At 35.7% G+C, this 72,089-nt stretch overlaps 1 protein-coding gene across 1 annotated transcript; it reads right to left on the reverse strand.

Moving 5' to 3' along the window:
- Positions 1-15,634: 15,634 nt before the first annotated feature.
- ALDH1A1 (aldehyde dehydrogenase 1 family member A1) lies at positions 15,635-48,092 on the reverse strand. Its single transcript, XM_008505849.2, has 13 exons — positions 47,929-48,092; positions 38,300-38,404; positions 35,001-35,141; positions 32,230-32,359; positions 31,097-31,158; positions 29,096-29,224; positions 26,148-26,261; positions 24,075-24,177; positions 23,359-23,543; positions 20,910-21,074; positions 19,400-19,557; positions 18,457-18,531; positions 15,635-16,232 (listed from the first exon to the last, which is right to left on the reverse strand). Exons 1-13 carry the CDS (start codon positions 48,016-48,018, stop codon positions 16,160-16,162), a joined length of 1,530 nt encoding a protein of 509 aa, XP_008504071.1. The 5' UTR covers positions 48,019-48,092; the 3' UTR covers positions 15,635-16,159.
- Positions 48,093-72,089: the final 23,997 nt, after the last annotated feature.

Here is a 72,089-nt window from a genome sequence, read left to right on the forward strand (position 1 = left end):
GCATAATGGAAAACATATTCTGTCATTACCATACAGAGAAAAAAAGTGGTGTAACCTTAATTGGAAGTGAGAAGTATTCTGTAGTATGGTGACAAACTGCTGCAAATGTAGCTGAGAGAAACTGAGTGCCCACTCTTTGCTTGTATAATATGAGGTTAATTTCATCACTAAGCAAGACTATGGAACTATTTATTTATTTTCTCTATCTATCTCCCTTATCTATCTATCTATCTATCTATCTATCTATCTATCATCTAGCTAGCAGTCTAAGGATCTAGCCACCTACCTGCCTACATACCTACTTATAAACAGTCCATGATCTATGTTCTGTGACTGCTTAGAAAATGGAACATTGGCTATAGCAAAGAACACAAAGCACATCACATGTTAACATCTGATTTCCTCTCCTGCTTCAATATTGTCTTCTAGGGGTTTTCTGAATCACCTATGGCTAAGGTAGGTTGTAAAGGCAGCTAGCTGCCTTCTGATCCATCCATCCCCTCCATACCAGGGTTCTGGTGGCACTGGGAACCCTGGTTATCACTTTGTGGGTCCCTATTTTCTAACTATTGCTTTATATCAAAGAGGTAGCCTGATCTCACTCATCAAACTGAGTATCAAGATAGGAAATCTGTCCCTCAAGCTTTTTACACTAATCTGTGGAAAAATTATGAGTTAAATTAAAGCAAACTAAGCCACACGAAGCCAGAAGGAACTTTCTCTTGTTTATTGCTTGACTGTGTCCTGGCAGATTTGTTCAGTTAAAATACAAAGGCACCACTGCCAGCACAGAGCTGTCTCTAATCTTTGCTTGGTCTAGGGTTTGGTTTCATGTTGCACCAGACTTTTAAGGATAATTTAGTGGAAGGATGTAGCAGGCACTGAGAAGAGCAGACATATGCTGACAAGAACAGGGAAGTTACTGCTTTTTACTTCTCTGTGCAGTGTTAAGGTGGTGCATCTCTAGCAATAGCCCTGTCTGGAGTCCCACTGCCCTGGCGGTGACATGGTCTGGCCATGCACTGTGGCACCACTTGGACCCAGCAAAGGAAGGTTCTGTTTCTTTTCTGAGACACAATGTCCACCAGCAGCACGGCAAGAGGCTTCTCAACCTTTCCCAGCCCTGCAGCTGCTACTCCTCTATGCCACAACTCAGACCCGTCCTTTGGACAGGGGAGGCACATTCAGGTTTCCTTTCTGTTCATGCTATATATCTGTCTGCTGCCTGTGAAACATGAGGCTGGAAATTCAACCACACCAGTGGCACTATGCTTCTGACAGGGCTGGTGCAGAAGGGTAGGTGCCCTGTACTTAACCCATGCTGTTGAAAGAGCCATCCTGCCATGCAGTATTTTTCTGACATCAGAAGTCCTCCTCCTTGTACACATGAAATTAGCCCTCAGGGCTCACTGCCTTTTTTACTTAATTTCATGTAGGTATCTTTTCTTTACCCTTCTTTTTCTATGCAATGTGTATTATTTAATCAACACAGGAAGTTCCTTTGCATTTTAATGAAGGGACCTTGAAAATTCTGATTTCTTTTCTCTCCCCCAAGTGCACCTTGATAGTGGGTCCATTGCCTGCAGTCTTATCCAAGTCATTCTTACATGGAAGAATCCAGTATTCCTGTTTTAATGAACAGCTGGGAAAGCCCTCACGACTCTTTTCTTGCTCTGTTTCTACTGCTTCTCTTTACAGTACATAGCAGAATTTAACTGATTCAGAACTAAAATTAAATTTGATTACTTAACATATGAGCTTACCTCACTGCCTTATACTTATACCAGTCTGGATATATTTATTTTTAAAGATTATATGAGATCTCAGACATGACTCTTACGTTTTCTAAGTGGCACTCATTAGCTTTATATCCCACCTATAGCTTGTTTGTTTATTAAAGTTGTCGCTAAGTCAAATTAAATAAGGGTGGTAAAATCCTTTTATCATAGAATAATACAATCTGCCAAGTTGGAAGGGACCCATCAAGATCATCAAGGCCAGCTCCTGTCCCTGTGTAGGGTACCTCCAGAATCACACCAGATGCCTGACAGCATCATTCAAACACTTCTTGAATTCAGGCAGGCTCAGTGCCAGAACTGCTTCCACTGCTCAACCACTCACTGGGTGAAAAACTTTTCCTAATATCTAACCTAAACTTCCCCCAGCACATCTTCCTAACATAACCTCAGGTCCTATCATCAGAGAGAAGAGGTCAGTGCCTGCTCCTCCTCCTTCCCTAGTGAGGAAGCAGTAAGGTGCAATGAGGTCTCCCCTCAGTCTCCTCCAGGCTGAACAGAGGCCTTTAGTCTCTCCTCATACCCTTTGCCCTCTAAACCCTTCACCAACCTCATAGCCCTCTGACACTTTATAGTAGATCTATGTTCTTTTCCTACTGTGATGCCCCAAACTGCACATGGTACTCAAGATGAGGCTGTACCAGTGCAGAGTAAAGTGGGACAATCACCTCCCTTGACCAGCTGGCAATGGTGGATACTGTGAGAGACAGTATCAAATGCCTTTCTGAAATCAGAAAGATTACACCAGCTGGCTTCCCTTGGTCAGCTAAGTGGGTTACCTTGCCATAGAAAGAAACCAAGTTAGTTAAACAGGACCTTCCCCTAATGAGTCTGTGTTGGCTGGTATCCATGACTGTTTTGGTTTTAAACTGTTTTTCAATAGCTCCCACAATAATCTTCTCCATCATCTTACCAAGAACTGAGGTGAGACTGACAGGCCGGTAGTTACCAAGGTCATCCCTAATGGCTTTCTTGAAAACTGGGACAACATTTGCCAGTCAACTGGTACCTCTCCAGATTTTCAAGCACTGAAAAATCATTGAAAGAGGGTTGGGTTTTTTATTGTTCTTTTCCTTTCCTCCATACTAATTGTGTACCTCGCTTGCAGTTTAGCTTCTACTTTGTTGACTCTGTCATTACAAACTATAGATACAGAGATCATCATTATCCAGTGTTAAAGTATGAATTAATAAATATTTCATGGACTATTTCATGGACTGCGGAAGGATGCCTTTCATGCTCACTTCAATAAGCTGAATTAAAGTTAACTAAAGAAAATTTTAAAAAATTACTAGTGCCTTTGTTTTCCTATCCACTTCCTTTTAAGCTATTTCTCTTCTTCTTCCCGACTGGACCATGTACTAAGTTATGTATGAACTCTTAGCCCTTTTATCTGTTTGTGAGGTTCTCACTGCAGAACTGCTCCAAATCTGACTAGGATCAGTAAGTAGGGCAGTAAAGTTGTTCCTTGTAAAGTCAGTGACCAGGTGTGTGAATGCTTAACCATTAGTTTCACAGTAGTATGTGCCATCAAATATGAACTTATATCTTACCTGAATGCATAAGAAGAAACGGTTTTAATGACTATATTGATGTAAAAAGTGCAATTTTCCCTTCCTGTTGCCTAAAAAAAAAAAAAAAAAAAAAAAAAAAAAGGTAAAAAAATTTACTTGTGCCTTGATGTTTCCTCCAGCAGAGGTCACAGCAACATAAGATACTGCCTTGCATCCATGGTGAGCAACTGCCTTAGGAGTTTACAGAACTACAACTGCTTGCAGGGTTTCTGGGAATGCCAGAAGTTTGCTCATGAAATGTGCGGACTGTTGTTTAACTGTGCAAGCATCGCATAGCATCACTAACAGTGTGTGAGCAGTCAGTCCACCGCTCCACCTTTTATGTTCTTGGGTCTCGGTTGCGAATGGCTTTTGTTGTGCACGACTCCGGTTTCCAATCTCTGGTACTGGGCTTTTCCTTCTGGTTATTGTCTTCGGGGAAAAGCCGATAGCAGCTTGCTCTCTAGATGGCACTGTCCCCTTTTCTACTGTTTCGCTTGCAGCAAAGCACCTTTGTGCCATAGACTGAGGCAGAACGACTTCAGAGCCCAGTGACTCCAGGGCCTGCTGCATGCAAACGCAGGATCCGCCTGTAGTCTGTGCTGTGTGTAGTTTCCCCATTACTTTTGACTATTTCACAATTGTGAGCTCGATGTGTAGCCTACGAAATTGTGCAGATTTCATTTTATATTCTTAATATACCCACTTGGATAGAGAACTCAGTGCACCTCTGGAAATATTCATGGACAGCAGGCTGGGTTACCTGAGCATTTATGACATTTTTTTCAGGTTTCTATGAGTTCTGAGGTGTGCTCTAGGAGGGACGAAAAAAAAATAAATTAAAAGCTCAATTTTACAAATTTATATAGGCTTGTGGCATAAAAAAGTATTTTTTTTTCCAGGAAGATAATAGAATAAAGAATATTTCAATCTTACATTAAATTCAAATCCTTTCTGGTGCTACAGTAACTGGATCATTGTCCATTCATGTGTTCCTTGCTCCACTGACAGATGAGCCAAGTTAAAGTAATGTTGTGCTATCACCTCCTTGAGGCTAGGTACATTTCCTTTATATAAATCTTTCTGCAGGTATTCTTGACAGATAATTTTTTCTCTGTGGGCATATATATTTTCTACCTTCCCAGCAAATATTCTTAATTTACTTTATAACTTTGGTCCTGATTGTTTTTTCAAGCTTTAATTATCAAGGCCATAAAGATATGGGGAAGTAAAATCTTGTTCACCTTATTCACTGGAGTCCCTCTGCCTTCATCTGATTATTATGAATAAGGTTTGACGTTGACTTTATGGATTTTGCTAGGTGGTTGTATAGATTTTGCTAGGTGGTTGTAGTCCATGTGCAAACATCTGCTGATGCTTGTACTCAGAGGTCTGTGCATCAGCAGTTTCAAGCAGCAAGTTTTCTCACGAAGAGGACAGTGACTAAAAAGTAAACAGATATTTAATGTCTAATCATATTATGTGCTATTTATACAATGAGAATTTTAGTTTTAAATATTTAACTTGTTTCTGGATTCTTTCAACTGGTATGCTCTTTTTTCTGTCCTCACATTTGTTACACATTTCCCTGGTTGCATACTATTATTAAAGGTCTACCCCACCAAATAATTTATTCTATGCAATGTTCAAGAGAAAGATTAGTTTTAAATACATCCATTTGGTTTGTTTAAAAATTAAAGAGCTAAAATGTTGAACATGTTTTTGGAAATTAAAGCAGAAATACCAGAGAAATAAAGCATCAGGGTACAATGAATAACTGATTCTTCTATTCAGAGCATGGCAATGCTCATTGGACATGTTCACATGAATCACATGGATAACTGGAGCTGTAAAAATCAATGCTAGTAACAGCTGGCACCACTAGAAATCTTCAGGTTAAACAGTCTCCTGATGGATGAGATTGACATTTTTTTAGACCATAGAGTGTTCAGGCTGGTCTCTGTCTTCAGCAAGTCAACGCCAACATAGACAATGCTGGGTACTTTAATACTTGAAAACTGTCAGCAGATTTGGTACTTAGGGAAAGTTTCAGTCAGTTAGGAAGTGATCACTTTAACACACAGTTAGCTTCTCATATAAAGCTCTTCCTATGACATGAAGGAACTCCTAATGAGCTGTGAATATCTTCTTCCCAGTAGTGTAACTGACGTAAAACCATATAAAAATCTGAGTCAAACTGACTCACCCCACTCGTCCCACACAGCTGCTTGTGTGTGAGGGAAGTAGGCACAGAAGGAGACAGGGAAACCACTGTACCCTTAATCTGAACAGGTCTGCTTGATAAGAAGGAGAAGGCATATGTATTTTTCTTTCTGTATCTCCAGTATGTTAAAGTTCTAAATTGTCATTATCTCCTTTTATGAAATAAAATTATTTAATATTCGAATCTTGTAAATATATTCCATAATGCCTTACATATAAGCTTAAATTTGTATACAAAGGATTAGTACTTAAATCCAGCTTTCTGTAAGCAAAATATTTACAGGAAAAAAATAAGGGAAATAAGCTGTAAATATGTGTAACAAATACATTAAAAAATTAGTTATTTTGCTAAATAAAGTTTAAAAATTTCTTCCAATGCCAATAAGGCCACATACTTTAGAAATTCAAAGTTTAACAGTGAATAAGCCAGTGGAGGTTTAATATTCAACCTACATATTCACAGAACCAGGGAAAAGTAACAGATAAAATACTGAAGGTTCTTCAAGGGCTCCCCTGTTTAGTGGTGGCTAGGATATAAAATACAGAAAAGAAAGAGTAGTAGATGATTCCTGAGATAGTGACATGTTGTCAGACATGACTGGTCTTGTAATGATGAATAGGGTAATGCATGGACATTTTCCATTCTTTTTAGACATAAGACCTCTCTGAAGAGAAGTACAGCAATACAGTGCAGGCGGAGAAAACATGCTGTGAATGAAAAACACACATTGCTTTGTGAGGTTTAGGCTCTGAGGATATTTTCTCATTGGGATTAACTCCTCCTTAGTGTTAGTGGCAGCAAATTTTGCTTCTGTTTTCTGCTGAAGTCTAGAGAGAAATGTAATGAAACCTTTCCAACAACAACAACAACAACAACAACAACAAATCAGCAAGATACATGGTATGAATCTTGTTTATTAGACTGTTGCCCATGTAAATAATTCTCTGTGTGTATTTCTCAATCATGTTGAAATTGTTTATTGTGGCATGCAACCCGGGAAAGCTAATTTCATATTAAACACCTCCTTTATATAGGTATTGACAAACAGCTAGCCTTGGGGCATGGGGAGTAGGTACATGAAGAGCAGGCAGCTGAAGCAGTATAAATCTTACAGCTTTTCTCATTGCACATTAGATGCCTTAAGGGAAGACTAACAAAGAAACTAGGGCTTTTTTTTTGCTGAGCTGGAATGTGGGTATGTGAGCTGGGAGTGTTCCTCTTTTCAAGTGGTACTTTGGTTATCACTGTCCTTCTCAAGCTTGAGAAAAGACAGCCAGGAGGTGGCATGGAGAAGGTACTTTGTTCTCAAGACTTTCTCTGTTGTTTTGCTCTTCAACATCTTCTTGAATAAGATTTCACATCTTTCTAATCATGTGTTCTGCCTTTAGATTCCTACAACCACAATAGCATTAGTGGTGAGTTCTTGCACGTCCTTTATCCTTCAAACTTCAGACTCCTTCTGTTAGCTTTAGTTAACTTATGCTCAAGGCCTCCCATATTTAACAAAAATAACTGTCTCATTGTTCAGGACATGAAAAAATAAATGCTTGCATTTGTTTTGTTTTAGAGAATTTTGACTTAGGACACATAGCAGAAATAATAGACCAAATTTTTGTGAAAATTCCTCACTAAGCTAAAACAACAGGTTAACAATAGTGATAGATAATTAGTATATTAGTACTGAATAAGTAATTTGTAATGAGTGTTTACTGTATATATACATCATACTCATCTGCCGGATAAGTATGTGTAGATAGATTATGATTTTCTTGTGTTCATTCGTCACCTGAATGTGTGCATTGGCATTTTTCTCTGTAATGTGAACTTCACCACTGTGAGGTATGAGGGTGTGTGCACTGTGCTGAAAATAAGTGCTCTTTTGATTGCTGATGAGGGCACATAGGAAATAATTTGAATGGAATCTTTTCCATGAGAATTTCTGAAGATAGAAAATTCCACAGAATCTTATGTTTTATTTTTAATAATACCATCAGGAAAGTGGATGATCAGGGTCAAAGATTCTTTATGCAAGAGTCAGCTTTCTGGGTGGTGTGCTTAGCAATACAGGCAGTTTGTTCATAATGAGAACTCCAAAATATGTGTTGATGTGCTTATTCATGAAACCTATTTATAGTCCAAATAAAATGTTCACATGACACATTTCTTCCTTCACACTCAGACAAAATTTTTCTTTGTTCTTGAATATAGTTAATTTTTGAACGTGCTGCTTATTCTCACTTGGTTCAATAATTTAGCTGTCAGATATTCTCACCTTCCAAGGGTGATAAATCTCTTATCTTGCTCAAGCTTTGCCAGTCTCAATCATGCTGTCACCACATGGTGTGATCCTCTGTCCTAAGCATGGTCACTAAGTGTAATAAGGAGCTTTATTCAGAATGAATGTAGAATCTGAATTACTGGACTGGCAAACCTGCAAGGAACCTCTTAGTAAGGCCTTGATAACGTCTGCTATGTGGCCAGGTATGATGATATATAAGTATTATTGTGTTTGCTACACCTGAATTTCTGCTGAATGGGTCTGTTGTGGAGGGGAGTAGGAAGTCTTAGAAAAGGTAACTTAAATAATCACTAGGAAAGATATCAGGAAAAAATTATTTTAATATATATTTATGGAAGTGTGACTTTACAATTTTAAAGCAAGTTCACTCTATTACTCTACTCGTTAAGCAAAAGCATTTGTATGGAATTGGATTGGAATGATTTACATGAGGACTGGAGGAAATAATACAGGGATAGGCGAGACTGAGTCAGAGTGAGGTTGGAGTGATTTCCACAAGACTCAGTGAAAAGAATGAGGAAGGCTCTTTTGTCGAGTCATGAGGTTCAGAGTAGACGCCCTTGATCTCTAAACTTCTCAGAGGAGAGTCTGGGTGTGACTGAATCCACTTTCAGTCTGTGAAACAGTTTTTAACGAAGGGGTGTAGCTATAGGGGTTTCAGTAACATGTAATTATGGATCTGGTGTGATATGAAATATCAGAAAATTAAGGTCGACTGGCACTATTATTAAAAAAAATCACAAAATTGGATTATGTGATTTTCTATCAATAGAAATTATTCTATCAATAGAAATATTGATTGTTAATCAATAACCAACAATATGTTATAATAAGATACATAGATCTAGTTGAAGAGTTAAGTCTCTAAACTAAACTGCATACACACACAGATATAGAGGTTAATATATGTATTAAGAGGCTACATTTCAGTACCCCAAGATCCTTGAACAGCACAAAAGGAGGTTGCAGTGAAAGATACTGCTGATTTACTCATAGGGTTAAATTATATCAAATTAATATAGTAATCTTTATGCTGTAAATATGAGAAGTAACAGACTACTTACTCTTTCCCATCAGCTAGACAATCTTCCTTCGAGAGACACACTAAAACAATCAAACAATCACTCTCCTTTCTGCTGTCTCTTCTATTCTGCTTGCTTTAAATAACCTTCAGTATTAAAATTTTTTCTTGGAAAAGTTGGCTACTTCTATTCTGCTCCCACCAAGGAAAGCCTTATTGTAACTTGGTTAATACTTCTCCCAGATCTCTCTACAAGCAGCTGTAGTCTCTTCCTCTTGCCCTGCCCCTTTGTTTTACTGTGTATTAATCATCTTTGTTGCTTCTCTATGAGAACTGCTTCATGAGTTGAGTTTTCAACAGTCAGCTCTCCTAACACTCAGTTTTGCTTATGAGATCTTTATTCCTGTCCAATTTTTCATGCAACAAGTGATTTATGTCCTTCCTACAAGAGTATGCAACTGAGTCAGTTTATCTTGTGCTTCCAGAGCTTTGACTTTGGTTTCCAGAGCAGTATATTCATCAAGCCACTGTTTTTCTCTTGGCATAGCAAAGGTTATAACTCAGTCCTTGGGGCCTCCCACTTAGTTCACAGAGAACAATTATTACCTAATTTTCAGAGACCCTTTCTTTTGATACTTTATTTTAAAATAGACTTTTCCTAATAAGGAATTATTTAAATCTCACTTTTCTCTAAGGGGATAGATGGAAGAGTACCAAGAGATGGAGGTAACACCAAGAGAACTGGCGCATGACTTGAGAGAGAGCAGAAGAAACAGACAAGACATCTACAGTCTGACATGAGCTGTAGAGAACACTTCATCTATTAAAGCCCTTCATGTTAGCTCTTAAAGAATTATAATGACATCTTACAGGATATTTAGGAAGGACTGGCAGATGAGCAGAGGCTGTTGCCCTTTATGTCAATGACCAGCTGGAGCATATGAATCTCTGTCAGGGGATGGATGAGAATCTGAAAGAGGTCTTAGGGGTCAGGACTAAAGGGAAGAGAGAACATTTAAGTGGGCATCTGCTACAGAGAACCCAGCAAAGAAGACTGAGAATATGATAGACAGACAGGAGTAGCCTCTGATTGCAGTATTTGTCAGAGGGACAACGCCACAGAGCATCAGCAATACAAGGGGCTCCTGGAATGTGTTGATGATACCTTCCTTTTCCAAGTGATAGAGGAGCCAAGGAGGAGTCCTGTACTGGAGCTGTTTTTACGAACAATGAAAGGGCAGGTGGAGAATGTGAAGCTGCAGTGGCCATTATGGGTTGGGTTCAAAATCCTTAAGGCAGCAAGGAGGGTGCACAGCAAGCTCTCTACCCTGGGATTTGGAAGCACAGACTTTGGCATCTGAGAGACCTGCTTGGTATAGTACCATGGGATACACCTGTAGAATGAAAAGGAGCCTGAAAAAACCTTCTAGATGTTAAAGTATCACCTCCTACAAGTTCAGGAGTGCTGCATTCTAACAAAGAAGGCAGACAAGAATGCCAGGAGGCCTGCAAAAATGAACAAGGAGCTCCTGGACAAACTCAAGGAAGCCTACAGAGGGTGAATGCAAGGAGGGGGAGCCTGGGAGAAATACATAGAAATTTTCTGGGCAGACAGGGACCAGGTTAGGAATGCTAAAGCCCAGACAGAATTAAATCTGGCCAGGTACTTCAAAGGTAGCAAGAAATGCTTTTACAGGTACAAGGCTTTTACCCTGGTAATAAAAAGAAGACTAGGGAAGATGTATGCCCTTTCTGGAAGGAAATGGAAGACCTGATTACCTGGGATATGGAGAAGGCTGAGGTAATCAATGGATTTTTTGCCTCAGTTTTCACAGGCTAGGGCTCTAGTTATTGAAATAAAGCCAGGGACTAAGGTGTAAGGGACTAAGGAGAAAGAAGTTGGGAGAAAGTCTGGTTTGAGATCACATAAATAACTGTGAGATGCGTAATTACATGGTATCCGATGAGAATCATCCTTGGCTTCTGAGGAAACTAGTGAATGAAGTTGTTCATCCACTATTCATTATATTTGAGAAATTTTGCAGTTTGATGAAGTTTCCACTGACTGAAAAAGGGGCAACTTAACCTCCATTTTTAAACATGAAAAAAGTAAGACCATGGGAAATACAGGCAAGTCAGTCTCACCTCTGCCCAGCAAGATCATGGAGCAGATCCTCTTGGAAACTATACTAAAGCAAGTGAAAAATAAGGAGGCACTTGGTGAAAACCAGCATTGTTTCATTAAGGGCAATTGCCACCCCACAAATCTTCTGGCCTTTGAGATGAGATCACAGCACTAGTGGACAAGGGAAACACAGCATCATCAGCCAGTCAAGGGAGGTAATTGTCCCACACTACCCCGCACTGGTCTCACCACACCTTGAGTACTGTGTGCAGTTTTGGGCAATGTAGTATAGAAAATACAAAAGGCTATTGGAGAGCATCCAAAGGAGAACAAGAAGGATGGTGAAGGGTCTGGAGGGCACGACTTATGTGGAGCAGCTGCAGTTACTTAGATCGTTCAGTTTAGAGCAAAGGAGGTTGAGGAGTGACCTTGTAGCAATCTATGTCTTCCTTATGAAGGGAAGGATGGGATTGACACTAATTTCTTAACTCATGTGACTGAAAACAGGGCACAAGGAAGTGGTAGAAAGCTGCATGAGGGGAGATTTGGGTTAGATATCAGGAAAAGGCTTTTCACCCAGAAGGCTGTAGAGCAGTGGAACAAGCTCCACAGGGAAGTGGTCACAGCACTGAGCCTGCTTGAGTACAGGAAGCATTTGGAGGATGCTCTCAGGAACATGCTGTCATGCTGTCATTCTGGCCCTACAATGGGACAGGAGTTGGATTTGATGATATTGATGGGTCCTTTCCAGCTCAGCATATTCTATGATCCTATGATAGCTGATGTTACCTACCTGGCATTTGACACTGCCATCCTGTGGTGTCATTGACTGCATGCCATCCTAGTCTCTAAACAAGGCCCTGATGGATGGACCAGTTGGTGGATAAATAATTAGCTTGATGGCTGCACCCAAAGAGTAGTGGTCAATGGCTCCATCTCCAAATGGAGACCAATGATAAGTGACATTTATCAAGGATGGTGGGGGTGCTGAGATGGTACAGGGGCTGGTACTGTTTTACATCTTTGTTGGCAGCATGGGTGGTGGAATTGAGTGACACCAAACTGTGTGGGGTGATCAGCACACTGGAAGGCAGGGATGCCATCCACAGGCACCTTGACAGGCCTTCAGGAAAGCCCCAGAAGGGAGCAGGTTTTAGGGACATTTTACACAGATATGTAGTGATGGGATGGGGCGTAATGGCTTTAAGTTTAAAGAGGCTAGATTTAGATTAGATATTAGGAAGAAATTCTCTACTGTGAGAGTGGTGAGACACTGGAGCAGGTTGCTTGGAGAAGTTGTGAATGCCCATTCCCTGGAAGTGTTCAAGGCCAAAAAAGGTGTAGCTTTGAACAACGTGGTCTAGTGGAAGGTGTCCCTGCCCATATAGGGTGGTTGGAACTAGGTGATCTTTAAGGTCCCTTCCAACATAAATCATTCTATGGTTCTATGAGACCTTAGAGAATCTCAAGGAGATCCTCATGTTTACTCTTGTTTCTCATCACAGTCCTTGTACTTCTGCTGTTGTTTCTCTTTTTCTTGTGCTTATCTTTTCTGCCCTTACTTTTTGTATTCTTGATAGAATGTCCCACTCTCCTACACCCAGTTCTTTTTGCTTACCAGGATCTCACATCTTTCAAATTCCTCTCTAAAACCTACTCCACCAGGGAATTTTTCATTACTTATCTAAGCCAGATGCCTTTCTTGCTCTGAATACTTTTTCCATATATTCACTTGTCAGTCTTAAGACCTGGATATCTGGCAGTCGAGGATTATAAGTACTTTCCTTTCTTGAATCAGAAAGAGAATTCCTTGCAGCTTCACTATATTGACTGAAACAGCCTCAGGCTCCCTATATCCTGCTGTTGCCATTCAACAGATTCTTTTATCTTGAAAAAAAAGCTTGATGGGGGCAGGGATGGACTCTGTGATGGCAAGACAATGGCTTTAACTCTGTGTTTCTAGGACTTGCTTCTCTGTATGGTATTAAATTGCCTGACACAGATACGGTGGCTGCAAAAATGTCTCCTTGGCCGTGCTTTCATGAAAATTAAAGTATGCATTCATTGGTATTAAGGGGATAGAAAGATAGTTCACTGGAAATTCAATAGTCCCATTCAAGTCTGCTGGGATTTTTTTTTGTAGGTTTTTTATTCAGACACCCACTGTCTTGGAAAAATATATGAAAAATATCACTTTTTCCATCCAAATATGAAATATAAATTTAATAGTTGCTGCTGACCACAGCAGTGATTTTTCATGAGCTTTGAAAGGAAATTGAGTTCACTTCTGTTAATTTTAATTCTCTGTGAAATATTGACTACAACTTCACTGACATTATAATTAATATTTACATAGAGATCAACTATTGTTTCTCTTATGTTTCATCCCCGTAAATTTCAATGGTTCTGCTTTGGCATGTAGCAGAAGTCACATGGTATTGATTCAAGTCCAAAAAGAAAGGATCTCCTTAACTGCCTGTGTAATGGAGTTCTAATTTAAATGGCTGTTAAGTAAAATGTAAATGCTTTTAAAATACAAGTAAATTATTAGTTTATTATTATTTTAATAGTTATTTATTCCTACCCAGACTAGGTGGTTTCAAGTCACTTTTCCCATGTGCATATATGATGCAAAGATACTGTCTGATCTTTAAGCCTAGAGCTACAAACATCTTAATTGTGAAAAACTGTCCCTTGTACTCACAGATAGACTGTGTACTAACTGTGTGTGCAGTGTGGACACAAACTGACTCCTGGACCTGAATGTATGTTAGTAACTGGGTGGTTGCGGAACAGATGAGACCATATTGTGAAATTCTTTTGGCTGCACAGTTTTTCTATGCTCTATGAATTGATGTGCTTTTGTAAGGTAAACCAGATTATGCAACTTAGTGAGTCTGTATTTGCCTCCTTCAAATGCATCTCAAGTACTCTAGGGAAACACACACAAACTGAATTCCTTAGCTTACTGTTTGCCAAAAGGTGTATCTCTTTACATTGGCACCTCTTGGGAACAAATTCAGGGTGTCATTAGATTAACCCAAAGCTGTACTTGGCTCTGATGAAAAAGCTGGGTGTTTCACCTTGATTGAATGACATTCTTTGCCTTCTCTCACTCTTTTCTCTTTATCAGTCTCCCTCATGCATAATATATAAACAGAAACACTTCTCTAAGTTAAAGGCTTTGAAAAAAATAGAACTTAAAGCCACTACTAGATGCTACCTTTTAATCACATTAAAATATTTAAGCCTGAAAAACAAGACCATTATTACCTTTTTTTTTTTTTTTTTTTTTTTTTTACTTTCAAATGAGAACTAAAATGTATTTACAATACTGATGAGAACAGTATTAAAATATTTTAGGCATTGTAGAGAAGACTACATCTATGCATTCTTCTCCTATAGCTATTTATGTTGGGTTTTCCCTTTCCTTGGGTTATATTTCAAAGTCACTGTCTGCTTTTGCTTGAAGTTGTGGACAGCGTATCCTGATAGGACTGGATTTACAGTCCTATGCTGTCAAAGGACATTGTGAGGAGATGAGAACCAACTGCCCACACAGAACACATTCTGAGAGGAATTGCTTCAGACTAATTCTAGTCTGATTGTCAGAGATGAATGGATATTAGTAATTGGATCATAACAGACACAAGGCAAATACATTCCTTGGCTTAGTGCCAATGAAAAAGCACCCAGTTTTGCTACCCTTTTCAATCTGAACCAAAGAAGGCAAGTGGGGATGATGAGGTGTATAGTGTCAGAAGTGTACTCCTGAATCAAAGTAAAATATAAATATAAACTTACTGTCATTTCTCTCCATTGAGACCTCTACAATTGACTTCAGCAACAGTGGAATTTGCAAAGTAGATATTTATGAAGACCTATACCTTCTCTACATGCTGGTTTTCATATATTTTAAAATATTGAATCTTTCATTGCATCTGGGTTTTCTCTAATGTTATGTTCATTACTACTTTTAAAATCTGAGTATTTTGCTGTTCTTTTCTTCTTTGCAGGAATAAATTTTTTTTGGAATTTTTTCTTTTCCCCTTGTTTGGCATTTATTTCAATACATGTACTTTCTTCTCTATGCTTTCCTCTGCAAAAGTATCTTTGCTATTTATTGCTATAGTATATTTTTATTTTTGACTCACTTTTCCTTCTTTTCCTTCTTCTATGATTTTATTAATTGTTTCGTGAACTGAACCAGGATTGGTTTTCTTTGGCAACGATGGCTAAAAAAATTATTTCAGAGGACAGATGTATATAATTTGGAATTGACACTTTGAAGGACAGATAATGTAGAGATCTGTAGAGAGATATACCTATGGCACAATTCTTCTGTCAAGTTCTTCATCCAGAGAAGAGATGAAGAAGGCAAAATACTGGCTCTTTGCAAATTGTCCAGTGTTCTGTGTGTTCATAATTTTTGTTTATAATACTGTTAAAGAATTAGGGACTTTCTTCTCCATGTAGCCAATATAATACACTTCTGGGGACCTGAACAAACCATTGAGATAGTAGTGCCTCTTCAAGAACATAAAATATGTGCTACGTATAGACAATAAATCGACACAGACATGACTAATGAATGGAACAATATTAGGCATTGGAAGTGGATTTTAATATTGTTTAATATTATCCAGCATACATTTGTATAACATGGTGAACAAATGTAGTAGTCTAAGAAATGCATATAATAGTCCAGTATTTTTGAAAGACACAGGAAAGCAGATATCCGCTTAATACTCATAAGTGCTTGTGTTAAGGCCACAAAGAAAAGTAAATGCAAGGACAGCTTGACATCTAACATTTAGAAAAGAGCAAAAATTCAAACTATACCTGTAGGATATACTGAGAAGGGTATATTTTAATAGCACTACACAGAACTTCCACTGACAATAGTTTTTTCTGAACATGAATTTCACAATTAGTTAGCTATGTAGCAGACATTACCTTCTCTGAATTAGTCACATTAAAATTTTCTACATTATTCTCTATATTGTTAATATAAGCAAGTACATCTCACACAATACGAAAGCAACAAGGTTGGTGAATAATTTGAGATTTAAAACTGTTGAGAATTCAGACAGCCTTTTCAGATTTGTTTGAAGATGCTTAATTCTGCACCTTAGTCAGCATTATGAGTTCTTCTGTGGGATTTTGATTGTGACGGTCTTAACTTCTGTGTATTCATGAAGGCCATATTCTCCCCTATATAAAAAAAGAATGAAGAACAATATTTATGCTAGTGACTTTTATATGAATTATGTCCTGGGTGGGATTTCTGGTGGTGCTGTGCAATTGTCCATTTGTATAGCAAGTATAGTGGATATATTCAGAAGGCATCCATACAGCTAGACTGTTTTAGAAGCCTTTTGAAAAGCTGCAGCAAGCAACTGTCTCCAGAGAGAAGTGTGAGAGCAATTTCATTTTTGTGGAAAAGAATGGCGTTCAGTCAATTTAATGCATTTCTAAACTGTGTTTCTGTGCAGCAAATCATGCACATGTTATGTCTTCACCGGCACGCTCAACAAGTAATTTGGCAAGGCTTTCCTCTGATGACAAGAATTTTTTATACAGTTAAAGAATAGAGGCTTCACCTCACTTATATTAATCCAATATGAAATCTTCCAGTGAAAAACACTTAAAATTTACTGACTTGTTATTAGTCTGACTGTACCTTTACATTTCACTTGACGAGACAAAGTTTACTTGTGTGCTTAGAAGTTTGACATCTGACTCAAACTATTTAGACATAACTGACTGGCTTACAGAACAAGAGTTTGCTAAAGTATAATGTTATCCAGTTCTCATTGCCATTTTACGAGACTCATATGTATGCAGAACAGAAATCTATACTTGGGACTCTTTTGTTGTGGGAAAATGTTTACTGATTCTCTTAATTTTTGAAGAACCATTCTATTAGTCTGTGACATTCAGTAGTTTAATTCATAATAGTATTCTCATTTCAAGAATTATACGGGGACTTTTATTCTGAGATTCAAGGAAGTCACTGGTTTGATACACTGAATACCTGATTATTTTAATGCAGTCGTTTCACAACGGCATATTTTCATCTCTCCTAAAATCAACTGCCACATATTCACAAAACTTCTTTCCATGGCAGATGGATATCTACTGATAACCCATTTCTTGCCCTTTAGCAGGAATAGTTTTATTGGCCTACTAATCTAACTTTGAACCTAGCATTAAGGAAAACTTCGTTTGCACAAAAGCTTAACTCCTTCAAGGTACACTGCTATACAGAAAAATAATTTTATAATATCTTATTTTTGTGCTAATAAATCCCAAAAATATTTCATCAAAAGGCTATAATTCAGAATTTATTATCTCCTTTTTTTTTGGCACTGAGCAAATGCAAAATAGTTCTTCATAGTACTTTTGAAATTTACTAAAGCTCTAAGCACTTGCAGAACTTTATTTCCTTGGCAGTCAGTGGGACCTTTGCCATCAGGAGAAGATTGAGTCCTGTGATGAGCAAGCATGAAACCCCTAGTTATTAATTCTTAAAAAAAAAATAATATATATATATGTATATATATATATACTTATGTATTTTGGTTTGGTTTTTTTTTTTGCTTTGCTTTAAAGATACTCTCTTGTTGCCAAGTAAATACAGGATATGGTTCACATATCTGGACTAAATCTTAGAAGTTTGAAAGAATTTGATTAGTTTTTAGTTTGATCATTTCCGTATACTACTCTACTTGTAGTCTGTGAAAAAAACAAATGTGAGAAGTCTACAGGGAACTATTTTTGCCATAACTTCTGAGCAAGCTGGAATATACTGTAAAAACATTGGTGTTACAAGACTTGCAAACAGAATTCTTGTTTAACACAATGATTTCCAAGTTTCTTACGTTTTCAAAAGCCTGCCGTTTTGAAGGGTATTTCACAAACTACACACATATGTATCTTCATGAAAATAGTGGTTTTGTATATATACCAAAATCTGTAAACATAGTCATTCACGTTGGAAAAGACCCTTGGGATCATCGAGTACAACCATCATCCCAAATCTAAAAAATTCTCCCCTAAACCTTATCCCCCAGCACCACATCCAGGAATGGTGACTCAACCCCCTCCCTAGGCAGCCTAAGTATAAATAATGAAATCAGAATGAAAACCCACCTCAGCTCTTGGCAGCAAATACAACCTTGACCAGTGATCAGTTTTACATATAAGTACGGCCCCAAACTATTTAAACAGGTAACTTTTAAAAATTGTTTATATAAGTGATTTTAGTCATTGTTTTAAAGAGGGATTCTTTGACATTGTCTCAGGCAATATGAAGCCTCTGAACATTGTATAGACAATTTGACTGTGCACCTTAACTAGGAATATTTTAAGTAGGTTTTTGGAATTTCATTTTGCAATACATGTGCATCTATATTTTTAAGAAATATTTACTTACATTTCTCTCCCATTTCCTGACATTTTAAATCCTCCAAAAGGACACTGGGCAGACATTGCACTGTAACAATTGACCCTGGAATAACAAGAAAATTATTGCTTTTGAAAAATCAGCGTTTTTCTCAACTATAAAAAAACTTATACTGATATTAAAAAACCATGTCTGAGTGATGTATTTACAAAAATAAGTGGAGTTCAAGGTTCAGAGAAACAAAGCATTAACAGAAGCTACGCATGTGGTCAGGGATCTAGCACTCATCAAGACTGATAGTAATATCTTTCTCTCTCAGTGATGGTCATTAGACTCAGACTGCTATTTCTCCAAGCTTTCACTCTTGTGTCTCTCAGCCTTTGCCTTTCCAGCTACGTGTAGGTTGCTTCTTTCTTCTCCATCTCTGGAAATAGTTGCTCTTTTAGCTGTAGAAGTTTTCCACATTCATTGTTTTCTTTCTTTCAGCCACATTTTATCAATATTTTACATCACAGGTGGATGCTCCGGTTAATGCACATAGAACTTCAGATAATTAATTTATTTACACAGTACAGAAAACAATCCCCCCAAATTAAGTAAGTATTAGGGCTACTTCTATATCCTGGATGGAAAGGAAAGCAGCACTCTCACTTCTTTACTCTTGTATCCTTTCAAGTAATTTTTGTTTTTCATACTAAGTTTACAGAACATTCTATGATGACTTACAAGAAAAATTGATTTTATAGGCCATTAAGTACAGAAAGGTGAGGGAAAGAGAGGCACAGGAGGGTGGCATTAATCTACTTTTGTAAAGGTGGCAAGGAATCTAAATATAAAATTATATATTTATATATATGAGATATTGTTTTAAAGTATGTATTATTTAAATATAAATGTATTACATTGAAAGAAGTGTTAAGATGTACTACAATAACTGACACTGGCACCTGCAGTTTTAAAAACCATTACTTACCACACTGTTCCAGCCTGAAGAGCAGATGCAAATGTCAGTGCTTTATCAATGTCTTTGGTAAATACTGCAGCTGCTAATCCATAGGTAGTATTATTTGCCCTCTTGATAACCTCATCGGCAGATTTAAACTTCATGATTTGTTGAACAGGTCCAAATATCTGTATCAGATACAAGGAAGCATACAAAGTGTACTAGTACAGATAGCTACTGTAAATAATTTAGGTTTTAAAAATTTATTTCTGCCAAATGGCCTTATTCCTGAGTCAAGAGTGTATATCAGCATAGAGTTCTAAAAAGGATTATAAATTCAGATTAAATGATTTTTTGTTGTAGGGATCAAAAAAAATATAGACTATTGTAAATTTACTTATAAAACAATAAATAAAGAAAAAAAATTATAAATGCTGAAAACAAATAAAGATGAGAAGACATGCACCACAAGGGTAGTTAGCACTGAGTCACAGTATGTTACATGCTGCTTACCAAGGAATTGATGTTTTCTTGCTAACCTCCAGTGTTAGAGCTGAGGAAGACATTCAACTTTTACACTCCCTCAACTGTATCTTATGCTCATAGCTCTGCAGGAAGCTGCACAACTGGGCATGTATGTGAAGTGAACCAACTAATTCTGATTTTCATACGGGTGTTACAAGACATAGCAGTGCCCCAGACTTGGCTTTCCCACTACCACTGCTCTGTGTTCCCAGATAGAGGTACCCATGCCCACCACACAATGCCAAGCCTGGCTAGGGCAGGGGGCATTACCACATCCTATTACTTATACTCCCATAGACTGTGAGCTTTCCATTTGCATTTCCTGCAAAATGTTTAGGGCTAGTTTATAATTAGAGTTGCAGGGGTTGATTTACATGGATCAGGAAAATTGTGGAAGTTCCTCCACTGTTTAATCTGTGCGCTTCAGATCTTCAATATTCTTTTAATTGCTTTGGCTCTTGGGTTACATTATTCAATACACTCAAAATAGCATGAGGGAAGCTGTTTCACTGACCCAGTGGAAACTAATACCTCTATGAAGAAACATACTTTTTTACAGTTTCATACCTGCCTCCCAGTCTGACAGAAACAATCTGATCCAATCTGCTTTTTTGTAATTTCCGCCAACAAAATACCTATGGAAGCACAGTCTAACTGTTTTCTCTTACTGCAAAATAGCTTTGATGTATTATGTGTTCCACTCCCAGCAGTTTTACTCTGTTACAGTTTACTGTGACTTACACTTGCACACAGACTGTATGGGATGATGCAAAAAGTCAGAAACTCATCATTACTGATCTACTGTCAAATTAAACTGGAGCTGATGCTAGAAGGCCAGCCTCATCCTGCTCTCCCTCACCACTGAGTTAGTAAAATGGGCATCAGAAACTAAGAAAATGACCGGTTTACTATGAACATTTTTATGTAGCCACTTGACCTTCTAAGTGGATATTTTGTACAGACATTTATACGGTCAGTCTCCAGTGACAGTACAGACTGCCAAGAGTTTATTTACCTCTTCTTTGGCGATGCGCATATCATCTGTAACATTTGAAAAAACTGTCGGCTGGATGAAGTAACCTTTGTCTCCCCATGGACCTCCTCCACATTCCAGTTTGGCTCCTTCTTTTTTCCCACTCTCAATTAGCTCCAGGATTTTTTTATACTGCTCCTTATCAATCTGAAGGAGAAGATGTTACAGGAATGAAAACAGCACACACTGATAACTATTGTTCTTCCATCTCATTAGCCAGAACTTAACAATGTTCCAGCTTCAACACAATTGCATGTGTTGAAGTGGAACAGCTGGAGAACCTTGAAAATATTATTGTCACCGAAGTCCCAAAACTTTGGTGATTTTTCTCAGACAGACCAGAAATCAGAATTTTTGACATAGGAATATTAGCTGAAGAGGTACAGATGTCCTGTTTGTTTTTTTTAGTAAAAAAGGAAAATCAAAATTGTAAAATTAATATATTTCATACTTCTTTCAGTACTCTTACCAACTGCAAATGGTTGAATTTCAGTTTAAGCTATAAGTATTGCCTTGGTCATAGAACATAACAATAATTTCAAAGGTTTTGGGCAACCCTGGATGCATAGTAGACTAAACAACCATTCAGTTAAAGATGTGATAAAAGCTTAGATTGACAAAGATATTACTTTCTAAGTATATTTATATGGATGTGATTTTTATTCACTACACTCTTCCTGTCATGTTGCTTTCAAACAATCACCTTTCTGCATGATGAAGACATAAAATTTCTCTTACACTAGTGGCAAATATCTCTTGTGCATAAACATTTTGAAGTGAAGCTCAGGTTTAGATGATACAGCTCACATGGTTTTCAGTTTCTCCTTTGTTACTATTATCATAATCATTTTAATAATGTGTGAATTAGCATAAATATGATCTTTTTTATTGAACGTCTTTTGCTCTTTGTCTCCCACTGTGTGAAATGTTAGTCAAATTTGTTGCCTGAGGCAGGTGTTAGTCCCAGAGGGCCTGTGAGCTGGAGGGCAAATATAGCTTTCAAAGAGACTCTGTGACAGGAGAACATAGTCAGTATCTCTGAAACAGTCTATCATTTTTTTTTTATCAAAAGGATTAGTCAAAACATGACAAGAAATGTGAAGGCAAAGAGATATTTAAAATAATTACCACAAAAGATACCACACGGATGCAATTTTCCATCAAATTGCATCATGCTAGTTCTAAAAGGAGGAACTTTGATAACCTGTGAAAAGGTTAAGATTTATATTAAAACTTGCCAAGAAGAAAAAGAGGTCAAGAGAGGCAAACTATGAGAGTGGAGAAGAAAAGAGTCTTCGCACTCTTTCAAAGGTTTTCAGATAGGCCTTTTTTTCACAGTCTTTAAATTAAAAAAAAAAAAATTATTTTTTTAAAATGAAAAAATACTTTCATCTCTCATTTAAATTGTTAGCATGAATTTAAAACTCAGTAGAGATACGATAACATGACATTGGCTTCCTGTTAGTTTTTTATTAGCTGTACACCAAGACATCTGGAGTTTATCTTTTGAATCTTCCTGTCCACTGGCATTTAAATTATTGAGCTGAACATATTGGCTTGTAAGCAAGATATACTGTGGGACATTAGATTAGCATTCTTACTGGTTTGAAATTCTCCAAGCTTCTTTGGCTTGGAATGTGGTTTTCTGATTTACATGGTGTCTTTGATGAGATGAAATGACTTTGATAGCCAAAGCAGAACATGTTACGTATAATCAAATGTGTGGGAGCTGCTTTGCGTCTGAATTTTGATTTGTCTGTTCCTTTACTCTGTGACATATATGTTCATAGTAGGTCTGTCAAGCATATATCCTGTAGTAGAAGCAATTATGAGAATTACAGATTTAGATGAAAAAATCCACAGCACTGTGATAGCAATGATTTTAAAGGTTTAAGTGATTTTAAAATATTTTACAATTGTTTCCTTTTAACATTCTTTTAATGGGAAAGCTGTTGACATAAGCTTTTGAGAAAAACAGGAAAAAGTACAAAATTATGTTTTGGTTTTGCAGTGTTCTAAAACTGATAGCAGCACAATGAAGCACTGTCACCTTGAAAAAGAGGAAAAAACATTATTAAATTTTATTTTCTCAGGTTGCTCACTTATAGTGGCACTATTCAAATATGTTAACGTCTGATATGAGAGAACATACCTGTACTTTTACAGTTGTTGCATTGCAACTTTGTCAAAGCATTTAATTTCTAAATATATCTTTTTTCTATTTCATACTAAAAACAACTAGAAAGAGAAAGAAGTCTCACTATTATGTCTACTATAATAGTACAAACATCCAGTTTCTTCTTCCTGGTCCTCCTGACAAATCACTAGACAATTGTACTTAGCCTTGTCACTAATACAACAGTAAGTTTAAAAGTACATTAAACTATGATGCTGTATCACAATTATATTTGAAACATGCTGCATTACTTACTTGAGGGCCTTGCTGTACAGTAGGCAGCAGTGGATTTCCAAGAGTGTACTTCTTTGCTCGTTCAACACTCCGGCGAACAAATTCATCATAAATGGGCTCTTCCACAAAAATTCTAGATCCTGCTATACAACACTGTCCCTGGTGGTAAAACAGACCAATATGTGCAAATTCCACAGCTGTGTCCACTGCAAAGAAATGCAGAGTTCATCAGATCATAAACCTGAATGGTCACATCACAAATCCTTTACAAACTTTTGTCACACCATCTTGTTTCCTGTTTTAGCACTTTTCTATTTGTAGGTACCCTTAGAACACATATATTGATCCATGATAGCACAGTACACCCAGGAAAACACATTTAGCTATTCTGCATGAAATGCTGATTCAGCGTCACATGCCCTGTCAGCAGTACTAAGAGGAGTATACACCTAGAAAGCTAATAAACCTGTTTATCATCCTTCTACCTTCTTTTTGTTCTGTATGTGTGTTGCATCAAGATCCTTAATTATCTTATGGGTGGACAGGTTGTCATAGGTTCAAATCCACTCAGGAGCTATAAATTTTTAGTGGCAATCTAACTTAAAGCTATGACATGAGCAGAAAAATTTAAAAATTCCTCCTGCATTAAGCAGGAGGAATACAAATAATTTATTGATAAAGAATAGAAAAATAACATCACAAAAGTACTAGGTTTATATAATGAAAATGCTACTAACAGTCTGCATCTGCAAATATGATGTTAGGACTTTTTCCTCCAAGTTCCAATGTAACTCTCTTCAGATTGCTTTTCCCTGCTGCTTCTTTAACCAGTTTGCCAACCTAAGAGATAAGGAGAAGACAGTTTTGTCTCAAAAAGTTTATTATGACTTTAATAATAATTCTCCCTTAAATGTTAACATTAACTTGCAGTTGTTTATTATCACAATAGTTACAGAAATTATAAATAAATAAATTAAATTAAAATAATATTCATGGTGCAGGTGACTTGCAATCTACAAGCTCGGAATGCTTTTGGGAAGAATTTTCCCCTGGAAACACTCACATGTACAGCCAAAGGTGTCTGGTCCTTTTTTGGTTACCATTACTCTATTTGCTTGTATCTGTAACCTAAAGCAGGCTTTGGTTTCTACTCTGCCATTTACTCCCAATAGTTTGAAATTCCTCTGTTTTATACATGGGAAAGCGCTTTCATGCAGGCAGTGTATGAGAGAAAAAGTAGGTATCTACACTACCTAAATGACCAACACTTCCTTATTCCAGTTTCTCGCTTAGAAGAGGATGAAATGGACACTGACAAGAAGAACTCCTACCCTGCTTCTTTTCGTTGATGGCATAATTAAATGAGGCAGTACAATCTCGAACTGTTGGTGCCGAGCAATTGTTGATAGAACGGTTCGACCATGGGCCCTGGGCTAAGCGCAAGGACAGCTCTGCGTAAAGCAACTTTTGTAACTGCAGGGACCAGTACGTTAGAACACTCGAAGGTTAAGGAGTAAGCAAGACGATTAGATTAAGGGACTCGGCACGATTGTTATGTCTACAAAGAAGCTCAAATGTGTGAAAGATAAGCTTTGTTAGTTAATTGTTGCTAAATGCTTTGTAGCCAATCAAGTTAAAACGTGTGTAACGAGATGTAGAAATCACCAATCAGCAATATGTATACATGGCATTAGCTCTTAGATTAGTGTATAAATATCGCCTTCTGATTCAATAAAGTTGGACATTTGTTTGCATCAAACTGGGTCCCTGTTTTGGACTGCAACAATTAAAGGAACTACTGAATCTGAATATTCCTGGAAAAATGGAGAAGTAAAAACATGCTTGCAGCCCCTGTGGCTTTGTTCTTTATCTTCATGTGTAGCAATCACCAAGCATCTTCCTTCATATTCCAGCCTTCTTGCCTTCACTTGTCACTGGTAAATTACTCTCTCAGAAGAAGAAGAGTGTCACCAAAGTCTCTAAGTGCACCCTCTGGTACAACAGCCTTTGGACAGACACATGAACTGTACTTGTTACTGTCCATTTGGAATGCTTGTGGAGTATTTCTCAGATATCCAGTTTCTGTATTGTTTCTTACATTACTTTAGTGCTACAGTATTATTGCACTTGATGTGTACTGATCATTGACATGAGACAATGAAGTTTCTCTTCGGTGTGTACATCCAAGAAGTTAAGAGACCAGTTGGCACCTCTTCCATGTAGCTTGCATACAGACAAGTTATATAATGCACTGTGTTAAGGATATACTGAAATGGTTCCTGCACTGAGAATTTTTCAGTCATATCACTCACAGTTCTTTGGAGTAAAGGTTAGGGAAAATTAACACTGACCTTCCTATCAATTATTAAACTGAAACATATTTAGATAAACTTCAAAACCACCCAGTTGATTATCAGAATAATTCAAATAACGAAAAGCTATCACCTCACCTAACTATGTAACTTTGTAATTTTAAAAATAATTATTCTTAAAAAAAATTTGATTTGAAAATGTTTTCTTTTTAAAGGACAACACCTAAAATAGCCTTGACATTCTAGAACCCATTGTGTCTTCTGGAGTGCCTTTGTTGGAAGGGCAAAGCAAACTTTATATGTTTAAAGTTAATAATAACCAACAATCATTAAAGAAAATTTGGTAAACAGACCAGTAGCCAAAAAAAAAAAAAAAAAAAAAAAAAAAAAGGAAGCAAAACAGTTACATAGAACAAGTTAGACTTTAGACATTAAATAATTGCTGGGAACCAACAGGGCACAATTCCTTTTTGCTTTTTCTTGCATTTATTACAGTACCTCTGTAGAGCCTGTGAAAGCTACTTTATCTATATCCATGTGGTGAGAAATTGCTGCTCCAGCAGTGGGTCCAAAACCTGGCACAATGTTCACAACTCCAGGTGGAAATCCTGCCTGAATCGAAAGAGAGAACCATGTAAATTTGGGAAGGATAATGACTAGAAGAACATGTCTCATAAAGTCTTACTTTTCTTTCCTGTTCTCAGACCTAGAGCCCCCAGAGTGTTAATTCTGACATGATTTATAACCTTATTGCCTCACCTATCTTTTAGACTATTGAGCACCCTCTTTAAAAACAAAACAAAAAAAAACAAGACCAAAAAACCCAACCCTGAAATAATTTGATTTTATTTTTATTTTATTTAATTTTAATTTTATTTCTTTTGCGGTGCCATGTACAAGGAATTTTATTTTTTTCCCAGTTCGATGTGTAAAGAAAATGGATGCTTAATTTTGTGTCTCCTCCATTAAAGCTGTTTGAGTCATACTGTGTGCTTCCTTGCTTCTGCTCATTATCCCTCACACTAGATAGAATCTGTGTGATCCGCTGACTTACACTGAAATTCTATTAAGAAAAATGATGGAAATTGAACTTCAAACTCAATGTCTTTGCTTCTTCCTCTGCATGTGGGTTGAAAGTAGACTGGGCAAGATGAGAGCTTATAGCACAAAAGAGACAGATCAGCTATGAAACATGAAAAAGTTGGATTCCTGAGATATACACAGGTCCAGGATCTTTCAATTTTTTTATTTAAAAATTCACCGCATTAAACCTATTATTTCCTATCAATTAGTTATGTACCATTCATAGGTAAAGTAAATTTTCTTCCCAAAGCTTGTCAGGCAAGTTTCCACGGATGTGTGAAGTGCAGATGGATGTTCTGTCAACTTATGAAGCATCTATGGGATCTCAACAGCACTTATAAATGGGAATAGGCATTGAATTAAAAGAACAAAAAGATTCACCTCCTGTATTATCACTTCAATGACTCTCCTTTTAGCAATGAACAAAACTTCAGATTTACATGCAAAGATTACATTTTTATTTAAAAAATGCTGAATTTCAGTTGCTGAATTACAGTTTGTAAACCTCAAGTCCTGCACTATGGACATCAGACAATTACTTCTGTTCTAGCAACTTCAGGTTCCTACAGGTTCATGCTCAGATACATTCCATCAATCTTTTTTATACTTGTCTAATATTCAAGATTAATATTTACCAAGAAATGTATGAGATCATTAAGTTTCCTCCATTTGCTTAGCCTTGAGTTTCATACTTAATTTGCAGAGAAACGGGACTAATTCACACTGTGTTACAATGGGCATTTAATTTCCATGCCTGTATTAAAAGCTACTATCTACATATTAGCAAAGGAATTTCGTGGAGACTAATCAAAAAGACAGTGAGTAATACCAGAAGTGGTTGTGTGTTTTTTTTAAGATGTGGACACTTGAGAAATAGAAAGTTAAATTAGATCTTCTGGTAGTTTAACAAGCCTAAAGCAGCTGCTGAAGTAACAACTGAGGTTTTGATTGTTATCAAGGATCAGGGCTCCAACTTTATTTGAGTAATTCTGAGTGTAAAATAAAATTGCTAGAGTTGGGTGTAAATCTTGTAGAACTTGGTAAATTTATAGCTGGATTTTTTAAAAGTTCCATAGTATCTACCAGATAATAAACTAAATTTAACAATTATATACGTAAGTTTTTTATCCATTTGAACACTGAATGAATGAGTAAAAAGACTCATTTTTATTACAAATGCTTTGGTGCTATCCCAGTAGCTGCTATTCTGTAAGTGTTGTGAGTATGCCACTGATCACATTCCCATTTATTAGATCTCCTTTCAGGAAATCAGAGCATCAAAGTATTTCTTAAGACTAGGAGCAGAACTGTGTTACTTTCCCTGTAAAGTTGTTTTTTCAGAGAAATACACTTTCTAATTCTTGTTAAAAATTTATAATGGAGATTTTTTTTATCTCTGATTTTTTTTTTTTTTATAAGTAATTGCTCCTCCCCAGTATTATCTAACAGCATTTACTATGTGATGCAATAACTTGGCTGCTTGGCTCCTTCCTGGTAGTTGTTTAGTTTCTGTGAAATATTAACACATAAACAGTCAGTATGTTCTGCTGAGTCATTGTTTTGAAAGAGAATAATAAAATCTGCTAAGTCATTTCCATTAACACTCTGCAAAGTTGCTGTACTGGTGATTATTGACATGTATGCCAACTCTTCTTACATGTTAGATTACATTTGTTCATTTTATTGAGAAGCAAGGTAGCTAAACTATTTAAATGTTCTCCTTTGCGTGTTTGCTGGGCTGGGCACAATAGTCAACTTAGCTTTGGAGGCAGGGGAGAAACAACCTCACTTCTTGTATTCATGAGCACAAAGTATATTCCCCCAGTTTCTGTGTAAAGGGAGTTCACAAGTTTGGTAGCAGTCATGAGTTCAGCTCTATAGCTCACTGTTAATAATAAACCCAGGTGGATGCAAAGTATGTTCAATTTAAAACAAACAAACAAACAAACAAACAAAAACCCCACCAACACACAAAATAATTAGCTTTATAAAGAGGTCCTTTCCTTTCATAATTATGCAATTGCCACCAACTCTAATTACTCTGCTCTTAACTCTGCTTGCTTTTGACTTTCAAGGGTACTGTGTTTTTGTAATTCAGTTATCTTTGCCAAGGAATGAATTTCATTGAATTGCTGTTGTGGGGTTTGTTTGTTTTTTTTTTCATGTGTGTGGACTAGGCTGAAAGATATGCATGCTTTTGCCCTGGATTTGCTCCACTGGTTTACAGTAAGGTAAGTTCAATAGTACAAGGCTAGACATGCAATGAAATGTACTTATAGAGTACAGCCTGGCTTATATTACCTCTGTGGCACTTCCTCTCCAGTTTACTCTTTCATTTCTGGGAAGGGCAAAAGCTGACTTACCTCTTTAATTAAGGAACCCATATAAAGGGCAGTCAGTGGAGTTTGTTCTGCTGGTTTGACAACCACTGTGTTTCCACAACAAAGAGCAGGAGCAATCTTCCAGATGAACATAACCAATGGAAAGTTCCACTGAAAGACAGATGAGAAGGCTTATCCTGTTTCTAATACATCAACAAAATGCCTTTGCTTATTGTGTCATAATAGAGTAAATTTTAAACCAGGTGGCTGAACTCTTTGTTGAACTCTTCAGAATGAAGATATGTTGAAAATGGAACTGGCAAATCATCATATGCGAAGACCAGTGATTTTGGTATTTTTGAGTCTAGGGGATCCCAGGTTTTAGTTGAAATATCAAGAAACTATAAATGTAGTCCACTAGCAAAGCCTGTTTCAACTTTTTTACATTAGTGTTGAAACAGGGAGTTTTGCCATGTTAAATGATCACATCTATCATCTATTCCATTTTCTAAGGGAGACAAGGTAGTAATATGTAATGCTGCATTTATTCTCTTCCCTGGAGGTTTCACTCATCTCTGTTTTGGTCAGTCCAGCCAGACTGCAGAGCTGCTGACTCCTTTGGACCATATGTTCAGCACTATGGGGGACAATTTGGCTGGGGAAGAGTGGGTAGCCCCTTCAAGTATATTCCTAACAGCACCAGGCCCATGAGCACAAAAGACAGTTTTTCTTACCTTTATGAACAAGAAGAAAAAGGGAGATAATACTTAACTATTATGCCAAAAAAAAGGCTTGTAGGAGTATTCAGATGTTCTGTTTCTTGTTTCCTTATGTTATTTCAATTTCACCCCACCACAAAAACAAACCAAACCAAATCAAAACAAACAAACCAGGAGAACAAATAACAGGAGCACAAATAACACAAAGTAGGGGATGACAGGGTTTTCTGGGTCTTCATTAAAGTGGAACATTGTGAGTGGAAGGGAAATGTAAATGTTGAGTTACCAGAAGTGTTTGCAGCATTTACATAGTCTTCAAAGTTCTAACTCGATGGTTTGACATTTCAGTGGAGGAAAGATACGGTTATATGCAGAAGACTTTGAACATTTTATAAGGGAAACGAGTGTTTGTACTAACTCCTCATACTTCCAGGATGCAATTTTATTTAAAGTATCCACATCTGGTGTGTCTATTCCTTTCACATATCTTGACTCTAAATGCTTTACTTGAAATATTTTTTGCCTGACTACAAGATGATCTAACTCGGCAAATTCCCAAACTCTGCTGGAGGCTACATCCATATTCCAGTTATATTCTCTAAATCAATGTGGTGGTCTAAAGAGAAAACAAATCTCCCAGCTCAACCAAATGGCTTTAGGAGCATGTGTGAGACCCACATGTCTGAACAATCCTGGTAGACAAGTTGACTTTTTTGGAATCTGATAAACTGTTGAGTAAGTCAGATCAGAATGCCCACATCTACCATGTGCAAAGAGGTGGGTGGATTACGAGTGTCTGGTGCATATAGCCATTTGCACAGCAACCCATTCAAGTTGTGTAGATATCACAAATAAGCTTAAAAGTTGACTTCCTCAGTGTTTTGGATATTTAGACTTAGGCAGGCCATTTGAATCTTCAGTTAAAATCAATGACTCCAGAACTGGGAGTTTAGACATCCTATTATACTGAGTAGAATATATATTGCAGGTGTTAAAGAGCTAATTGATAGGCTTTAAATATTACCCTCTTCTATTTGTTTTTTTCTAATTCACTGGGTTCCAACAAAATACAATTCTGTCTTTCAGAATGTTAAGATTTGCCTTCCCTTCATATACAAAAGGGAGAGAGACATGGCTGGAACAGACTGACTCATCAAAAACTCCTGTTGCTGTTTGGTGGATATTCAGGACAGTGTCTATCTTTCAGGACCTGAAAGCTTCTGATAGACAATGTTTTACAAAGGCATTTGCACAGAAAATATTTCAAAACCATTTCTATTTATAACAGTAACATTTGTGTTTCATATAAATAGCTCCAACTTACAGGAATAATTTGGCCACATACACCAATAGGCTCATGTCTTGTAAATGTAAAAAAGTTTCCATCTAGGGGAAAAAAAAAAATTAGACATTAGACATTCAGACAAAACATTTGTGAAAAGCAGTCAAATCAGAAAGAATATAAAGTTGGAAACCAAATTTGGCTAGATACAATTTTACTTATTTTCAAAATCTTAACTGTGCAGAAATGAACATAAAGTACATGAAATACATAAAGTACATCTGGATTCAATAACTACTTTCTTCATAGCTCCAAGGTTTGATTCTGGCAGTCTGACCAAATTTTTACAGTGATAACTCTGTTTCTCAATATGATATGTGCAGCACACAACCAGAATTCTTAATTTCTTTTTCTTATATCACCATCTTTTTTGGGGAAGTATTCTTTTAAAAGCTACTTGCAATCCTAGGTACATATCAGACATTCTTTAATATTAAATCTTAGCTTAAATAAAATCCACTAAGTATAAAATTCTCTTTGATTCAAATAAACATGTGTTCCATTAAGCCTAGTACAGAGATCTAGGTGACGCAAAAAATTGGAAGTATTTATCACTCTAGGTTTCCTTAATCCCTTCTTTATTACCATTCTTTTCTTTGTCCTCAAAAAAAAAACCCAGATAGAAGCAGTTTTTCACAGAACTGCTCAATGAGAGGGAACAGAATGAAATTGCAGCAAAACGGAGGATAGTTTGTTAGTTCCCTTTCTAACACATTATGCATAAAATGAAACAAGTGTAATTTTTTGGGCTAATCTTAGCTTTAGTAAGCAAATTCCTGGTTTTCATTACTGTACCATTTTATAGACTATTTACTTCTATGCAAAAGCAGCCTAGTGGACTTCTGGGCAGTACATACTGGCTAAAATATTTTTGTCAATAAACAGTAATTATTAGTGGTATATAGAACAGAAATAAAATTTGATAACTGCTCTAAATGTTTAAAACAAGCACTATATTAAACTGCTTAATAAACATAAACAACCCATAGTAAGAACTATTAGAAATGTTTTTCAGTTGAGACATTTTTTGCCCTGAACACTTTTCAGAAAAAGGTAGCTCCTTACAGATCACATTGGCTTCAGTTCTGTACTTTTGTTATCTCAAAAGCACTCACCCATTGGAACAGTACGCCCATGGATTTTATCAGCCCAGCCTGCACAGTAGCGTAAAGTTTTTATGCAGGCACCTAAATCCATTAGGTAGGCAGTGGAAAAGAGTTTCCCACCATCGATGGCTTCCATTGTCTGCAGAAATCAGCAATTAAAAAGTTAATATCAAATATTGATAATAATTCTCATGCTTGTATTTTGTCATTTAGCTTTTGGTTGTTTAGTTCAGAAGTTTTCACCTTCAGTACAAACATTTACATTCATTCTGCTGTGAAGGTTACTTAGCATTTGAGAAACCCAATTCACAAATGAGAAATTTCTAGATGGTTTACTCACAGTGAGCTATGCAGATAACATGAGCATGGGACATTTGAGATGATATGAAAAAAAAATTAATATTTCTCTCATCTTAATCAGTTACACTGTTCTAGTTTACGTTAAATATTGTACAAGTGTCGATGACAAGAGCAGCTAGGAGTCTGCATAAATAACTGGTGCAAATAAGTCCCTCAGCTTCTTCACACTGATACACAAGCTTACACAAGTAGTTTCTTGCAATAACTGGAAATAACTTAAGATCCTGTGCTTTTTAACATTAAAGGAACACCTTTCTAGATGCTTAATAAATGCATAGTGAGCAACTTACATGAGAAGAAGACTGGAATAAAAACATGGAAGCATGCTTTATTCCAAAACATGGAATAAAAGATCCCAAATATATTGAGTGTTCGACGTGCAAAGGAAATATTTCCTGCTTTAGTGATCCCACAGAGCCAGAAACACTAAATAAGGTTGATTTCCAGACAAAGTTAAGGAGTGTGGTCTGGATTAATGCCATTTTAGAATACCTTAATGTCGGGACATCTAGTTGAACCTATTTACAGTTAAATTGTGTCAGCATCTTATTTACACTACTATATTTTTTTACACTAGATTTTTTCAGAAGATTTTCTCAAGGTTTTCAGCACAAAATCACTGGGGACCTTCAGTTCTGTGAACAAATCCTGTTAGAATGCTTGATGGTGATATTGAAACTATAATTTCACAATTTAGTCAGATCTTAGAATCTTTATTTTCTTTTCTAGATTTGTTATTTTTAATCTCTGAGGTTCTTTAACATTTTAGGCATTATCTAGAGTCATCCTGCAAATACAATGCTTCTCCATCAACTTCCCTGTGAATTTTGCACTTTTAGTTAAGATGATATGTTGCAGATCTCAGAATAGGGCTAACAGAGAAGACATCAAGTAACAGGTTAAAAGAGATATGCCCTTTTCATTCCAGACAGTATATTTGTGACTGTGTTATTCTTTTTTGGACATGGAAGAAAAATCTTCCCTCTCCTCAAACTTATGAACTCTATAGTTTTGAACATTACAACAAGCTGAAACCCCGGAACCCAAAACTCTCAGTGACTCCTTCAGTACGCTGCTTTGTCTTTTTCTTCTAGGAGACTACCTATTGTGTTGTTGAGCTTCAGGAGAGGCATCCTCACTATATGAAACACTGAAATGGAATACTTTTGATCCTGGTCGGGTGCATTAACACACAAAAATGCATCTGCAATTGATTCCAGGGGTCTCTTTGACATCTAGTGTTTTCAAAGCTCCTTTAGATTTTATAGTACTCGTTCTCCAGTTAGGATAAACTGTGAGTGGAGAAAGTTTCTCTTAGTTTTGATTAAGCCTACAAAGCACTTAATTTAAAAGTACTTCATCTAAAAAGAAAAAGTACTTAGTAATGTGAGCAAGGCATAGGAAATAAAAACTAAGCACGTAGAATAGAAAATTGGGAGAGGTCACAAAGAAGAGTAATACTTTTATATTATGAAAATGGCAAGTGAGAACAATAACTTAATGCTTCAGATTTCCTGTGGAAAAAATATTATTTCACTATCCTCTTTGGATGTGAAATGCCTCAGGCTATACAATAAAGAAGCAAATGCCAGATTTTCCAGTATTTAACTGGCAAAGGGGAATACTTTCCCTATTAAAAATGTAACTCTTAAAATTTTGTCTCTCAAGTTCAATAAATCTAGGATTGCTGAGGACTTCTAGTCACCTAAATTTTCCCCTATCAAGTAGACAAGATTAATTTAGAGAAATAACTTGGGTGAAAAAAAGTAAAACTTTGATATTTCCTGAACTTGGAGTTCAAGGAAAAAACCTCAGTTACTTTAAATTTTAATTTTTCTTTCAAAAATCTGCTTGTTATACAAGCAAGTGTCATCTTGTACTACAGTCATAAGAACAAGAGAGTGGACAATAGATTTTTGAAGTTTTTACCTATTTTGAACGTTTGAAATTTTATGAGCTTATCAGTAGTGTGGTTTGTAGCTAGTGCCTACGTACTTCAGACTGTGACTACATCAGTCTGGGTGATGATCCTGTATGTTGGTTATTCCTCCAGCTCTCTTAAATTTTTGACACTGTTGGCAGAAAACCAGGATTCATCTTTAGGATAGTGAAAACAATTATTCTGCCTAAATGTTAATTTCAGAAGGTGTTTGAAATAGCAAAGAGGTCAACTTAATGGTAGCATTATGTATGGGATTATACAACAAGAACATGAGGTACTGCACCTCATCAAACTAATGTTGCATTTCTACTTTAAATGTTTCTTGTATTAGTGCACAATTGGTAGGTGGTGGTGCTATGGTTTGTGTCTGCTCTTAAGAGTGGTAAAATGGCCAATACACAGTATATGGTAAAGACAGAACATCATTCCTCACCCCCCAGTCTTTCTCCAGTCTTTTTTCTTCATGTATCATACTTACAGCTAAAATCAGCCGATCTCTTTCAACTAGGTCAGCTAGTTTATTCAAGAGCACTCCTCTCTCAGAAGCATCCATTGTACGCCAGGTAGACCCAAGCTCAAAAGCTTTTCTAGCTGCTTTAACAGCCTTGTCTACATCTGCCTGTGGGCAAAAGAAGGAGATTTTATAATCAACAATTGACTCTGTTATCAGTCTTGTTCGTTATTAAACATGCAAGGTGTTTGGCAAGATAAATCAGATGCCAATCCAAATATAAGCAGAATTAGTAAAAGTAATTCTAGGGTTCTTTTCTTTCAAACACTTCTGCTATCATTTCACCAATGAGAACCTGTATGAGAAACAGGTGAGTTCTCAAAGCTTCTAAAATAAAAGCATATTAAAGAGGTCTATTTTTTTAAACCCTCTGCCTTCTAGTCTATATGAGTGGGGATACGTCTACCACTTATGCTGTTGCAATTTAATCTATTGTAATTTAATCTATTGTATTTACAGAAAGATATCCAGTTTTGTAAGAAAAATATTTAACTGCTCAAAATTATCTAAAAGTATATGATGGTGTGAAGGAGGCCTGTTAGATCTGTTTTTTGTTAGAAAAATCTGTTCTTTAGAGTGCTTCACAAAACAGACATAAATTTTATTATTGAGGAAGATAAATGCATTTGTTTTTAAAGTTTTAAGGAATGCTTGTATTTACAATAATTTTAACAACAGACTGATTGACCAGGTTTAAATTGTTGTATGACTTGGGATGTATGCCTTGGCCTCTACTGGAAAAGAACAATGAAAAAACATAAGTCTTACTTGTGTGAATTATGTAAACTAAAACAAAGTAGAGTGCCATAAATTCTTTATACTACAAGTGCAAAAATAATTAAAACTAAAAAAAATATATAAAGCTAGTACAAAGCTGTGAAGAAAAAGTAAGAAAAAAATATATGATTTTCAAATGCATAAAATTTAATTTGGGTACATAAATATACATGTGATTTATGCACTGCATGACTACAAAGACTCAAAACTCCTTCCAGAGGTAGTCTAGACTTTTTACACAAGTACATTTGCTTTACATCCCCCTGACCACTTGTTGAGGTGCTTCATTATTACTAGGGGCCTTTAGGATTAGTGACTGTGGCTTGAAAGAGCCATCAAACTTAAAGGAAAACAGTTCCCACCCATTTATGTGTCTGTGCTTTGTAATCTCCACTTATTTTTTTAAATACCACTGCAAAGCAGTGTACAATGCTTTGTTAGTCCTATTGTATACACAAATTAAATGCCTCAAATCTCTTGGTTCATTATCTGAAGAGTAGGATCTAGACTATTAGGTTCACAATGACTGTGTAATTTGCTAGATTTGTACATTTCACTTGGCAATCTTATTAATAGCCGTTGTCATTACATATTAGTTTACAAAATTATTGAGAGAAAGCAAACCTGTGTGTCGGATACTATTATCTCTTTATTTAAAAAGCTGTTAGGTTGATTTGCTTGTAAGGAATGAAGGCTGCAAAAATTTTTAATGGTAAGTGAACAGTTCCAGGTCATGAGTAATTTAATTTGAGGGTGATGAAAGACTAGGAAAATCTTATTTGCAATATAATTTGGTTTTATTAAAACACTGAATGAAGAAGATGTGTAAGAAGTAACATTTTACATCAATAGCAGGTATGGCTCTAGTAGGAAATGATTCAATGATTCAAGTTAACCATGTATTTATTAAATTCTTCATCTGAGGATAAAAAGAGCCTAAAATCATCCCAGTAAGTCAGAGTAACAGGTAATTGGGACTAAAGAAAAGCAAGTACAAAGTGTTTAAAGAACTTTAGATATATATCTACTAATTGTAGATTTGGTACATAAAATTTTCAAAAGACTGTGTCACACAAACTTTCTCAGACATCTTTTTCCAACAAAAAGTTTATACTGTGTCTTCACAAGAGCTTTCTTAATAGTATATGGTCACTCATATGCTCAGGTACTAGAGAGATAACACTTAAGCCAAAGTTTATCAGAAGATTCATAATGAAATTGCAGAAAAGATCAAGATTCAATGAGCAAAGGATGTTGAATGAATTGAGTTTCTATGTATTTCTCAAAAGAGCATTTAATTTCAGGGTGAATCTTTGTACCATAAACTAAAATGCTCTGAAATAAATTGTGCTTTTCATGATGACAGTAATGTTTTGGTGAATTTGCAAGAGAGATAAAAAACTTACATGTTTTATACTCATTCTTATGAATTAAAAAGGTGTTTAATGAGAATTGTGATGAGAATTTTAAAATTTAGTTGGTTTACATACCATTCTAGGTATGCACACTTAGCTAACATGGACATAAGAGGTAATTTTGTGAAAAATGTGAGAAAATTTTCCTGTGAACTGGAAATACACCATTCACTTCTCATATTTACTTTCTCAGAGTTTATAAAAAAATACAGGCATCGGTTCAAAAGTTTTAAAACTATTTAAGCAACACTGTTGTATTTTAAAAAATAACCTCCCTCCTTCATAACTTACATTTAAACAGTATAGTAGTATATAACAAAAATACAAAGCTGCCTATTTGAGGCCTTAAGCTTTCACTATATCCTTGTTTATAAGGCTTCTATCTGTAATTTGCCACATAAATGCAAAAAATATATGCTCGTTTAGAGGTGTCAACAGTCCTTTAGTGTTCTGCTTCAATTAGTGATTTCAACATACTTTAAGGAAACAAGTTTTGGTGGAATTAATGTCTATTTGAAAGGTTGCTTTCAGCTTCAGAGCCTTTTTTAGGACTATGTCCCAATATATTTTCATAAAATCAAATTTTTGAAGGGGCCAATATTGGGAAGACATTAGTAGCTACAAGTGCTAGTGGTAGTGATTGTTTTTGCAGAGTCTGTGTGAGAAAATATTTGTGCTCTTCATATTGTCTATAATGAAAACCTAGCATAAGTATGTAATGCACAGATTACATCGTTGTGGAAGAATCAAAAAAATAGTTACATTATTAGATACCACTGATCCACAATAATAAAAAATTCAATATTATTTTAAAAAGTTAACAAAAATACTTGTTCAAAATTTTCTTCATATGAGCAAGATCCTGAGCATAAAGCACAGTTTCAGTGTTATCTATAAACAATATTAAGGCTTTGTAGAAAAGCTAAGAACTATGTTTACGGAAGAATGTATGTGGCATGAAGTAGGTACATCACTAAGGTGATGTTTTATATCAACACATATGTATGCTTGCCTTCTTGCTTTTAATATGCAGAACTGAATTTAAAGCTAGGGTTAAGAGCAAGAAAACACTACCTTGTCACCTTCTGAAACTTCACAGATTTTCTCTTCATTTGCAGGGTTAAAGACTTCAAATTTTTTACCACTGATTGAGTCATGCCACTCATTGTTTATAAATATCTGTAGAGGAAGATAATAATATTAGTAACATATATATAGCTGTTTTATGTATTTTAATAAAGAAATCAAACTTTTATAGCTGAGAACTGCCTGATTGATAGGTACCTAAATTAAAAGTGAAGCAGCTTGTTCTGAAGAGAAATCACCTATGCACAAAACAGCAACAGCCTTTAGAAATTACCTTCCACTGGAGAGCCACATTTTCTCTTTCTATATAGTATTTCCATTTTATGCCATAACATAGAAGGACACTGTTACAAAGGGTTCCTTCCTCTCTCAAACTGAAGTCTGTCACGTAAAAGAGAGGTTCAACCCTAAATGATATACCTAAACTTGCCCACAGATTAAGATGGAGAACCTTTCTGTTACATGCCCAGACAGAAGTAAATCAAATCTTTAGTATCCTAGTACATGTAGGATATTGGAGAACACTTTTATTTAGCATTGCTTTGAATTCACTTCATTTTCTCCTGTCAGATGGTAAAAAAAGTAATCAAAAGTATTTTTCTGAAATTAAAGTCAAGACTTAAATTAAAAGTCTTAAATTAAAAGACTTACTTAAATTAAAAAAACTTCTCCAGAGTCAACTGAAGAAAACAAAGAAAGTGCTACTTAAGCAGATACAAAACCAAGCAAGTATACTTCTCATTTTTCATGTTACAGGAAAAAACAATTACAGGAAAAAAAGGTTCTTTATTTTTTCACTAAAATCCTTGGTCTTTGTGAACTAGTGTTTCACTGAATATGATCCTACTCAAGATACAATAGCAGAATCAGTGCTCTTAATCTCTTAAAAAGAAAGCAGAATTTACTCCATTAAATAAAGACATTAATTACAAGTCCAGATGAAATTACTGTAATTAATGTTTTCACCAGAAGTACCTTGTTAGTAAACCTAGAGAAAACCTTGACTACATTTGTCATTGGTAGCTGGTGCATTTCACAGTGAAACTCTCTGAAAAACGCAACAGGCAGCACATACTGGGAGAAAAGTATATCGTTGTTACCCTGAAAAATAGCTGAAAGCACAGACACCTATTTCTTTTTTTTTTTAAATTATTTTTCTGCCTGCTCTAATCTCACAAGGAAAGGAGGACAAGCCTTCCAGACCGCATCATACCAAAAAGTTTTTTTATTGCCCAAATCAAAATATCCAAAAGCTGACAATGAAGCAGATTTCAAGGATGGCTTAAGGACACAAGACTGTTGTGGTCCTCAGCTACACATACAACATTTTCACATCGCAATGCTTGGGGGGCTTACTGTGGATACCAGAGACAGGGTTGTGCCATATTGCTATGAACTTGCACACAGCAAATCTAAGTGCTGAAGATGTATATGCTCTCACATCTTGTCAGGGTTACAACTGACAGTCATATATATGGGGGGGGGAAGAGGGGATTGGGCTCTTTTTCCTCCCCTTCCTATATGAAAGTTTCTCCCCTAAACACCAGGAATTTAAACCTCCTTCCTTTACGTCTTCAGCACATGCTGCAATCCCTACTTTTGAAGGATGAAGGTATTTGCTTTTTATGACTTCCGACTTTGGTGAGATAATCCTTAGGTAATTGTTTTAGCTGTCATTGTTTTATAATCTGCATGACTATCTTCTCTAACCATCTGGTGTCTTCAGTAATTCAGTTATTCAGTAATTTTCATCAATATTGTGATTACCTCCAATTTAATGGTCACAGCTATCAAATCTTTTGGCACCCTGACACTAGTGACACTTCCATGCTTCCCTCTTGGCCTTTAGGAATTAAATGCAAACATACTCCTGATCTACTGACAGCTACTGCCAATGTCTGGCTATTATTTTTTGAAGTGCAGAGAGTGTATACAGGAAATTAATATGCCTCTTTGTCCATTGTGATAGTTTTTCATATTTCATTCCAACTGTAAAGATCTCTGTTATGTCTCTATGATGATTTCCCTTGCTCCACCTGATTTTCCATCCTCTCAGACATGTTCTAACCCCTTTTAACTAATCTGTTGCTTTTGTGTGGAACATCCATATCCTGGGAAGACCAGGCCAGTATGCATTACTCATTTAACTGCTTTTTCCTGACTTCTCTGACAAAAGAGTGGAAAAAATGTAACAATAAAATTGCTAAAAACAGTAAAAATCTAGAATGCTGCTTTCCTCAATCGTGCTAGAATATTGTCTTTTTGTTTGTTATCTTTTTGTTTCAAGCTTTACCTAATGTGCCAAATGTATAGCTAGCTGTGAAGAAGAACAAAAGAACAATTGCTTACAGCAAAGTTAATCACAACAGCAGTAATGAAATTGATAACCAAAATTCATTTCATAGATGTTAGGAACTGTGTCTTTACTTCAAGACTAAACTTCCATACTGGCTGAAAGCACATGGTGTGAAAGCACTGAATTTACTTTATACAACTGGAACAAATACCATCAGCTCTTGATTGCAGCATTTCTGGCACACATAAAACAGTACACAAAAAAACCAAGAAGGGTACTGATGTTTCTCATATGGATCTTTTATGATCCATAACCTTTCCCAGTATCACAGGCCCAGAAATTAAAACCTAGGCCTTTTTTAGAGGGAAAAAGTAATTGGCAAAAGTTCTGTTGTATCACAAGGAATAATTAAATGTTTGAAATCCTTATAAAGTCCGAATGACATCTGTATCATACAAGAATACTTTCTCCAAGGACAGTATAAAGTTGCCACAATGTCTGCTTTGCATTTACTATTAATATTGTTGCCTGTTTAGGATCACACTTCTCTTCTCTATCAAGCTCTGGTATCCTAATTTCAGTTGTGCTACATATCTCTTAACATTATGTCCAAGGACTGTCTTAGGAGTGAGCAGTTCTTCATGTCTCTAGTTCTCTGGTTTCTGAGTATTAATAAGACAGTTGATGCAATCTGCACATATTTCTATTAAAGAAACAAAGAAACAAACAAGGAAATAAACCACTGCATGGGTCAATATTTTTCAGTTGTGATGGGTAACTATGGCACCATACATGCTATTCTAAAAAAGGTAAATGTCTTTTCAATGACATACTTTGTACCATTATTAAAATTACTGTAATTTTGGTAAATTTTCTGTCACAATACAGATGATACAAATTTAAAGGATCCAGCAATTCCTAAGTGAAAAAAATAAAAAAAATCTACTGAAGATATGCTCTACTTCAGTTGTAGTTACTGAAAAGTTATATTGTATTACACAGCTCTGAAAGTTTACAGGAAAAGCAGAGTGGCTAAGGACCTCTGGGTGAAATTTGTGGTTCTTGTCTCTGTTCATGAGTACAAAATAGAACCTGTGCCTTACCCATGGTTCACAGGCTGCCTTAAAGCCTGCCATCTCTGAGGCACTGTTGGTGAAATTGTCAGAGTTTTTTATTTCTGACTCTGTAGATTAATCTTGAAACAGGCAGTAAAACCCTGTTGGAAGGATCTGATACATGGCACAGATGTTGAAAAGAGGAAATTATGTTGCTACCAAGTGTTGTATGGGTTGTTCTTTAAAGTGGACATGATAGTGTATACAGTCCAATGTTAGCAGTACCTGTTATCCTTTGTGATTCCTTGGTTTGGGTTGGGTCTGAACTCATGTCTCCACTCTAAGCTGCCTTCCTAGTGCCCAAGCCCACCTTCCTGCTCCTGATGGGCTGGTGCTCTCCCTTCTATCTGTCTCCCAGTGTTGCTGCATTGCTGGCACCCATGTGAGGTCTTGATCATGCTTGTCATTGGGACCGTGGAAGACTCTGAGTAACTGTGCTAGAGATTTTGTTCTCAAACTGTACTTGTCTTCAGGGTCATTGCATCTTGCTCCAACTTTAGTCACTGAAACTTAGCTGTGTGATCAATTAGCAGAAAATATATGATTCCTCTTTCCTTTCCATTAGACACAGTAGATACTCTGTTGCTGCTCATAGTAACAGGAACATTTAAATTTAGAGATAGAAAATATTTGGGGAAGGCAAGTTGATGTAAATGATGGTTGACTCATGACAGGTCAGTGCCAAGACACCAAAATTGCAGGATAAATGTTTTCTGTCACACAGACCTGGGATTTAAACTATACCACCACAATCATATATGGTATGAAAATGTGACAGAATTCAGGTAAGAATTTTTTGCCTTTGATATTGCTTACACTGACTCTTTAGGTGATGGCTAGTAAAAATGTGTTATCTTTAAATGGATATGGTAGCAAGTTTCTACTGATATATGCTTGTGTTTCAGATTGTTTATATGTGGGTATTGTATACAGAGTGTCATTGCTGCCTCCAGCCACCAAGACTGACCAGTAAACTGGTAATTTAACAGAAGCTGACAGGAAAATAAATATGAAATTCCCTGGAAATTTCAAATGTTTGGTGAATTTGATTGTAGGAATATGCACAAAAAAGTGTAACAATTAAGAAACAACAAAGACAGCAGTTAAAGAGTTAATAGGAAAAAAGCCATCTTTAGTAACTAGATACATTGCCAAAAGGAGACAAAGTGAAAGGTAAATATTAACATAACACTGCTATGATGTTACAGTAAGCCAAATTCATATCTGTCTGTGAACTGAATAGTATCAAAACATACCATTTTTGGAAGTTCTAAAAGTTTTGTTTAAATATTACATTTATTGCAACAGCCAATATCACCCATAATATTAGTTTAGAATAACTTTCTTATTAATGTTTCTAATACCATTCCCATTGAAAACATAAGTTTATTATACTAAATATATACACAATATTGTATCAGGGCTGTGAATAATCAAACTGTCCAGATGTCTTCTGTAAGCTAGATAGCACTCTTGCATATGCAGGTATGAAAGACAGGAAAGAGAAGGATAAAGTAAAAATTCTTCTTTTAAGCAGTGTTACATACACTGCAGGCAGCTCCAGTCTTAGAAGTGCATGCAGCCATGCTTATTTAATTCTGTGGAATACATGCTGAAGACAAACATGATGTGGATCTCTAAATCCAGGGAACGCTGAAGTACTAGCAAGCAGCAACCACTAGCAACTCCCCTGTTTTGCTGCAAAGAAAGATAATTTGTAAATCTCACAATTACTGATTGGTTAACATGTTTTGTCTGTCAAGCAAAACTCCACTGGCAGGTTAGATTTTTTGTAAGCTGGTTTGTAAGACATAAATGCAAAAGATCTACCCTTCTGTGGCATGTGCTGTGCATGAGGTTTTCTCTGATGACTATCGCCCATGAGGTTTAGGGCTGAAAGTGACTTAGAAAGGATTTAGAAATGCTGTTACAGGCATTTTGTATCTGTTATTTCACTGATGTTTTCAGAACAGAAGATGGGGTTTATTTCAACAACTCGAAGAATTATTGACTTTCAGAGTTCTTTGCACTAGACCTGGAAATATACATTTGATCTAGATGAGACTGTACACTGCTGAAGTTTAGTATTTAAAAAAAAAAACAAACCAAACCAGGAAACAGGCTATTGTAGTCAAAAGCCTTCTGGCTGGCTTCATTTCACAGGGTAATACTGCAATAAAATCTCACTTCTCTGAAATTAATATTTAGATTTCAGATAATCTGATACCATTCACCATTTAGGACTCCAAATTTCCTGCAAGACTACAGTATTTCTGTCATTGTTTATACAGTTGATTGGTCACTCAAATAACTTGAGCAGAGAATGGTGAAACAAGACCTGGTCTTAGTCTCTCTTTGTCATCTCTAGTTGTTTTTTTTTAACTTCAGTCCCTGAACATTTAGGAAAGGCTCTGAGGTCATTTAATAAAGTAACTGATAGCTGGGAAGTGCCATATTTGTGTCTACGCTGCATGAGGAAATCAAGTATTTGACTGTCTACATCTTTGTTTCAGGTGGACCATACCATAGCTCTTCTGAAATAGATTTGGACCTCCATAATTTCTTACCACATCTTCCCTAGATTAATGATCCCCTTTTTATGGGTTCTATATTGTACAAAGTCTGTATAGGGTTTCAAGCCTCAGTAGTTCTGTAGAAGTGACTTACACATAATTTTTGATGTTGTAAAACATCCTATAAATTATCTTGTGTAAATTATCTGTCTATAAATTTATTCTTTGTCAGAGAAGCATTTTTATGTAATTCAATATTATTTTTATAAACAACAATCCTTACAATAGATATGTAGTCAAGAAAAGTAACAGAACTATCCAAAAGGTGCACTGAGCTAAACTTAGCTAGTAAGGGTGGCTTTATAAACATGGAATGAAATGACTACACTGTGTTCTCTTTAGATAACAGAAACTCTTCCAAACTTATGGTACAAGAAAAACTTTAACATCTTCCCACCAGAAATCTGCCTTCTCATAGCTTAAATTTCTTGCTATAATATAGCAACCTCAGGTGCCTGTTTCACAGACCTAAAAACTATCACCAAATTTCAATACCTGCTTAGCTGACTACTTGCTAGCTTTTATGTGCAGACAGTAAACCAAAAGTGCTTTTTTCTAGGGATGATGGAGAGTGAAGAGATACTAGGGCTGTGGCTGGACTCTGTCATGCTGCAGGCAATTCAACATCATTCAGGTGAGGTGATGCATAGTGGTGACAAATTGTTGGCCTCTATTAGCACCTTCTTTTATAGAATATGAGGGTCATTCAGATATTCTTCAGTCTGATGATGGCAGTAAGTCTTACAATTACATCTAAATATGAAAGACAATCGGGGCCCAATGGGAAGCTCATTTAAAGTGTTGTATGTTCTGATTTACTAGTTCCAGAACACATCAGGATGTCTCACTATCCTTTAAGAAATCTAATTAAAATGTGTGAAGTTATTTAAGGAATAACTAAAGATGGAAATTTTAAGCCTTAAGAAAATATAGCAACCTAGAATACTGGCTGAGAAATATATTTTTCTCAGATTTTTCCTTACAAAAAGGATAGTTTTGCTAATATTTGCTAATATTGCAATATTTACAAATATTGCATCTAAATTCCATCCCCCCCCCTAAAAAAAAGAAAAACAAAACAACAAGCAACCAACCCAAACCTGTATATATTGATGCAGAAATTACATTTTATGACAATACATTTTATTACAATTCTTGTTATTACAATACATTCAGGCAATGAACTAATAACCAGACAACATACTCTTTCAATTAATTAATTTTTTTTCTTTTTTTTTCTCTGCTAGTGGTTTTCCTCCTAGGAATTTGATCTTAAAAAAAAGTATATTTCTATAGTATCTTTGTATTTTATACTGATTATCTTTTCCCAGATATTATAATTAACTTATTGGTTTTTTGCCCCTCATCTTTGTGAAGCTAGTGGTTACTGCATATGTGCTACTTAGCTAGAATTTTCATTCACTCAGAGGATCTTGCCTTTCCTCACTTTCTGATATTCCACATGCAACATAGTGAGAGCATGTACTGCCATTGTCTCCCCTCATGTAACTGGACAACCAAACAGCTAACTAATCTGAGTTTCTCTGATTAAAGAAGCACGACAGGGCTTAGTATATGTGAAAGCATCATGACAGAAGTTGTTTGTCAAACAATCATTGTCTAATTGCTCAATTCTGATTAAGTAAAAAATTCACTAGTGTATTTTCAGCCCACTATCAACGCTGGAATATCTTTAAATGAGATTCAGATATGAAACCAACGCAAGGTTGCTTTGTGGTTCATTAAAGCCAATTTAAATGTTTTAAATGCACTCAATTTAACTATTGAAATTCAAATTTCTTGTAGAATGCTGAGTATTATACTAGATGGGAAAGTTTTATACGATATGTAAAGAATAGCTATGACAACGTATAGATCCATAGAGACATGGAAACAGTTAAATGGGCTCTGTAAAAGGACCTAAGTGGTCCCTCTCATAGAAAATAAAAAGAGTGTGTGATGGGTGTTGATGTCATGCCATGGAAAAAAGAGAAAAAGAGTTTTTGGAGCTGAAGAACCTCTTGATATCTAAGAAGCTTCAGACAGAAAGGTTAATACCTCATCTGAATCCCTCCAATTTAACTAGTCAGAACAACCCCACACCCCACATTCTAACTTGCATGGGGCAGGAGAGGAACAGGATGGTTAAGAAGGCAAGAATAGAAATGCTTTGTCAAATTGTGGGATGATTGCTGGGTATGTGATGACATGTCTATTATCCCACCTCCCCGTCCCTGGGTACACTCTTGTGGCTTTCAGACAACCCACTGTGATATTTCAAGAGAGGATGAAAACATCGTAAAAATAAACCTTTGAAAGGGTGTGTTGTATTTGATCAATTGTAGGGATACAATTTTGCAAACAAGTGCACTGCATTCTGCACAGTTTCACCTTATATGCAGTTGTTAAGGAAATGGTATGTATTGTCAAGGCAAAAGAAACATGCATTTTCTATGTAATACTCTCCTTGATTGTGCACCATAGGCATTTCAGCCATACTATCTGTCTTGTGACTGCTTTTTGAAATTAATGGAATAGATCATTGCTAATTAAATATTTCAGAAAGATAGAAATGTTTACAGGAATTTTATGTCTTGTATATTCAGTTACGTCATACTTCTGAACAGTCTAGTCTCTAGAACTCCACTGTGACTAAACGATCTTCCCTGAATCAAGCTTTTATTTTTTTTTATACAGGAAGAACTTTCATAGCCTATTAAATATTTACAAAGTGTGTGTGGTTCTGTGTGATTTATTCAAGAATGAAATGCACTGAACTGCGGCTATTTCTTTTCTCCTGGGAAAAAAAAATAGAATGAAATTCAAAAGGACTAATCTAGGTAATCAATGAACACCTTGGTTTTGGAAAAGAAAAAGAATTGATTTACCTGAGCATGTCAGAGGGCAGAATTTCAATATTTTCTGCCACCAGTTTTTTCAAAGTTCTAGCAGATATCTGTGTACAATGATATAAAACTGGCAGAAGGGTTTTTGAAGCTGGGAAAATCAGTCTGGGTACAGAACTTCTTTATCTGTGCATTTGTAACTGCACATGGAAAGAATTTGCTATTACAAAAAGTTTGTGGTAATACTGAGTAATTAGTGATGTCAGCATTTCTCTCTTTTACTGATAGTTATTTGTTTAAGCTGAAAAGCAGATTCGTTATCTCTAAGAAAAATATGTGAGGGAAACTACTTTTCTTTTAGTTTCATTTTCACACGTCCCTTTCCACAGTCTTATTTGGTATAGTTATTTGTTTGTAACATAAAGCAATATATTAGCACTTTAATTTGTTCTCTGCTCTGCTCTGAAAAGTAAAATAATAATATAAAACTTCCTTTGCTTGATTTATACTCCCTGAGAACTTTCCACTGCAGAAAGTTTGTTTCCAGAGAAAACCAACAGCAACCCCAAGAGAAATATGAAATGATTCTATCACACTTGTACAATTCCTGAAATACTTAGGTTAAAAAGATCACTGAACATTAGTTGCCAATACATATTGTATCAGAAACAGGTTAGTATACAAATTTTAATCCTGATTTACAATTCATTCTATGGTTCATTTAAGATTAAAATGATCACATCCTACTCTGAGCTGAATGCATGAGAAAAAGTAAGAAACTACTAACCTTGGTGTACTTAATTTTCAGATCTTTGAGTGGTTCTGGCAGAGCTGGAGAAACTGCAGCAGGGCTGCTGTCTGAACCTTGCTTCTTCATATTTCTATTGAGGAGTTTGAGGACGCTCCTGAAACACAGGTGAAATGAGGTATAGGGGAAGTGAAGTGATTTTTGTCCTGACCGAGCTCTTAGCTTTATTTGTGCTTTTTTATATGTACCAGCCATGGTATATTTGCATACAGGAATATGATTGGATGAAAGATTTCATTACAAAGAGAAAATGACACTACTTATTTTTAAAACCAGAAGCAACAGCCTTTTCATTGATCTGAGACCTTGACGAAGCGAATGCTGCTGAAACAATCCACTTAGACAGATGTTGAATTTCTGAGGGGGGAACACAATCTAAGGTCTCCTCACCTTACTTGTAAATTTCTTTCAGCAGGAAAGTCCCCAGACTTTATGTGAAGTTCTTGATGTACTTGAAGTCAGCTCTAAAGGTAAAGATGCACATGTTAGGTCTGGAAACAAAATAAGCCCTTCTTACTGGAGTATATCAAGAATAATTCCCAGAGCCAGAAAGCTCTCACTAAAACCAGTCCACCTTAGGCTACACTTTAATAAGTTCAGAGCACACTATAACTCCTCTAATTAACAGATGCTATTTTGACCACAGAGATAAGGGATGGATATGGTAATATAAAACCTTTCACATGCTTTTCAAGAAATGTGAAAGTAGGACAAAATTGATATATCCAGAAAACATAGTCTGAGGACAGAAGCAAGAAAAAGCTTGGTGTTTTTTTCCCACATAGTATCATAATATTAGACAAAATTTGTACTACAGTGCCCTTTGGAAAAACTTTAATTTGCATCTTCCATCAAATTAGTTAATAGAGAGGAATTTCCTAGCCAAGGTGGAACCCACTGGTGTATATATATTCAGTTCTAATTATACAATGACAAACATGTGTTTGGTAATGGCAAATCATTTTATTAGGCACAAAACCTTCTTTCTTCAAGCAATCCTACATTGTTTTTACATGCCAAGATTCTGACACAGCACAATGGATTTTACCATAGAAATAAAGAAAAAATATGTTGCTGCTTTCCCTGAGATTACTGTAACTGGTTGCCCAGGGAATTTGTAGATGTCCCCACCCTGAACATGTTCAGAGACAGGTTGGATGGTGCCTTGAGCAACCTGATATTGTGGGAAGCATCCCGTCTCAAGGCAAGAGTGTTGGAACTAGATGATGTTTAAAGTCCTTTCAAGACCAAACCATTCTATGATTCTACCCAAGTGCTTAAAAATATCACTGAGCTCAGTTAAATAATATATGAGGCATCATCTAAGCCATGTGACAATGGTGATTTTCTTGCTTTTAACTGTTGGCTCATATAGGACACAGGATAAGACTAATCTTAGAATACATCATATATATATATAATTATTTTTTTTTTGTAATGGTGTATGGACATACATTTAAAACAAGATTCTCTGGCCTTAGGAAAACCCAAATAATTTCTGGATAAGAGGGAATTCTTTTTGCCCAATAGCTGTCTGTTGGTAAGATGTAAAACGCTGTGTGGACTTGAACAGTTTCAGCTATTCACTTTGTTATATGGATGAAAGATGCCCATTTACATTGCTATGACATTATATCCAAGGTTACCAGCTCAGTTACTTCCTCATGGATGTGTCTTTCAGCTCTTCTGTCTCAGCTAACTGGGTCAGGACATCCCAATATAGAATGAAATATTTAAAAGTTTTGTGAAAAACATTTTCAGAGTTCAGCATTTTGGGTTTCAACCTTTGCCTGCCTTAGACAATGTCTTTGGGTCCCATGAAAAAAAGGCAGTACTTAAATATGGCTTGTTCACTTTTATTTGAAATATAGCTTTTCGGTGTCATTTTCATAGCAAAATTTTGTGGTTTTCCTTTCATTTAAACATGCTTTCTAGTGCAGAGACTAAAGTTTACTCTAGCAATACTCCTGCCATTAATTTCTTTAATAACATTCAAAGAGTTTGTTTTTAGTTAATTCTCCTACTAACTGCTCAAACTTAGTTAACTTAGTATTTAAATAGAGCTATAAGACCTCTAGAAATCAGGGGAATTGTCTGGTTTTGATCAAAATAAAAGAATTATTCTCTCAAGCAGGAGTCTTCTAAATACATCTTCATATTTAGGTACCATTGTAGTACTGACTTTACTTGTCTTGTTTTTTTTTTTTCTTTATAATGATTAAGCTAGAAGTGAATTATGATAGCTTCTTTGGAAAAAGACATTTAACCTCTTCCCAAGTCTATAAAGACAGCCTGAAAGCTGCTTAGGAAGACTTTAGAGATACTACCATGCATGAAAAGTTTTGACTTTTCCAAACATGTTTATAGTCATGGTTTTATGTTTCACGCTATTCATTCATTTATCACATGCTTTGCCCTCTTTTTTCCTCTCCATTTCCCTCTTTCATTTATGGATTGCATGAACCACATTCACTACCATGCTTTCTGTGAGTCCTTTCTTTTTAAACCTTGTGTAATGTTGAAAAGATCTCGTCTCTTTAAAAAGATTACTCGCTATCTTAAGCAATTTGATTGCCCTGTTGTAGGGCCTTATCTGTTGAGACTTGCTCCGAACATTACCATTAATGTAAATAATTTCTCTAACTTCTCTGTGTCCTCATATCTAGGAATTCCCAACTCCCCACCCTTTTTCTAGGAAATTATAACTATTACTTAGAGTAGCTGTTCATGGTCATCCTAGTTGCCTCCCACACAATAACTTTCCTATATACTTTCAGAGATGTAGAAATTATTTGCTTTTCCTGACATCCCTCCAATTTTGTGACTTTTTTTTTTCACATCCTGAGTCACTACTGTTGCACATTCCACCTAAATAAAGATATACACTGCAGTCTCTACAATTTCAGTGGAATTCAGTGAAGCAGTATTCCTTCAAACAATGGTTTATACAACCTTTAGAGACTACGAATATTATAGTTGGAAGTTTATATAATTTTGCTGTTGATATTTTCTTGAGAAATGTTGGGTTCTATTATTTTTTTCCTTCCTTTTGGTTAATGGTCTGATCATTTTTTGCTTTTATCTTTCTTGCTAAGGAATGAACCTTAGAGACTCCACACCTTGAAGTACTACATGATTTATTACATGACTGTGATAATGCATTCTACACTTTAATGCATAAAATTTTTCCCAATTTAAACCTACTGGGTTCCCCTGTTCAATGCAAGATCAAAGAAAGAAAAATTAAAAGTAGTGGTTCACCATGTAGGTAGTGATTAAGCTACGAGATGCCTTGCTACATGACATTGGTGATACCAAGCACAAGATGGAGGGCTGCATGAACTTTACTTCTGACATGTCAGGAAGTTAAAAAAAAGTTTTATTCTGGAGGAAGCTGTAAATCATTTGTCATGTGTTTCTTCACAGAGATTTAAAAAAATTTAATTAATAACTAACCAAACACAGCACTCCAAAGTACAAGTAATCTTTCTCCTCAGACGTGATCACACAGTGGGATATGGCCAACATCACCAGCAGTTACTTTTTCCTGGGATCACTGTAGTTTACATGAGCAAACTATTTGGCCTATATTCTTGAGGTTCTCCATATTCGTTACATAAGATACAATTTAATAGCCAGCAGCACAAAAATGAAAGGGGACCTGGCAGCCCACCTAATGAAATCAGTGTGTCATAAGAATCAGCCAGAGGTAGCGCATGTCTGGATTCATTTCCCTAAACACAATACTGGTACGACCTGAAATGCTCTGGCTTTTCCTAGCTGCCCTGAGATGTCAGTTTTGAATGACTGCCAAACTATCTTCCCAGTTCCCACAGTCCCAATGTCTCCATTCTCCAGCAATAGGGGACAGGTGACTTGCTGAGATTGTAATCAGAGCAGTAAGAATTTTTTGTTCATATTTTTTTTACAGAAAGCTGGCTTTGCCCTTCAAAATACATACATTTGATGATTAAAAAGTTCTGACTATTCCACTAGACATACTCAGAGCTATGTAGATCAGATAATGCTGGATATATATTGAGCCTGGACCACCTCTAATGTAGGATAGTACAAGAATTTTAATGCAGGTAAATAGACAGTAGATTTTCTCTGTTTTCATCTTTCTGTTATTTACAACTCTAGAAATGTTCCAAACTGTGTATACTTGGTATCTGATGATCTATCAAAATTGCATCTTGCATTTCATAACAATTTTGCCATCTAAAAGTGATGACTTAAGTAAACTCTAAAAAGTTACAATTGCTATAATTCAAAAGAATTAAAGTGAAAATAAAAGTGAAAATCTTCCATAGCATCTTAGGGCACCGTTGTGCCTTGAAGTAGGAGAAGAATAGAATTGGTTGCTGTGCTCTGCAGTTTCGTAGCTGTATTCTATTACCTGTACTGAATTCAGACTGAGTCTTTAACGCTTAAATATGTTTAGAAGTTGTAAAACCTTGGCATAAAAACCAAAACAAAACCCACCCTTCAAAAATCTCTACTGACACAATATCACTGTTACTGAAAATCCTGGCTATCTGAACAACTAGTTCAACTTGGATTATACATGGAGTTAAGAAATCAAATAATTCAGTGATTCATACAAATCCCCTGCTGGTACAAACAGAAACTGACATTATGTTAGGAGTGGAAAAAGTAAATGTCAAAAACACCAAAATACATTTAAAAAGCAGAAATCATTGAGATTCATGAAATCACTGGACTGTCACTTGAAATGCTTTGCTCATTTTGCTAATCTCCCTTGTGACATTCCATTAATGGCAGAAGAACAGAAATAGTAGACATTGTTTAATGGAAAGGCAAAAAATCAGAAACCAGACAGAACTAGAGTGGGATCTAAACTGAGACTCCAAAGACAGGTGGGACGTACAGGCTTTGATAACTCTAGTTGTACAGCACTGAAGTAAAAATTACAAGATTTTCAAGGTTACTGAGGAAATTCTTTTGGCTTTTGAAACACGCTGAGTATTCTGCATTTCTGAAAATCCAAGCATTCCTTTTATGTAACTAGTGGTATATCCAAGCCCAATTTAGTCTTTATAGGCCTTTAGTCATTATAAATTTCTGTGAGGTACAAGTTCATGGGGTGACATAGATGAGAGATGCATAACTATCTACTTGGATTAGAATTTAAACTCAGAGAAAAATCTTTCCCTTTTGCTACATGGATGATAACAGTGTATGAAGAAATGTCCCAGAAGATATTTCTCTGTAATGCTTTCACCAACAAGTCTGAACACAGGTTGCAATACTAGCTACTGTTTGGCTGATTCATGCGAACACCTTTGCTCCAGTAACGGCCAGGTTTGACATGATCTGTTTTCTTACAAGGGCAGAGGCAGAGTGAAGTGTAGAAAAAACTAGTGCTACTAGTTTTTTAATCTTGGTATCAAGACATTGGATAACACTGGATGCTCTCTAGAGGCCTATTCTCTGCTGAATCCATGATGATGGTTTTATCCCAAGATGCTTTCCCAGCACGGGAGGGCAGTTTCCTCTGCTCCTACACAGAAGCCTTTGCAGCCAGAGCTGGATTGTTTTTTCATTCATAAAGCTCCAATGGAGAGTGGAGTAACATTGTTTCTTCTGATCTCACGCCCGTATCAGACACTCTCTGCTTGACTGTACAGACAGCAAAGTATGACCACAGGGCAAGAGAGAACAGAAAGCCTTGATAAGAAGCTTGTGACTCAGAATGGAAAGTCCATAACCTCTATTCTTGGTTGCATGGGCAGCAGTATATTAATATAGAGGTTGTAAAGTTAGCCCATAGGCTGCTGACTCTGGCAATCAAGTTCACTAAAGAAAACTAGTCAAAGATCACCTTTAGAAAAATAGCATTTTTTCCATACTGTCAGTTTTTGTGATTTGAGGCCTCAGATTTTTTTTGGCACACTTCAGCAAAGTTGATTTACATCCATACTGCACTCTACATCTGAGATAATTATTTACCAACTCTCTGTAACCAGAAGTGAGAAACTGGATATTTTAGAAAAATTTTCTCAGTGCAAATGAGTTGTTTAATGTAGCTCAGTATCCTAATAAACTGAACAGTATATTTACATAAGTAAATAACTATTTTTATTGATTATAAGGGAAAATCTATCAACCTACCTCTGATAAAAATATCTTACTGAAGATACATACTGCCAGGTCGGATGACTTTCACCTTTGTTCTTTTTTTCCTACACCACATGGAAGAAGCTTCCCATCTATCATTAATGAACCATTACATTACTTCTAGAGTACAAATAAATCTTGACAATATCCTCCTGTGTACAGAGAAGATAAACATATCCTGTCTGCTAAACAGTCTTTGGTCTTTAAAAGGTTGACGAGGAGATCAGGATTTTTTTGTTTAAAATCTAGCTAGGTTAATCTATAACAAAATACTCCATTAGAAGCATCTACACCAGTCTAAATACATTTTTTTGAATACTTATCTCTGCTACAAGGATGTTTACTCTTTGTAGTCTATATTTTCTGCAACATATTTCACAGTGTGTATTGATTTTGGGAGGTTTTGCCCTTTGTATGTAGGGAAATTTACATGTTGAGTAATGACTAAATTGCAATAATAATAAAAAAAAAACATAAAATGAAAAATATTCAAAATCTTAAAAGAACTGGATATATTATTGTGAGGCAGTGAGAGAATGCAGTGTTTTAGGTATTAACACAATTTAAAAAAGCATTTGGCTACAGAACCTATTTTGCCGACAGGAAGTATTTTTCTTTGTCATACAAATTAGAAGGCTATGTACTAGCCATATCAGCATTAATGGTTTCTTTAAAGTTACAAGAATATTTTTAACATATATTTATTTTCCTTAAATTAAAATGATTTGTAATTGTTTTTCTCTCTTCTTAAACTGATCATCAAAATCTCAGACAGAACTAAAAGCAAATATAGCTAATGTGAAGAAACCAATCAAACAAATAAAAATAAACAAAAAGAACTTATATGGTCTGATGCATCAGAATGTTATCTATATTTTTGGAGAAGCAGTTTCTCTCAAGACTTGGATAAACCATACCAAAAACTGTAAAGCCCTGTATCTCTATTCATCCTAAAATTTAAACAGAAGCAATTATATTTTACTTATATCAACAGAATATTTCCTACACTATTAAATTTTCCTTATTATTCAATCATGACATCAAATATTTGCACAATTCAGGTCATAGAAACAGTCCATTCATAATTAAGCAACTGGCATCAGTATGCATTTTTCACTCAAGCTAAAGCAGTTCTCATGTCAGCAGGATATTATGCAATTAAAACGTTAATAATGGTCTATTGCTTTTCTAAATATTCACTGAAACTTAATGGACATTTATATCTTTTTGAAATACTGCTTTCAGAAGATTGGACAGAATATCTGCTCTGTAAAAATTAGAACTGATAAAAGAACAATATTATCACAACAACATCTTTGTTAATAAGTGAGCAACATTTTATTGACTGTAGCTTCAGTCATGGCAGTCTTGGAAGCATAGAATGACTTGTAAGTTTTGAACATATTTTTTTTATAGTATGATTTTTATTTATTTTCTATGCTTTAAAAGTGTGATGTTACATAAAGTCCATTTTGCATGAGTCAGAACAATAAATTTATTCATGATTTTTCTCCAAAAATTAAACTAGAACTTTTAGAACATTTTTTTAATACACAGGTCAAATGAGAGCAAGTAGTAAGTGGCGAAATAGTTTGAAGTTTGTTCAAATAATTGGTTATGAATAAGGGGGTAGATTTTGTGCCACAAGTCACAGATAAAAGCTCTTATCAGCAAATGTCATGAATAATTTGGTGCAAATCAATGGAGTTCATGCAAGTGCAAAACTAGTCAGGGTTAGATCGGAATCAGACCCAACACTAGTTATTAACCTGCATTGTTAGCAACAGTTACTGCCAAGTAATTTTCAGCGTGTCCTCCATGAACCTTTGTTTCAAAGCCAAGATTTAGACAGCCTCAATTGATTTTACATAATTGCTATGTGTGCTTTATAAGCCTGTGTGTAGTGATTGTGTTCTTCAGTTATGAAAGCCTCATATGTAAAGATAACCCTCTTTATAGTTATAAGGTTTTAAAGAGAATCTGGAAAGAGTTACTGCATAGCTAAATAGAAAAAAAGAAGTCAAGGGCATATTTAATCTACCTCTCTTTTGATAGTTAAAAATAATTTTCTACATGTATTCTCTTTAATTTCCTTGTATCACTTTTATTACTCCTAACGTTAGTATTTGATATTAGTAATAGCATAATTATAGCTACAGTATTTTTGAAAGTTCTGTTTGTATCTTTTGGTATAGGATGGAGTGGACACTGGATCTCTTTGTAGTGAAAATAAGGAAAACCTTATCTCTGGAGAGCCAGTGTGAATTTTCCATACATCATTGTAGCAAACTACAAGGACATGATTTGAAATGTGCTGTTCATTGAAGAAATCAAAAGACTTTCTACTAAAGTTACAATTTAATTGATATCAATAATGGTTCATTTTATGTCATCCTGTCTCTCCTCTGCCCAGATTGTTTTTACCATTATTCACAGAAAACTCCTACAGAATTGACTAAAAAGCACCCACATGGGCAAGCAATCTTGGGATAAAAAATCATCTTTGTAACATTTGAAGTAGAATGGGAAAATCACGGAAAGAACAATATTTGCAATAGGAATGTGTTCTTAGAAATAAAAAATAATTTGTCACAGTAATTAATCATGAAGCAGTTCCAAATTAACCAGGACACTCAAATATTTTCCGTGTATTATGCCAATAGAGGATTTTGATGGATTTCCAACTTCTTTATTTCCCAACTGCTTAGTTTAACTTAAACAAACAAACAACTAATGTGAAGCAAGACTTCTCTTTGTTTGCAAATTTTAGGGAGATTTCTGTGGATGCTGTCAGAGGTTAGTGTTTCTAATAAAAAGTGGACTTTAACCAGATTGTAGATCTGAACATACAGATGCCCTGGAGGACTAGTACTCAGAATCCAAATCCCAATACAAAATAAAACTTTGCAGCACATTGTGCAAAATCTCTGGTTTTCTGTTGTTAGAATCTACTCTCTTTTTAAGGTAATCAGCAAGACCGACACTATCTCCAGTTCTGCAGATTTTAGATTAATTTCATGTTATTGAAGTGGCCTAACTACTCTTTGTAGTTACTTTGTCATTTGTAATTCACATTTTTCTATACTTTGTCATGGTTATAATCTATTCTCATATGTTTGTTGACATAAGTGTACACAAGCTACTCATTAGCATCACTGGTTAGTGAGAATTATCAGCTAAACACCTGAATATGATTTTTAGAAAGATGAGGTGATTAGGTTAACTTATGCTGAATGCTGTCAAGAGCTTCCTCATTTTCTTTCAAAGAAGTAGTTTTAAATCTTGTGTAATATTTAATTAAATAATTGCCTTTAGAAAGGCATGTGTGTTGTCGTGAGTTTGAACTAGATTAATAATTTCTGTAAGATTCCTTAAAATCAGGATTAAAAAAAATAATAACTTATAGAATCATAGAACCATACGTCCTAATGCAAGAAATCAGATAAAGAACATATGCTCTGGGAAACAGCTTCCTGTTTTGTTACACACACCATCAAATTTACAAATGAAAGCCCAGTAAAAATAAATCTTGGAACGAGCCAAGCATACAGTGAAAACCACATTCCTGCATGTGGTATGTGACATTATTTAGCTTTCAGCTAAAATTAGAAGTATATTTTGTGGATGTGTTACATATGTATGCATTTACATATGTATGTATATTATTGAAGATACTGACAGATCTAGATCCACTTTTTGATTCTGATTCAATAAATGTTTTTTGTACCCTCTTAGGAGAAAAACAGGAAAATAAGATAAAATGATAAGATGCTCTAATGGAGCAGTGTTTAGCTTCGTCATTGTAATTCTGAGAAAAGAAAAGTGGTTCCAAATATTTTCAGGTTACATAATTTCTAAGAAACCAGGAGCAATAAAATGACTCATCTCTTTATGCTATATGTAAGATAAAATAATAAGATGCTTTACTAAAATGAAGTAGTGTTTAACTACTTCATTGTAATTCTGAGAAAAGTGGTTCCAAATATTTTCAGGTTGTTACATAATTTCTAAGACAGGAGGAGCAACAAAATGACCTATCTCCTTGTGCTGTATTGTGGGTTTTTAAAGTTTTAAAATAAATTGAGATATATTTTGTTTTGATGCCTCCATTTACTTGATAGAAGACTAAATAAAAAACCTTGATTCTGTCACTTTGTGTGAGGAAAATTACAAGAACTCAGAGCATCAAGCTTTCTTATTCCCAAGGAAAATCAGTATGTGTTTATTACGTTTTGGTGTTTTTCAACATCTTGATGAAGCTTGTCAAATACACATCCTCTGAGTTATTTTTTTGGTAGTGGGAATGTTAAGCTTTATAGATGGTAAGTATGCTTTTACTAAGGACTTAAAAATTTCTGTAAATTATGCATTAACTGGATGACAATCCAAAATTTTATTCTGTGATTGTTATAATGATAGTAATAAACTGAAATTTACCTGAATGATTAGCAGATTCTGGAAAAAGCAGAGGCAAAAATAGTCAAAAGCAGGAAACAGTAATTGAAGGTAGAGATTCTACAAATTCCTTACAATTTTTCTCTGAAAAGCAAGTTGCAGAATGCTAAAGTTATAAAATTTAAGTTATAAATTTTGTTTAAACTATTAAAGTACTTTTTCTTGTTTACTTAGCTTGCTAAACTCCACTGACACAGAAGCTTTGCAGGCCATGGGAGACAGTATTTACTCTTTCACAACTAACATAAATTCTAAGTCATTTTGCTCAGTTATTTGGTTTGCATAAAAGTACCCTATCTCTGCTGAGAAAGATTTACAGTTTCAGTTCAAAACTAAGTAAAATCCTGATGCTATCTCAAAGTTTCACCTTAAATTTCATACTAATTCAGCACAAACAAGTATGAAATTTTTACCAGAAAATAGAAAAGGAAAGCTATTGGAGAGACTAGCAAGCAAGTGGGATTATCAAACTATATGTAAACTAAAATTTAGAACACTAATGAAGATAAAGGATGGTTTGATTATATGAACACTGAGACACTGTGGGTAAGATATACATTAGAACTGAGGAGAATGGTATATCTTAAACTAGTTAAACAATCTGTAAAAATGTAAGCAACACTGTTAGAAAAAGCCTCAACAAGAAATTTTAGTTTCTCAGTTTTCACTCCTAGTGCTTTCCCACTGTAGGCTAATGATGGCCAAACCCTCCTTTCAGTATCTGAGTGAGAGCACAAGCAAATAATTCACATTCCCTTTCTCTGCATAATCATCCATACCTCTGTGATATGCCTTTTGAAGAGAAATATTCCCAATCCACTGTAACATTAGTCAGTTGTTGGGATCTGAGGCTCTAACTGCAGAAATTGCATTTTAAAATCAGTTTTCTCCAATTATTTTCTCTAATCACTTAATCATCTTGTATGTGTCTACATATTGGAAGTCTAACTTCTTTCTAACCCTGATACGTCTTAGTTGCTCTTTCATGTCCCTTTAATAGTTCTACTTTTCGTCTGCTTTGTTTTAAATTACTCCACTACACAAGTTGCAAAGCTAATAGCGAGACTACTCTGTGCTTTAGAATATGTTCCCTTTGGTTTTTCTTTCACAAATAACTCCATGTGTTGATGCAACTGCAATATCAAGATGGAATCTACTGTCTGTGAATCTTTATATTTTGCTGTCTATTTTTCACAAGACTCGCTGCCTTTTTTTTCTGTCTTCAGTCAATACCTAATCTTTCAGCCTCTGGTTCAGCAACAAAATGCATGTAGCTGATTTCCTTTCAGAGATCAAAGGAAAAAAAAAAACAATGATAAAAAAGCTAGTTGTAGTAATTGTATAATACCTATGCAATACCTGTTTAATACCTTCTCAACATTGTAAGTTCTTAGAAATAGGAACCTACCTGCTCATTCATTTTGTCCTGCATTGCCAAGGACACTTTACTAATAGTAGAAGAGAATATTGTCATATTTCTGAAAAAAAATGGAGAAAATTCTGTTTCTAATTAGGACCATTGCTAGAAAAACTACAGAACATGTGTTCTCTGAGGAGAAATTATATGAGATTCAAGTTGTTTAATTTTCAACAAAGAGAAAGAGAAATTTCAAGAGGAGAGCAGGGTCATCTATCTAGAAAATTCATGCAAGTTCACAATAAGTCAAAAGGAAATACTGAGATGTCACATAGTAAATAAGTATATTGATACATTTGTGAGTACATATTGTACTCACAGTTCAGAAATGTTCAGTGTTTGAAGAATTGTATTTTCAGTTCACCTAATACAACTGAAAATATTTAATCATAGCAGTATTTGGATGAAAGTATAAGCAATATAAGCAGTTCTAAAAAAAAGTGTATGAGTAGATAGGAGAATATTAGTCTCATGATTTATTTTCCCATTTATTTTCTTTGTGTAATACATGACATAACACATAACACATAATACAATAATACAATAACACATTCACAAAGACCACAAAGATTATTTCTTAAAATAAATCATGGTAATTTGTTTTGGAAAAACTTTTAACATTTGAAACACATGAGAGTGTCATAACTTCACAAATATCTCCAAATAAAATTCTTTGAGTTCTTTTTCTTTTTCCCATGACCTGACCACAAAATTAGAAAAGCTGTTTTTTTTTTATCTAAAATGATAATACTTCTTAACGTTCTGAACTTCCTTTATTAGTTTTTGAATAATTATAAATTATAATAGAAGTTAGAAAGCAAGATAAATTAATTTACTCAAATTCAGGCTTAAAGAATATGCTAACAGTCAAGAGAAGATACTGACCTGAGTATTATGTAAAGCCATTTGGCCAAATAGCTTTGTGCCTGTAGATGGACAATGAATATGGAAAATTCAGCATGAATATTCATGGTAAAGAGTGCTTTGCCCGATGGTGAGCATTTGCAAAAGCAGGGACTCTGTAATGTCATGCAGTGGATTAAAAAGGGAGTGTTTGTGGAAAGGGATGGTCAGGGTTCAAAAAAGGAAAGGACATTTTGTATGAGTGACTCTATTACAGTAAAAAGTTTTCTTCCTAAAAATTTCAGGTATCTTATCCATGATTAAAATATAAAAGCACACAGATAGCTCTGGGTGAAAGAGGAAAATATTCTCCTTATAGGTTTTTTTGCTGCTGTTCAAAGATGCAAGAGAAAATACTGTCACATGAGATACAGACACAATTCAAAATCTTACTGAGAACTTTTACCTAGTTTTATCTATTTTTAGACAAAAGATAGAGGAAAAAAAACCAAATCCATACAAAACAGAAACCAACCCCCTCTAGTCTTCAACAGCAAGTAAATGTCATTACATATAGAATAATCACATAATGCAGAATATTTAAAACCAGTGATATCTTAACAACATTCTTCCTTGAAATAAGAGCTTGCTTTACAGAAACAAAGCATCTTTCAGAAGACAAGACAGCACCAAATGTTAGTGAGAGCAAACTATTTACAGTGTCAGGGTCTGTGCACTATGTTGTCTTCAAGAGCATCTTTCTTACCTAAAGGTGTGGGTGACTCTTGTGTATCTCCTGAGACCTTACAGTCCTTTCTCAGTGTTTTTCATTTCAATTGAAAAGCTGGAGGACAATATGTATGTTCCCAATTCAGCCATTCTCACTTGAACTTTGAATATAATCTTTAAAAATCTAAGTTCCGAGGAACATTTTCCTTATTTGAAAGTATGGAGTTAATGTTTTATGAGAAAATGCTAGAATTATAACATTCATACAGGGGGGGGTATTGTCCAACATATCATGGATTTTTAGCATTACTCCAACAAGACAAATGCATTTAAAAGTACAGATCTAGTTTAACTCTGGATTTCTTGCTAAAAGCAAGATAGAATACACTGTAGAAACATACCCTGAAACTGTAGTACATTTTTGTATACAGCAAGATGACTTGATGATCTAAATGCTTTCCCAGTGTCCCTATTAACACGGTAAAGCTTATTGACCATTACAATTTTCTGCTGAACTGTTGGCCTCTGAGGAAATTGGAAATGTGATTAATATTCTGCATGCTCCTGTGATACCATATAAAATGATTCTGTTTGATCATTTAATATTTGTCTATAGGTAACCTAAACAAATTCTTTGAGATCATGAATTTTACTGCCCCAGCTTGAACACTGTGAGCTTTATTTTGTAATGCTTTCAATACTTCTATTCTGTTTTCCTGGATTCTTTGTCTAAGTAACAGTAATAATTTTTATGCATTTTTAGCAATCTCTAGACATATAAACACTATTTAGATTTTTTTTATTAGAATTTTAGTTCTGAGTTCTGAATTTTAGCATTCTACCTAATTGAAAAATGTAAGTGCTTCAAGTTTCAGAATACCACTGTTTCATGTATGTATATATGTATATGCACATATATGTGTATTTATCTTTCTGAATGTGTCTCCATGTTTTTCAAGAATAAGGAAAAATCAACTACAATACAAACATAAACTTTCAGAACACATGATAAATTGTCATCAAAACAAAATGGTTTACAGAAGTTTTTAGTATTAATCCACTTGAAGAAGTATTTCTTAAAAGATAATTTATAGCCCTGTCAGCATTATGCTTTTGTAATATTTCAGTCTGGATAAGCAAATATATGAATACTTCTGTGCCACTAACTCCCACAGGACACAGACACCTCTGCATTGTTTGTGCATTTTAAAAGTTACTTTGCTGTTCATCTGTAGGTGATTACCTGATCCTGTATTCTGCATCTTTGACAGAGTCTCATACCCAGGACGGCTGAAACTGAGGCTGCTGTGGAAACCCTAAGTGGACTAAATGTCACAGCTATCAGTGAACTGGAAACCCTCAGGACTGTGGGTTTCTCTCAGCATTACATAACAATTTGCACGAGTCATTCCATTCAACTTGTTACAAATACTTGCCGTAGCTCATTACATACATAACGTGTCTCTTTTCAGACCACAGCACTATCTTTTTCCTACTCTTCTCATGCCAGTACATATGCTGATGAAAGACAGGGGGTTTGTGTGCCTTGGACTGAAAATTGCAAACTATGGTTCTAATCAGCTGCGTGTGGGGGCAAAAATATGAACTTGAAAAGTCTTGAAAAATCACCAGTATGTTTTCCATATGTTTGATGCAATGACAATTATATTTTGTCTTTCTTAATGTATGTGCTTTCTAGGTATCTCCTGGATAATTGCTAGATTAATTTAGCTTTACTATTTTCCCTTCTATTTTACTTTCTGACTGAACAGTGGCTTTATGTGTGAGTTCACATGTGTTTTGTAGCTTCCTGAAACTCCAGCATCCATGTAAACTTGGATCCAGTCAATACTGCATAAAATAGTTAATGTCATCTAGTGTAGACATTTATAAGGCTCTGGATTTTTATTAAATCATATGTTTACAACTTGTGCAGCTCCCACACTGTGATTTATACAGCTTGCAGAAAGAAAAAAAGTGTAAATTGAACAGTCTTAACCATTAATCTTTAAACACAAGAGTTACTGTAAGTTCTTCTAATTACACAGAAAGAGGAAGGTATTTTTCATGTTTTCAAAGCTACACCAAAACCCATCACTGCATTTTTTGTTACTATATAAAGCAAAGATCAAACTAAGGATCATTACAAAGGTCAAATCTGTCTTTTGCCACTGGATGTAGTACAATTTTCACCAGTGTTTTGGGAAACAAATAGTCAGCTTATTAACCATAAACTGTAAAAAAACCCCTAATCTTAGTGCAGCATCTCCTTATTTGGCCTCATGTTGATTCTGTCCAGCTAGAAGCTCCCTCACACTCTCCCAAAAGAATACAAGGATATATATTTGAGGGTATATTATCTTCTTTTACATTATTGTGTGTTCTGATAACCAAGCTTGTATTTTGTCTTACAATACATGCTCCTTTTGTGCCCCATTAGTCTGCTGTTTTCTCTGTCATAAAGAAATGGGAAATTAATTTTTCTTAGCATATATAATGACATTTTGATTGCAGTACTTTCATTGTCTCTCTTCCCTTTTTTTAAAAACAGATTTTTCATTTTGTTTCCTGTATATCTGTTTTCAAAAAGACAACAGGAATTCTTTTAATTTCAAAGAATATTTGCATTAGCATTGCAGATGAATGGACAAACTACTAATACTAATTACTGCCACACATCTTTATATGCATGAAGGCACACACTTATGAAAGTAGCAATTTAATGCTACTTTAATGCTACCATAAATGTGGCTGTTGATAGCCAACAAATCTTAAACAGCTCTTTCTAAAAGCTGAAACTTTATGTATTATTTATATATTTGCATACAGATACATAAATATGCAAGCATACACAGACATATATATATATATATATATATATATGTTTTTCACAGGCATATATTTTTGTATTATTTACAGTTATACCTGTCTTGAACATGCATTTCATTCAAACAAAACCATATGTAGTCAATCAAAAACACAAGGCCTTACCTTTACAATCAGGACTTGAGGTCTTAGATCTGTTACGTTTCACTTCCACAGCACACTCTGCCCTAAGATCTGTGATCAGTACTACAATTAGAATACCAGGCATGACCTCCCTCTCTTTCTATATATACAATTCAGTAATAGCAACAAGTGAATATTTAGATTCTTCAGTTCCACATTTATCAAGTGATACTACTCATAGAAAAAGATCCTTCAAGCAAGTTCTTAATCTGCATTGAATTGCAAGTAATCTTGATGATACACTGGGGAAAAAAAAATGAGCTTATTGTACAACACAGCAGATGAAAATACCCACAGCCATTGCACGTACCACTCATTCTCTTAACCATGTAATATACATTGTCATTTTGACATGTAGACTATTTCTCTTCCTCTATCACCTCCACGTCAATCCAATTCACTCATTCTTGTCGATGATGAAATGAAAAAACAAAACAAAACAAAACAAACCACCAAAAAAAAAAAAAAAAAACAAGAAAAGAAAAAAGATAAAGAAAAAAGAAAAAAAGAAAAGGAAACACGGAAAGTCTGTTATCCTAGGTCTGCATTTGAGGGACATTTTAAAACCAGTTAGATTAACCACTGGGAAGATGTTAGTCTAGATAAGAGAATCCCCACTGGTTTTCTGTCTCCCGTAGACAATGAAATCACATAGTTGTGTCTGTGCCTCTCTGTTTTGGATTGTTCTATTTTAACACATAACAGATTGAGGGCTGCCTACTATTCCTAATTAACTGAAGTTAAACTAATGAGAGGGAGAGGGTGGAGGGAGTGCCAAAACCAGAAAAGAGATCATGAGTTGGAAGAGATTGAATTACAACTTAAAGGGGATTGAAAAAGGAAAAAGAGGGAGGGGGGGGGGAAGAGATGTCGATACAGTTATGCTGAAAATTAGGGGAGAAGAGGGACCATGTTTGCCTATCATTTCTAAGAAAAGGTAAAGATACCTTGCAAAAACCAAAGAAAAATAAGAAATTCAACATTGTATTGAAGTCTGATTCTGGTTTCTTGTTAGGAAAGACTTCAGCACCCACTAGAGAACAGCTCAGATTCCAAAATCCAGCTATTGCTCTCCTACCAGCAACTTTGGCATGTTCATAATTCATTGATTTAATAATTTTTGCCAAAGAAATACCATGTAAAATGCTCCTGGAAGAAAGTAATTTGTTTTTCTAAGCCTCACAAAAGATGCCAGAGAAATGTCAGATTTTGTTGAACTGAACCAAACAAATTTAAATGCAGCTTTTCTCATTCTAGGAGTTATAAATAAGCATATATGCAACAAAGAGAAAGGTAGAGCTGGATGATTTCAGTGAATAAACAATGTGCTCTTTTTTTGGCTTTATATTGCTTTCTAGATTTATTTTTTTTTTGTGCTTAAGAGGTTTTCACTCTTCACTTTTACGATTATAATTTTTATTGTATGTAGATGTCTTTCTATAGAATATATTGCAACACATTTTTAATAGAACTTTGGAAGTTTTCCTATGTAAAAACACAAATCTGAAACTTTAGTGATCTTAAGCACATTCAGTGTTGTCCTGATTCTTCTCTCACTCTATTACCATAACTTAATTTTTGGACTTGAGAGTGCAACCTATAATAAAATGAGGGTGACCAACTTCAATGTAGAGGAAGTATGAAATAAGACCTGAGATACAGGTGCGTGCACACTGTGCCCAGTGTCAATGTTTAGAGCTTACCCAGTTGCCTCAGCCCTCAGGAGAATACTCTGGCCAGCGTTACCACATTTCTGTGCTAGGAGTGCCCTCTCTCCTCTTGGTGGAGATGGGGGTTGAATTCCACAGGAGGCAGGGGTGACAATAGGAGTGTTTGTTATAGTTGTATCTGAGGCTACATGGTTTGCCAGAAGTGAGACCTCACCCCTTCAACACGTGTCCCTGCACCAGATTCAGACGAGACTGGAAGAAGGAGGGGTGGTTAAAGTTAAGGAAACAATAGGAGTAGTGGAGGTGGAAGAGAAAATTAGTGATGACAAGGAGGAGGGCAGGCAGTGGCCAGTCACTGTGTGTTGGTTTGAAAGACAACAGTGCAGTAAGAAAATATGATATCAGACCAAGGGGGGGAAGGAGAGGGAGTCAAAGTTTCACATTATGGAAACGAGGGAAATGTTGGATAAGCAACATGTGGAGAGGTGTGAGAGGCAAAAAGCAGAACACAGCTGGGTGAGGAGGAGTTTCTGCAGGCTGGGAGAGGGAGGGGAGAAAAGAAAGTGTTGGGAGAGGCAAGGGCTGGGGTTATAGCTTGTCTTCAATCAAGGGCTGAGGGTGTAACCAGGCCCTTGTCATCCTCAGCCCGAAACCAGAATCTCCTCTTGGACTCCAGGCCTGTGTGTGCCTGCACACACATTCATGTATGCACTTGCGTCCTTACTGTGACCTGAATTGTGGCTGACAAAAGTGCTCTCTGGTTACAGCTACAGCCAAGGGGCTGTGACAGGTAAGTGGGAAGAAAATGGTCAGCTCTTTTTGGCTGGCTGTTGTTATCTGCATCTAATAAGGCGAGCTCGTCACCAGGCTCTGTGCAGAGGAAATGAAGCAATGGGATGAAGCAGGGCAAAGGAGGCGTCATGCCCTGACAGGCTGAGGTGTGATCTGATGAATCCTAACCACCCTAGACATCTTTGGGGGAGCAAGACGAGGGTCGGCGGACAGTCGGGACACAGCCTAGGATGGGCTCCAGGGGAGAAGGAGCTGTGTAGGGAGCATGGGAAAGGGGGGCTCTGCAACACCTTGTTTCAGATTGAGCAGAAAAATTAGTCTAATTACAAATTCAGCTAATGGGACACAGGACTTTCCAAACAAGGTTTTATTTAATTTTGATTTCCTTTTCCAAGAAAAGCTTTGACAACATCTGCTTCACACAGGGAAAAATAACTTTAAAAACTCTCATATCTTTATCTCATTACCACCAGAGATATATTAGGGTTTTTTGTTCTGTTGTGGTTTGTTTTTTGTTTTGTTGAAAAAGATTGCTGAAAAGAAAAAAAAGATATATACTATACTTTATTGCCCTTAGTAAGGCAAAACCAGTGGAACATTCTTCTGTTCTGAGTAGGGTAAATTTAACTTTCATCTTACAGTGAATTTTCAAAAGTAGAAGATAAATCAGATCTAACTGTAGGTAGACAAACTTCTGTGTTTCACAGTGTAAATCTCACACTCTAGACTAGTATTTTACAGAAGCCATGTTACAATTAACATACAGTTCTGCTTGTAGTCAAAGTCAGTCAGCTGGGTGAAGGATCCCAGAAAGGCAACAGTTTCATTATTTTTAAACTTGACTATCTAGAATGTAACACATCTCTGCCCATGCCAACATTCTCTCTGCACTAGAAAACACCCAAGTTATAAATGCATGGTTTCCAGTAACTATTAGAAACATATAGAGATTTTTAAGACAAAAAAACCCAAAACAAACCAATCAACCAACCAAAATCACAAAAACCAACCAAACAAAATACCTGGTCTCTTTTTTTGTCACTTTTGACTTGTAGATTCTTATGTATTGCCGCTATAGGTACACATAATTATATGCAAAATACCAAATTTTTACCAAAGTTGTAAAGCAACCTATCTTTCAGAAATGGGCCTTCTATGCTGTATAAGTTTTTTCTATTATGAAAGAGACTTTAATGCACATTCATAAATCCAGATAAATACTGTATGTGACCTGAGAAACAGTTTTCTTGGGAAAACAGAAAAAAAGGGAAAAATTAGAACAACTGGGTTCAAGTCAAAACAAAACCAGGCAAAACTTTACATAGAGAACTGATGTTTAACCCATTACGTACACAGATAATGCTGTGTTTTTACACAAAGGTAATGCAGGCAGTCCTGTCTCACCAGAACAGACCTGTGTATTGCTATTCTTTGACTAAATAAAGATGTAAGAGACCACTCTGTCCTGGCACAAAAGCCTGCCAAAAATGTAAGTTTATGACTGCTGAGAGATTCAGAAACTCGAGTGCAAAAGCATTAGGTATCAAATAATTTTCTCCCCATCTCACAGGAAGTCTGCAAATGTGGTGTCCTGTAGGTCAAGATCAGGAAGGACAGAGAATTGAAGATGTGATAAAGGAGTGTATCCCCATCTTGCACCTTCTGCCATTTTTCTTGCTGGAATGGTTTGCTAAAATGAGGATTAAATTAGTTTGTCCTTTTCCAAACTGACACAGTAACGGGAATGATTGCAGAAAAATAAAAATCATTTTCTTGACAAGCAAAACGGTTTCCAAAATGTATAGAAGCAAACGCCAAATGTAAATGTAAAACAATGTAAAAAAAAAAACCAACCAACAAAAAAGAAAATGAAAAAAAAGCCAAACAAAAAACAAATAAAAACCCCCACAGCAACAAGAACAAAACCCATAAACTAAATAACAAAGAAAAACAAAGACAAATGTGCACTTCTGAAGTATTCCATATGCAGGAAAAAAAGGAAAATCTTACAGTACACAGTGTTAATAATAAGAAACTACATTCAGTTCACTGGTGTGTTTTGTAATTGATGAGGCTGCATCAGTTAAAACATTTCTATCTCATGTGCAATCGTTCTTCATTACAGCTTGAATTTCACTGAATAATACAAAATTACCCATTCCTCTCCTTTATATCAAAGTAGGTATTTTTAAAATTTATGTAGTAATTTCAAGTTATTAAAACCAAATTTATCTTTTGAGAAGATGTTTGCAAATCCAGGCCACTAAAAATATTTAGTGCATAGTATTTTTCATAGACTTCTTGGGTCAATCACTTTGGAATTAGATTTTGCTTTCACAAGGAATTAAATACCCTATCTGTATGGAATTTTTCTCTGGAAATCTGTTATCAAAAACCCAAATCCAAACCAACCAGCCCCCCACACACACACTTTTAACATGTACCCTACTGAGAGATAAAAAAAGGCCCATATATATTGTGATGAATCAGCAACCACATTTAAGTAAGATTTTACATTTTACTGAAAAAAGTATTGTTATAAAAACCCTGTGTGTGGGAACCTGGTGAGTCTCTATCTATAGGGACTTACTTCATGCTTCAGAAAGCATGAAAAAAATTCTATTCTATTGCAACTAACACAGTGGGAGCAGTAAGTCACTTACCTGAACTTGACTGAACATGACCATGTTGAGGAATTTTAGTCATTGAGGTTGTCAGGCATAGGCATTAGTGATGTAACAGATGTGAACACATAAGAGAACTCAGTGGTCATAGCAGCTACTTCTAGCAGTTCTGTACATTCTAAATAAATTATTCCAGTTTACAAGAATGCTGAAGGATTTTGCAACCCATCCCCAGGTTTCATATCTATTAAGGGCATGTTCTCTTTCCTAGCCCTGGATCATTGAAAGCTCTAACATATTTGTTTGAACTCAACAGACTTATGCTTGAACCTAATGTCATATCAGCTTTACAACAACACAGCTCAGTGAGTTTAGGCATATTACTGTTACCCACTCCAGCAGGGGAGCAAGGTTAGGCCTTTATAAAAAGAACTGATTTACATTTTAGGCATGTTTTTTTGCTATTTGGATTGAATATGTTTTCATGATTTCCAAATATTTTAACAAATTTTGTATCTCCATTAGTTCTAGTGTGGATTCCTGAGAAGCATAAATATTGCATAATTTTATGTCCACAAAAGTTGAATATCTCCCAATAGATGGTAATGCACTCTACAGAGCAGAAGCTTTATGTGAATATATGGAGAAAATGTCATATTATTCATCACCTTTTGACACAACTACTGATCAGTGCAGAGTGAATAACTGTTTGGTACTTGCCCATCAATATTGGTCTTCATTCTGCTGTAAAATGTACTATCAGTGGCCAAGCTAAGCTAACAGGGGCCCTCAAACAACCCCATCCTCTAAATGAGGTCTGACGTGACTGAAACTACAAGTGTGTTGCTTACTATGGTATTATTTCTGACAAACTTATGTCTATGGCAGCGAAACAATGTATGTAATTTTGGAGGAGATGCAACAATTTTGCAAAGCACCATACTTGCTATTAAACTTTTTTTAGAGAAAGCAGCCTCTTGTGTTGATGTCTGTTGCATCACAGTGTTCAATATTTTATCACATGTATGCAGCATAAAAAGTACAGTTTAGTTTGAGTGGATATATATTGGAAATTAAGTTAAGCAGAAAATATCTGCCACCCTAAAGGAACTGTTTAGCATGCTCACTTAGCTGAGAAATAATATGAACATTTAACACATGCTCTGTGTTCACTGTAAGTTAGGTTTTCACTAAGAGAGAGGAAAATATCTGTTCAATGTTCCACAAACCACTTATATATCTGAAGCCAGGAAAGAGTCATCTAGGAAAATTCTAAGCATAGCACTGCTAAATTTGTTGCTAAGCAACAGAAGTCTAGATCCACAACTCACAGTCATTTTTTCTGAAAAAAAAATTCAACTAGAAAAGTGCATCTCAAAACAAAAGTAATGCATGAATCTGCCAGTTGTTGGAAAATTAATACAGCATGCCTACATTTTACAGCAAATGGTTTAGTGATTGTGATACTTTTTACACCATGTGTCCTTGCAGCTAAAAAAACAAACAGCAGCAAGGCAATCAGGAATACTCCTGAGTTATGAAGTATCAGATATGGTGGGAATAGAGGACAAAGCCCATGGAGTGCAGCATGGTGCAGATGATCTCTGTGTGGGAGCTGACATGTTGGCTTTGAAGTGAGCAATTCACTGGGACAGCCAGAATGGGACAACCAGGTTTCCATGGGGCATGTGGGGTCTGTCTGTCCTTCCACTGTCTGTCCTTACTACATAGAAACATATGTGAAATTACCACCTTAAAATATTGTCTTGGAGTTTGGTGTTTCTCACTTTTTGTTAAGAACAAAGGAGCTAACTGTAAGAGGATCTATTTGCACCTTGTCATGGTGAGCTTGGTTGATTCAGAGCTGATGGTACTGTGCAAGGAGCCTGCCACATGGAGTTTTATCTTTGATTTCTTCATAGAAATGAACCCTACTTTTTTTTTAAGGGTTGCCTTTTTAATTCTTGCTGTCTTTGAAGGGAGCAATGTGTCTGAATAAAAAAGCTCTTCTGTTGCTCTTTTAATTTGTGGATTACCTGTAATAAACCTGAGGAAGGGCTTTTACTGGACAAAGAAATTTAATTTAGCTTGTTTAATTGTTCCTTGGGGATGGGCTTATTTATATGACCTGTTATGTTTCACTTGGTTTTAGACTTTTCTGAAAACATCTACTTTATCAGAAAAATGCAACTTGAGTATGACTATTCAGATCAGCTATTTTCTGTTTTCAAATGACTTCTGCATTGGAAGAAGTTTTACTGTTCCTGGGGGAATGTGGACTGAACTAATATTCATACATTTTGGAAGATTTTTTTAAGAATATGCTCTCCCCTGATATACATTTCCATCTGATTGGCATTTTACCATGTTGTTCTTCATAATTAAATTTAATATTTAAAAGATGCTATAGTGATTCCACTATATTGCTTTATTAGTGACTGAGGTATCAACAGCAGATTT

This window comes from Calypte anna, chromosome Z (assembly GCF_003957555.1).
Source record: "Calypte anna isolate BGI_N300 chromosome Z, bCalAnn1_v1.p, whole genome shotgun sequence".
Lineage (NCBI taxonomy): Eukaryota > Metazoa > Chordata > Aves > Apodiformes > Trochilidae > Calypte > Calypte anna.

Excerpts from the sequence above, each read along its gene's own strand:
- ALDH1A1 (XM_008505849.2), bottom strand. The coding sequence starts at position 48,018 with ATGAAGAAGCAAGGTTCAGACAGCAGCCCTGCTGCAGTTTCTCCAGCT. Across the intron at positions 24,178-26,147 it reads CTTTCACAGGCTCTACAGAG|GTTGGCAAACTGGTTAAAGA; the intron begins GTACTGTAATAA and ends CTTATCTCTTAG. Across the intron at positions 18,532-19,399 it reads CTTCAGGCTGGAACAGTGTG|GGTCAATTGTTACAGTGCAA; the intron begins GTAAGTAATGGT and ends TTGTTATTCCAG.